The sequence below is a fragment of the Buteo buteo genome, chromosome 18 (genome assembly GCF_964188355.1).
Source record: "Buteo buteo chromosome 18, bButBut1.hap1.1, whole genome shotgun sequence".
NCBI classification, from domain to species: domain Eukaryota; kingdom Metazoa; phylum Chordata; class Aves; order Accipitriformes; family Accipitridae; genus Buteo; species Buteo buteo.
In genome coordinates this window covers 26,840,703-26,912,123 of record NC_134188.1, presented here as the reverse complement: position 1 = coordinate 26,912,123, position 71,421 = coordinate 26,840,703, and the positions used below count along the sequence as shown (strand labels likewise).

The window sequence follows — 71,421 nt, the reverse complement described above, 5'->3', positions numbered from 1 at the left end:
CTTTGCATGAGGAACGAACTGCAGTGAAGACCAGTGCTCCACAAGCATATTAAACCAGCAGGAGCAGCTCTGCTTTTCTCTTCCCCGACTGCTCATTTCCACCTCATCCTTTGTGCCAACATCTGTGAGTCTGTGTGGTGCCCTGGATCGTGACAATGATCTCAATTAAGACCAAGAGATTAATTTTCCCAGGGACCAGTTACCCAGGCAATCAAAAGATTAAAATGCAGCATTTCGATGAAAAATGTTACTCACATTTTGCAAGATGCAGTAAACAAATGCTTGGTTTTACTTACACTTCTACATATCATAGAAGTCTCAAAATGTTTAGCGCACAATCTGTAATGCTTGTTGAGTTGATCTGGAGTTTTATCTTCTAAATCTGCCCTTCGACAGTTCTCTACCCATCTTTGACATCTGCATGTAAGCAAAAGAATTAGCTAGTTTTAAGATGAAACAGAATCCCCTACAATTTCAAACAGTACTCAAAATTGGAGTGCAGTGAGCCCTGCACTTTATGCAAGGCTAAGGAAAGTTCTGTACAGCTTCCGTTGTAACATACCACCAAATCTTTTTAAAAATTTGTTTTTTTCCTTTTGTTTACCACTTACCACTGCCCCAGGAAATTCAGGAATCTTTTCCCTTAATTTATATATTCTTGCCTTTGTCTCACACACACAACAGATTGTAACGCAGGTGCTCATGAAACCTGACCATTTAATTCTCAAGAATTTAATCTTAAAAGTTAAAAAAGAAACAGATGTGCTTGTAGACTAAAGTCATAAAGTTTTTGAAGGCAGCTATTAAAACAGTTGTCTTCTCCACCTCCCTCCAAAACACAGCATTTTTCGTATTTATTGTGGTCACTGGGGAGTTTAAAGTAGATTTCTGAAAAGTAAAATAAAAAAAATAATGCAATCATTCTACAGACACTGCTCACATGCCTGAAGTAAGTTTTTGTTAGATGTGTATTTTTACATTTACTTCTGCTTTGGATTAGTTCTCTGAGATATAACACAAAGCTAAAGAAGCATTTCCCCTACTAATACACCTCCTTTCAGATCTGCAAGATACCGTTTCCTCTGGTGAGTAAACCACTTGCAGTAATTGATGCAAATGCATTAGTCAGCTGCTATTTCCCCCAATGGGGTCTATGCAATCACTTCCTTGCTATGGATTTTTGAGTAACAGCACGCATAGACCAATTCTGCACAGCTACTCCAGTAAAACTCATCTGCTATTTTATTTGTGCAGTAAAAATATAAATATAAATTAACAAGACTCCAGCAGCTATTGATATCTCTGTATTTGAAAGTTTAAACAAAAAAGCCATTTCCTTCCTGCAAAAATAATCCTTGGCAGCAGCGTCATTTTAATGCACTTGCTTACAACTTATGGGATCACAAAGCCACCAGTTTACAATGGCACATAAGTAAACAGAAAGTTGAAAACATACAATACAAATGACTACAAAACCTTCACATGAACACGACTGATGATTTCTCCATTATTCTAACTGTACAGAGTGGTTACACTCTGTTATTAACCACACAGTATTCCTCTCCCATTCCTCCTAGGGTAAATCCTTCCCCAGACAAACTCAAGAACGCCAGAGACAACTACATTATAAAGAATTACAGTAATATCACAGTAATTCTACAGCAAAAAGGAGAAGGAACTTTCACTAGTCTCAGTGACTTATTTTACCTTACAATCCATTACTTTGCTACATCCTTTTCAACATGCTACATACTTTTCAACATGGACTCATATTTTAGTAAGTGTTGTGTCGTTTTTTTAACTGGTACGTGCTGGCAATGTCCACACGCTGAGAAGTTACACGAAGAGTCTACTATTTCAGTAGGGCAAAGTGGGGGAGATCTCCCCACAACCCAATCATTGCTGAAATTCATGAAAGCGAAAAAAATTACTTGGTCCACTGAAAACCAAAAGGCTTGAAATAGTCTTTTTCATTCCTAAAATAAAAAGAAGATGGGTTCCGACTCAAGAAACAGCTAGAAGTTACGGAAAAGCAGTTTTGCTATGATTTTTGACTGCAAACGTGGAATTATTGCTCACAGTAGCAAGGAGGGAGAAAAATAATTGGTGATTATTCAACAATTTAAGAATGAAGGCTGTCTCGACAGATGTTTTGGTGGGCAGCCCAAATGAGGAAATCCACAGCTCTGAGTGGATTCACCATCACCTCTACTTTAACTGAGTGCAATAAAGGACAACTGTGAAGATGAAAGGGGAGAATCTTGGATTCTGATCTCTGCTGGCTGAACTGTTTGTGCATCTCAAGCTTTCATTCATGCAAAGTATCAAAATAACAGTGGCTGCAAGTGCCATAAAACCGGAATAATTTCTAACATTGCTCTCATAGATGTACACGTAGTATTCTTAATAACGACTTAAAATAAGAACAACAAAAATAAAATACCATTTCTTTGCTCAGTCTTTTGGCACCACAGATCTTGCACTCTTGCCTGGACAGTGCAACCACCCAACAACGGAGCGTTCTCCATTTAACCGAACAGTATAAACACAGTCTTTTTCCATGGGAGGCCTTTAGCATGCAGATTATATTGAATCTGGCTCTCATACTTTCTGTGTGGGTGCCAATTACTAGGTAACTCAATAAAGGGGATCACATCGGGCTGTCACAAAGGCTGATGAGCCTCCCTACAGTTAGTGGGGAGGGTTTCAGTCCAGAGGGGTATCCAGAGGAAGAGCCTGACCCTAGTGGTCTTACCTGCCTCTCAGTGACTCAGGGAACCTGAGGAAGACTGCCAGGAAGCAAAGTCAGAGCTCCTCACATAAGTCCTCTGAATCACCTCCTGGCAACCACACAGGGAATAATCGGTGGCAGCGATGGTGCATCTAGAACTGGCACACAGTTGTCAAGGACAGAGAAAAATGAGCCTGAATCCCTTTACCTCCAATGTTGCTGCCAACCAGAGAACAAGTTATGTAGGTATTAGTAATAGCTAGGGACCAGATCAGACTAATGAGTAATGGCAAAAGATAACATGAGCTCTTCAGAGGGGTCTTACTCAGGAAATGAGTCTCACAAATATTAAATTAACCACCCAATATTCCTCTCCCTTCCCACCTTCTCCTACAGTTACATAAAAGCAGCAGCCTTTTGTGCTGAAGTCAACGCTGTCTGAGCACGCGATCCAAAAGCCGCCCTTGGCACACAGACACCCGGTTTGTGGATCCTGATGAGGCACAGGCACCAAGCTCCTCACCCCATCGGAGCAGCGGATCGGTAACTGGAGCTCTGGACATCTAGGAAACTCTACTGACAAAGGCTGGAGTGATGACGTTCTCTCAGGCAGCTACAGGACTAGAGGGAGATAGTGGAGGTTATGCGACTGGAGTCAAACACGCAAACTCCATCTGAGTCTGAATTCGGCCCTTCAGTCTGGCTACAAGTTTGGTTTCAAATCGAATGCTCTCTGAGGAATGAGGAGTGGAAGAACAAAGAAAAAGGAGGTCAGACGCCTGAAGTCACCCAGCACAGCTCTGCATGGTATTATCCAAGCAGCAATTAAAAAGATTTTAGGATAAAATTATATATAAAATTTTCACCAGTTTTTTTAGTATTCAACAAAGGCACACTGTATACTGTTGTACAAGTGCTTTAGTTGCAAAACATTTGGCACAAATTAAAAGCCATTTCAATGCAATGTGTTACACCACTGCTTAGGTATCACCCATTAGCTTTTAAGGTTTTCTTCAGTCACAAAGTTTACATTTTCAGAGATTTGCTGACATCTCATGGAAGCTCAAGTGGCGTTTTATTGAGGTGTGGATAGAGTGTAAACCATTTACATTATCTCAGTATTGGTCAACTGCAGCAGAACAGCATCTCTTTGCTTAAGAGGTATTTTGTTCTAAATACTCACACCTCACCTTAACTCAAACCACCATGACGAACAGTAAGAAACACAAATGAGGGTTAAACAGACAGATCTTACTATGAGGATCACTACCTAGACTGTATAAAACTATAAAATATGCATCCTTACTGGGGTAACAGAGACTATTTACATTAATGTTTGATATGAAAATACTACGTACCATCCCTTAAATGCAGCTGGTTCTTTTTCAAAGCCTAATCTGTACACCCCTTCTTGTTTTCTCAGGTAGCAACGGTAAATGAAGACAGTCTTAAATAACTGGTTAGCTCTCACAGAGTTGCTAACACTCAAAAGATCAGATTTGGGATATCTAACTGGAAATGCTTAGTACTCAACTGGGAAAACATGAAGGCAATTATTCAGTTGTGGAAAAACTGAAAGCAGTAAGGTAGTAGAGACAATTTACCAGGGACTATGTATTTCTTATCAATGATTTTTTTTTTTTTTTAGATCAAAATTTTTAAAGATGTATTCTAAAGTCTTTATACTCAACTTTCTCACTGTAAGCTACCAAGCGCAACCACCACATTTTTGGCATAAAGTACTTTGCTTGCCAGACCAGTCTGACCTATAACAGTAAGAGGTTTCTATGACAGCAAGCAGTACAAGCAACACATTGTCATTTACAACTGCAGATGACTTCTGTAGTTCAAACAGGAGAATAAACCACTAACAACCTCCAGTGTACAAAGCCAGAAGGTTGCACAGATTATCAGTCATTAAATGCTGTTGCTAAAATAGAATATATGATCAACTTTGGACATTTTAATATAGGTTTAAATGAGAAAGGTGTAAGACATTAGTGGAGAACAAGACTTGTAGAGAACTTAGAGTGAAGGGAGCGTCACCTTTGTCACAGCATGTTTTTAAGAGTATGACAGATGCTACAAACGGTTTAGGTATAGCTTATCCTTCCTTTGGACAGTGGAAAGGTCTGGATGATCCTTCAGGGTCAATTTTAACTCTATTTTGTAATATTTTGTTACAGGAACATTAATCATATTAGCTTGAACTACTTCAAGGGGATTATGAAGTAGTCATGCACTCAGAAAGCATGCTTTCTCACATGCTGTAGAACCATAAGCCAGTACATGCTTCTGAAAACCATGTCTGCGATCCACTTCAATATTTGCAAAAGAAACATCCATAAATCTATACTGTTCCAACTCATCGTAGCTGACACGCATTGTTTTTTCAAAAGGGTTTTCATTTCTAAACTTTCACAAATGGTAGTTAAAAGTAGTAGTATTCTAATTCTGAAATACAGTTTTAAAAAAATATCTTTAAAATTAGTGCATCATTTAATTAACTGCACACTTTTTAACATATCTTTGAATTGCTACCATGGAAAACATTCATTCAAAATGTATTTCAGTAGGAAAATTATAAACTGAAGGGGGGATTTTCATCATACAATAAACTGTCACATATTGACGAATTTTGCACAACTTGACATGACTCAGATTTTACAGCACGGACTCCTTAAAAATTAAGACTGAAGTTCAGACCACACCAAATCTCTTCAATTCCGCACAAATGCAGTCATTCCTTTGACTATGTAAGAACCTCTGGCTGTCACAGGATGGAGGGTGGAAAGAGACAACACTAGGAACGAATCATACAAATGAAAGGTTAAGAGTAGGAAATCCACTATCTTGATTTTAGTTTTCATTAAAAGCATAAACATATGTAATACAGATTGTACTACAAAACCTGGCATGTATGGGCATCAGAAAGAGGCCTGGTTATCCTGGCTTTAACACAAGGTATTGCATTTGCCCAGGAGACCTTGACGACATATCTGAAGACACAGCTTTAAGCAGCAGCTACTACCTATGTGAGATTTTTCTATCTTCATTTGAAATCACTTACAGGGGATTGTTTTCTTAGAAAAAACTATGTACCCACAATTCCCATGGGTTTTGCAATTTTCCAAAAATCAGGTCAAGCAGCTTCAAGGAAGGAAGCAAGCCACTATCATGTATAAATCGTCAAGAATTTCAGCCTTAATTACCTACTGTTAGAAAAGAGATAACCGGTATTGCTCCAGTGCCCATGCACCTTCCAAAACTGTGAGGAGCAAGTAAAACAATTTTAAGAGCATTGTCTAGATTTAAAGGTGAGCTTCTTTCCACATGGGGGTTTCTACGTCTAAGTGCATGATTTATTTTTCATGGTATTGCTCTACCAGTGCACCACCCCTCCTTTTCGCCTGTTGGGAACTTGAATATCCCATCACGTTTGCTGTTGCTCATGATGCTTCGCCAGAAACCATCATCCTTGCAACCCTGTGACAGCTGCCTGTCACGCCAGTGTCCTATTTGTCACGCACACACTTTTGTCATCCAGCACCACATCACCTCAGTACACGCAGGAGGACTGACAGACTTCCACCGCCTGAGCCAGTGCTGGCCCTGCGCGGGCTCCCCACAACATGTGGGCTCCCTTGCCTCATCCCATTGCTCCTGCACCCTTCCAGCTGCCCCACACCTCTAACAGCCATCCATCCCACCGCTCCCCAAACCCCTAACAGACGTGCACCCCCTCACGCCCTCCCACTCCCCTCACAGCCAGCCATCCCCTCAGACACCCTCACTCCCCTCACAGCCAGCCATTCCCTCAGACACCCCCACTCCCCTCACAGCCAGGCAGCCCCTCACTCCATCAGCCCCCCATTCCCCTCACAGCCAGCCATTCCCTCAGACACCCCCACTCCCCTCACAGCCCCTCACTCCCTCAGCCCCCCATTCCCCTCACAGTCAGGCAGCCCATCACACTCCCACTCCCCTCGCAGCCAGCCATTCCCTCAGCCCCCCCACTCCCCTCCCAGCCAGCCATTCCCTCAGCACCCCCCACTCCCCTCACAGCCAGCCATTCCCTCAGCACCCCCCACTCCCCTCACAGCCAGCCATTCCCTCAGCACTCCCCACTCCCCTCCCAGCCAGGCAGCCCCTCAGCCCCCCACTCCCCTCACAGCCAGGCAGCCCCTCAGCCCCCCACTTCCCTCACAGCCAGGCAGCCCCTCAGCCCCCCACTCCCCTCACAGCCAGCCATTCCCTCAGCCCCCCACTCCCCTCACAAACAGGCATTCAGTCCCTCAGACACCCCCACTCCCCTCACAGCGAGGCAGCCCCTCACACCCCCATTCCCCTCACAGCCAGCCATTCCCTCAGCCCCCCCACTCCCCTCACAGCCAGCCATTCCCTCAGCCCCCCCACTCCCCTCACAGCCAGCCATTCCCTCAGCACCCCCCACTCCCCTCCCAGCCAGGCAGCCCCTCAGCCCCCCACTCCCCTCACAGCCAGGCATTCTCTCAGCACCCCCCACTCCCCTCACAGCCAGCCATTCCCTCAGCCCCCCACTCCCCTCACAAACAGGCATTCAGTCCCTCAGACACCCCCACTCCCCTCACAGCGAGGCAGCCCCTCACACCCCCACTCCCCTCACAGCCAGGCAGCCCCTCAGCCCCCCACTTCCCTCACAGCCAGGCATTCTCTCAGCACCCCCCACTCCCCTCACAGCCAGGCAGCCCCTCAGACACCCCCACTCCCCTCACAACCAGCCATTCCCTCAGCCCCCCACTCCCCTCACAACCAGCCATTCAGTCCCTCAGCCCCTCACAACCAGCCATCCCCTCACACCCTCAGACACCCTCACTCCCCCCCCCGGGAGGAAGAGGCGTCCTCCCCGACGCATGCGCAGCCGCCCGCCCTCCTCCCCGCCGCAGGCCGGAGGGTCCCGCGGAGCCCCGCCCCCCCCCCGGCGCCACAGCGCGCGCGCGCGCGGCCTCCGCCAGGAGAGCCGGCAGCTCCGGGCGGCCGCCGGTCCCTCACAGCCCCCCCCCCGCCGCCTCCTCCTCCTCTTCTTCCTCCTCCTCCTCCTCTTTCTCCTTCCGACCCGGCCTGCCGCCGACCCGCCCCGTCCCGTAACGGCGGCGGGTCCCCGCCTAGGTGAGGAGGCGCGGAGAGGGAAGAAGGGGGAAGGGGAGGGAGGCGCCTCCCCGCCGCGCTGGTGTCTCCTCAGGCGGAGGGCTGCGGGGCCTGAGGGGAGGGGAGAGGCGAGCGCGGTCCCGTCCCCCCCGCCATCCCCGTCCCACACCACCCCCCCCCCCAACCCGCCGCTCATGCCTTCCTGAGGCGGTTCCCGGTTGGGGGTCTCACCTGACCGGGTCCCGGGGGAAGCGGAAGAAAGCCAGGTCGGACTGTGTGCTCTTGCGGGTGCAGTTGGGAGCCGCACAGAAGTTCGGCATGGTCTCCCCCCCCCCCGGATTGGCGCCGCTGCCCCTTTAAATCCGCGGGCCGGAGGGAGGGAGGAGGGGGGGGGGCGGGTGTGTGTGTGTATGTGGGGTGGAGGAGGAGGAGGACGGGGGGGAGGAAGGGAGGGGGGTAAGGGGGAGGGGGGGGGGAAGCGGCTCTACACTGCTGTGAGCGGCCGGGAGGATTCACCGCCACCCTCCGCCGGGACAAGAGCCGCCTCCGTCCCACAATGCACCGCGCCCGGCCACTCGGCGGCAGAGTGCCCATGCGCCGCGGCGGCGGGGCCCGGATGAGCGGCCCCGCCCAGCCCAGGGCGCGCCTGCGCAGAGGGGATTGGCCGACGGCGGCGCCGCGCATGCGTAGTGGCGCCGGGGCTGCGCGGGGCCGGCCTGTCTTCCGGCGGGTCGCGGCGGGGTGGAGGAGGACTTGTATGTGGGGGGTACATGGAGTATGTTGAGCTTAAAAATGGAACTGAGGGTGTAGGATGAGGTCATCGTCTTTCTTTTCCTCTTGTCTATTCTCTTCTGTTTTGTTTTTTTTTAGGAAGATGTCGTCGCTCCACAGCCCGGATGGGTAATGAGAGAAACCAGGAGCTTTTTCAGCAATAATCAAACAGGCAGCACGCCTAGTCAGGGCTGTCACAGGTAAAAACGAAGCAAGGCTTAGAAAAAAGAAACAAAACTGGATAGTGGGAAGAAGGAGACTTATTCACCAGATGTGGCCTGCTGGCAGTTTGGGGAAGTGGATACTGTAGCTGTGAAATGTATAAACGCTGATGGCAAAAGTTAATTGTCTCAGGTGTAATAGTGCTATGGTGTAAGAATTCAGCTGTGGTACGTGTTTTATATACCTTTAAAATCATATTAAAGGCATCCCGACATAGAGGTTGGTTGGGCTTTAGGAAGCATAATCCAAATATATGAAATAGCCAATGTATGTCTCTTTTCAAAAAAGGGCATAAAGAAAAAATGAAATTTCTGTTGGCTGACTTCAAAACTTGTAAGCTTTTTTTGTTTGAGTGGGACAAAAGCCATCTTTTCCCTGAGGAAGCCTCGTCATCAAGTGCCCTTCAAGCTAGGAGTCTCAAAGCATATTTCAGTGGACTAATTTTAGTAACATCAATTTATTTGGTGTTAATTCTTTGCCAGAATTCTAACTCGGGCATGTAGCTGAGTTCATTCCTTTTAAGTAGTTTAGAATAGTCACTTAAGCCAATGCTAAAGATAACTTTATCTGCACCTGACTGCTTTCACTTTACTGGGCAATCGCCAGCGTTCTTGTACAGTGAACTGTATAAGGGAGTTAATCAGTTAAGTAACCTTTTTTTAAATACACTCATTCACCTTGAGGTTAGATTTCAGGTGACTGCCATCTGATTTGCTGTGCAGATTGCGTAAGTGTTCATGCTGACACAAGGGAACGCAAGAAGAGCAGGGTCATTTTCAGTTGCAGTAATAGTTTAGGAGCATGACTGCATAATGTTAGTGTGAATTTTAAAACACTCAAAACCTGTTTCCTTAGGAAAAATATACTTAGTCACCCCAAAATAATAAGAAAATTTTGAGCATCTTCTGCCCAAGGTTGAAGGGCCTTTTCTCCTCCAAATGGATTCACCAAACAAAAGCGCATGCTTGCTGAAACTCCTTCTTAGGGTTCTGAACAAGCAAAACCAGAACGTTATAATGGCAGTATTAAAAAGAAATTAACCATGGCACATATTTCTGAACCGTTGCTTCTGACCAAAGCTGCTGTTGATAATGCATCATTTGAATCACTATACAAGCACGTTACGGCTGTTATCTTCTAAATGTGTATATATTTCCATATGAGCTTTCCTAATAAAATGAATGCAATGACTTGTACATGAAGTTAACTTACTGAAGTCTGCTGGTTGATGTTTTTTATGGGCAGACTAGTTAATGATTCCTATATAATGGAAAGAAAACTTAATTATTTTCAAAAACCAACAATATTACTCAAAAGCCATTATTTTTACAGGAAATTAGTATACATTACTACTTAGTTGGAAATGCTAAAAATTGGCTTCTGTTGTAGAATACAGAAATCACCAAAACCCTTTTTTTTCCTGCAGAGTAGCCTTTGAAGTGTGCATATGTAATATGTACACTGGTGATTTTGTCTTAAGTAATCCTCCAGGTTATGCAAGTATTGTTCACAGTATATTTCCAAGTGTGTCTGTCGATTGACATTGAACGGGGATTATATACTGTTAGTAGTAGTGTTGTACATACAATCTGTATTCTCTGGATAAATTAGTAAAGGAATTTTGTGTGTTCGTGTGGATTTTTTAATTGCTTTTTTCCTCCACTGTGTCTTTTAAGGTCAGATGTATCTTAAATCCAGGATTCTCTATCACTTAATTGTGGTTGTAAAATAACCTCTTTAACATACTTCTGGAAAAGAACTGCATGTCTCTTTCCCAGGGTGAAAGTCAGTATGCCTTTATTTTCTGATTGTACTGTTTGGGCATGACTGTGTACTCCTGCAGGTTTCCTGCCATTAAAAGTTTGTTTGCAAGAGAAGATTTGAAGTCTGAAATGCTTTCATGACTTTTACTACTGTTACATTCTCTTGCAAGTCTTACAGCTGCATTGTTGTTGGGATAATCTGTCTGTAAGAACTAAAAGGACATTGCGTTAATTCCATAGAGGTATTTTTGTGTATCTGTATCCACACTCCCTTTGAGATGTGCTGAAATTCACAATGACAGGATGAAAAACAAGTTGCTTATGTGCAGGGTTTGCCTACAGTTCTGGGGAATGGGAAGGCAAAGGTGGGGAATAACTTAAGTCTTGCACACTGTATGAGAGAGGACCTCTGAGACTGTGCGAGTGCACGCCGAGTATGCAATACTAGTGACCAATGTGCAACTTAACTCCAACCCTAAATTGGAGTAATGCAGCATCCTGGCTCCTGCCTCATGGTTAGTTTTTTGCAAATGAAAGTTAGGAATGTCTGTGGTGATAGTCAAGGGTTATCAGAACCAATTCCCATTGCATTTTCCCTATTTTACTGGGATCTTTTTTGCTTTTTTTTTTTGTGATTCTGATTGAAAGGATGCTGATTTTCACAAGTTTTGTATCAGGTCTTCAGTAGGAGGAAATCCAGAGGGCTGTTGGCTTTGCAGCACTGTACTTCTACATGAGGGTGGTGTTTGTGTCAGGCTCTGCCCAAATGACGTGGTTTTGTGGACAGGCATAGCTTTCCAAATGACCTGTACTAAGCGATTTACTCACAGCTGTCTGTATTCTGGCCTGCAGCTACTTCCCTCCCTGCCTAGGAAAGCAGCCTTCTAAATTACAAGCAACTGCTCTGAGTCTGGTCCTGGCTTCCACCAGAGCTGCTGCAGTTTCTGAAGCATTCAGCCAGCCCAAGCAGATGATTACAGCCTACCGTGCTGCTCTGCGGGCAGCACATGTTAACGGAAAGACAGACATACATATCACCATGAAGGAGTTAAAAGCGAGGGAAATCTGAGTCATCTTTTATTTTCTGTTTGCTTGCCCCAACCCAGGAGTGACAGGTTGTCTTTATTTCTCTGTGCAGGCCTTGCTAACTGCCAGTGTTAAGACCAACCTCTTAAAAAGCACATGAACTTTTCCCAAAGTTTCAGTGAAGGCTGCGAAGTGACAAAAATGTTACTACTTTTGGTTTGCAAACTCAGTGCCGGCTTGCTTTCCTTTTCCATTGCTGTTTTCACGCTGCAACAATACTGTATGTTTGAGTAAACTTTCATTTGCTAGGTGTTCCGGGATCGATACCATTTCTTGAATTCAGAGCACAGCAAATGAATGGGATCCTTCAAAAACAGTTGGGGATAAAGAGTTTATAAATTACCATATTGCTAGGGAAAAAAAAAGGTTGTTGATTGTCTAGATAAGCAAATGCCTAGTTTCATTGGCCATTAGGTAATTACGATTGTTAACTGTTTATCCTGTTGTCTGTGGAGCTGCCTTTGTTGTCCGGACTCTGTAGAATGATCGAACACATCCTTCACAGTTCATAAGTTCACTTGCTTCCCCAGCATTTATATAGCCTATCTAGCCTTGTAAAAATATTTAGTCAAAATCAGGAGCAAGTAATTCACTGATGAGTTTGTCTTGAACTCCGAAGCAATACGTGGTCTGTTCATGGGCTAAAAGTGTTAACTCGAGGGAGAGCATGCAATCTCCCCTAAAAATGCAACACAAATCAAGTCCTAGTGTGGCTGAATTCTGCGAAATGCTAATCTGGGTGGGATGTGTTCCCTGAATTGCAGTAGTATGCTAGAGTTACCGATGGTTTGTAATACACGTATGTGACCACAGATAAGGACCCAAGTTGCACCATGGAGTGATAACTTTAATACTTTGCCTTATTCCCACGCTTTCTATTCTGAGATGCGCCTTTGCTTTCTTCCCAGCAAGTTTATATGTTCTTCACCCATACAGCACACTACAAAGAGGCTGGAGGTTTGCATCTGCCTCCCTAGATTGCAGAGGGTACCGACTTTAATTCGCCTTTTAATATGCTGCAAAATGACATAATGAAGTGTTGGGGTTTTTTTTCATTATCTGAGGTTATATAATCAGTTTTTGCCTCAGTGTAGCAAAGTGTTTAAATAGGTGCTCAACTCGATGCACGGTGGTGTTTTGATGGATTTAAGCCTTGCTCAATTTCAGTACTTTCAGCACTGAAGCTCTTACTATTTGTAAAATAAATACATATGTTGAATATAATATGTATTACTTATAATAAGGGAAAAAAAATCTCTATTAACTGGCAACACAAAGCTGTCTTCAGTGAAAGTAGTTGAAATATCTTTGTGGATTTAAATACAAATAGTCCTGGGTGACAATCCCTGCATCTGACAAGGCTGTATATAAAAGGCTCCTCTGGCAAGCTGCCAGCAACTAAATGTTGCTGAGGCTTCTGCTCTTATCTCAGCCAGGAGAAAAAATGTGATGGGAAAGTGTTTGAGAAGGAAGAGAGAGAGTTTAGGAGTGGTCTGAGGGTGATAGAATAAAATTTAAATAGTGATGCTTCTGTCAGGAAAGCATATCAAGCCACTGAATAATCTTTTAAGAGAAGTGGGAACTCCATTGGTTAGGCCATTTGACTCAAAAAAAAATCAAGAAATAATTTAACTTTTGTTAGAATCTAGGCTATTTCTCTCTTATGCAAGACACAGAGTATACTTCAAATGGTTTTTAAATTCCCTAAAAAGTTAAATTACCTACAACATTGCGTTCATCTTAGTATAAAAGCGTAGTGAGTTTCTTACTTCTTTTCTCAATTGCTGGCAGGCTGATACAGATAATATTTTTTTTCCTTGATTTTCCAATTTTACTTTTGAAATTACCAACCTAAGACTCTTGGAAGCTGAAAATTTACTGTTGGCAGCAGACAAGAAGCAGCCACAGTAGCTGTGTTTCTCACATAGTACCAAGCTGATGCGCCTCTCTTCTACCCGGGAAAGGCTGCTCTGAAGAAAAAGGATATTTTGGAGTCTCTATCAATCAGGTTGTAGCGATGCAAGTGGAGATGCAGTTAATAATCCAGCGAGAACCGCCGCTTGTTTCCTACGAGCCCCCAAAGAGCTGGGAAGCGCAGCTTTGTCCTGGTGACCTGGGCTGCATACAAATCACCTTCTCCACGTGAAAATCACTGCTTGTCCCTTGGGCCATCTCACCGCTGATGCTTCCAAGCTCCAGCTCATTGTCTTCTCCCTTCTGTTGTCTTAGGGGATAGAAGGAAGTGTGGTGAGACATAGATTATTCAAGTGCCCAGAAAGTTTAATTAATCAGTCCAGTGCCTGTAATTGATGAGAATCGTATTATTTAAGCGGATGGGGATCGGAGGATGTCAGGTTGTAGAGAACTTAATACAAAGTAGGAGTGCTTGATGGTCACTATATTTCTTTCCCTTGCTGGAAGGAGGAAGAAATTTTGCTCAAATGCATGTAATTGAGCAAATTCTTAAAAAGAATATGCGGCAGTATGCTGTTATAAGTAATAATGTGTAGCTTTTGTATATCACCGTCTGTCATTAATTTTTAAATTGCTTTATAAAAGTGGGAAACGGAGGCACAAGAGAGGTGATACAACTTGTGCAGGGTTGCTCACTAGGTCACCATCAGATGAAGAATAGTGCAGGTCTTGTTTCATCTCCACTGGCTGTAACAGGAAAGCTAATGGTGAGCTGCTGTTAACACATGTAGAGCTAAGGTATCAGCCTAATGTGACCAAGCTACAAAAATTCAGTGATTTACTGCTTGAAGCTGTTACAATTAGGTGAGTTCTTAGCTTGCCCCAACTGCAAAATAAAATGGATTATTACAGACTACTTCTACCTTGTGGTTTTTTACACTGTTGAGCCTTGCCTCCTTAGGAAACAATGAAACGTTGGTGCTGTCAACAAGTTTCTCTGTTGTTTTGCTTTCTGAACAGTCAAAAAGTGCTCTGTAATTTTGGGCCTCCTTAGCTGATGACTCAGTCAGAGACCAAGGATGTAGGTAATGAGAACTAAGAAAGTGGTTAACATCTGGCAGGCAACTAAGGCTAGAAAAAACGCTGGCATTTTCACAACGAATCCATTTATTTTAAATGAATTTACCGAGAAAAGCTCACCTGCAGGACATTTAGCCACATTTCTGTATTAATGAAGTAAGCCTAAACGATGTTGTCTTTATCTTCATTTTTTTAGTATATAACTGGAACACTCTTGACATTTTGTTCATCAGACATAAAAAAATGCTGTCAAGTCTCAACCTCCTTTGGGTGACCTCTCTGGCTTAGGCTAGAAGGCTGCGTGCAGTCATTCTGAGTCCAGATAACCTTAATTTAGTCTTACGGAAAGATCCATTCTGCTCCTGGGACTGCTTAGGGCTCTACAGCAGGTGAGTGATTTTTGTGTGATGGGGGACTTGACTCAAGAAGACCCCGCCGACCAGAGCCTGCTGGGCTCCGGGATAGCTCTGGTGCATCTGACCTTGTTTCAGGTTGCTTATGCTTTTCATGACCCATTATTTATGTGTTTGGGTTTGTTTGGGGTTTTTTTCTTTGTCCGTGGTATCTCAGCCCTCCCATTTTTATGGGTAATGGAGAATTGATCGTAGGTTAGTCTGAAGTAAACGGCAATGTTGCTGCTGTAACTACAAGCAGAATGTGGCCTTTGGACTTTCTGGACCTCTTTTGCATATTTCCAAGTCTGGGTCTTTGTCCTTAATAAAAATAAGTATTCTTGGAAATCATCTTACGACATCTGTGGAGACGCAGTAATCACAGCTTCAGACACTTCATACATAACTGGCTCATTTTTTACATCTCTCTTCTGTTCTGTGTGCCGAAGGAAGTGAAGCGTGTACCGTTTCCTTGAGTACATACATATGTACATACGTGAGTGTCAGTGTGTGTCTGTCCCCCTTGCCCGTAATAAGTTTCGGTCCTCTTGGCTAGTTTCATCTACCTTTGAAAAAAAATTAAAGATCTAAAAAAAATACCAAATTGATCTAATTAAGTTTAATGAATATAGCTGCTGAGCAGGGCTGAGAAAATGTATTTGTGCTCTCTCTGAGCTGCATTGTTAGCAGAGATTTCACTGGAGAGCGTGTATGAGAACAGAGTGCATTAATAAACACACAAACTCGAAGCAAATATTCAGCTAAAATTTACATCTTAGTAGATAAATTTTGTGTAAAAAAAAAAGATTTTGGTAGTTTCTTCCTCATAGAATGATTTATTCTGTTAAACACCTTGGATGCAATAAAAACGATACTCTGCTAGAGCATCACAGTTACAACCGATGAATAAACCTCAAAAAAAGTTATTTTATTCTGGTAAGAGGCAAGGCTGTCCTGCCTGTTCCTATTGACCAGAGTAATCCAACTAAAAGACACGTTTCCAGATCAGTTTGCAGTGGAGTGTCTGACCTGCAAAGGAAAACTTCAATTCCTGGCACTACCGTGGTCTGCATTTTCCTCGGTTTTGTGCAAAGCTTAGGACATTTATTCTTATTAGGTAATAGTACGCAGAGATGATGCTACTTGCCTTCAGCTGGTTCTTGTTTCGGAAGGCATGAAAAAAAAGGAGGAAAATTGTTCTAGCTCTCATGTGCTGTTCAGCATAATTGTTTTCAAGTACTTGAGATTTATGCCGCTGTGAAGAACAATAGGAAATCGCAAGTGAGAAAATGTTCATCAATGATCACAGGGAAGAAAAATTTTTATCTCTACTTGGGTGGAAATAACAGCACTTGCAGATCTGGAAATAGGTGTTGCGGTTCAACGCACACCATCCATCCGCCTTGTCTTCACCTCGGCAAACTTCCAGCTGTTTCTGAAAAGCAAACTATAAAAATACGATTTTCTGGGAGAGAGCGGAATAAGGAGGAGCCCTTCCCTCCTCTTCATCAAACTGTCTGTCCCCAGGGTGCCAGTTTGCTTTGCAAAATCAGAAAGCGTGCAAGATGAAGCGTGGAAAACAAGTGCCTGCGGCAAAAACGAAGCCCTGCGAGATGGAGAGCTGGGAGCAAAGCTCATCCTGAAGGGGCTTTGGTGCGATTCGCCAGCGGTCGCCTTGCAGACAGTTTTACGGATCGGATTTTTTTTTTTTTTTTCCCCTATTTTCTCGCTGCAACACGCAGCCACAATCGTATGCATCGCTTTTAAGCTCCAGCTGCGCCCCGGGGATGCTTTCTTTTCTACTTCTAATCCAACCTAAGGAGTTTTAAAGAGATAGAATTTACCGCTTTTCTTGGAAATCTGCGGGGGGGGGGGGGGGGGGGGAAGTTATAATCGCCGTTACATGCGAAATAGCTGCCCAGGCCCAGGCTGCCGAAATCGGCGCTGGCGGCTTGCGGGAGGAGGTGGTTGCTCTGCTTGGCGGTGAATTAACGGCGGGGAGCCAAAACCACCCCGAAGTGGGTTCGCGACGGTGTTTTTAGGGCGTGGATTTTATGATCTTATTGTTCGCACAGAAGCGTGGTTGACTCCGGCCTTACGCCGCCCTGCGCGTAACCGGCGCCGCTTTTTAAGTCAGAAAGCTGGAAACGGCCAAATGACGTCAAGGCCTGATGTCAACCCTGCCAGATTTCTTCCCAGAAGCCGCGGCCGGCCGTTAATGCCTAAAGTTGAGGAGAACGTGGGATGCGCCCCAGCCCAGGCGGAGAGAACGCGCGGGGGGGGGTTTTGTCCCTTCTCGCCGCCCGTACCCGGGCCCGCCGGGCCATGGCGGGACGGCCGGCGCCGCTTCCCACCGCGTCGACGAAAGCCGAGAGGACTACAACTCCCAGGTGCGCCCTGCGCCGCCGCGCATGCGCGGAGCCACATCTCCCCCTCCCGCCCCTTCCCGCGCCATCTTGGCAGCCGCTTCTTCCATCTCCTCACTCGCAGAGGGTGGTGGGCGGGGGACTACAGCTCCCGGCGTGCTCCGCGGCGCCCGCGCATGGGCAGTGTGTCCCGCCGCCATCTTGGCCCGGGGAAACGCTGCTGCCGCCGCCGCCGCCGCCGCCGCCGCCACTAAACAAACCCGAGAGCGGCGGCACCGGGGGGGGTGGAGGCGGGTGTGTGGGGAAAGGAGGGGCTCTGCCGCCGAGGAGCCTTTCGATGTGCCAGGCACGGCCGGGCAGGTGGGTCCCGTTCAGCCGGCAGCGTTCCCCCCCGCGTCTCCCCGCTTTAAGCCCGGGGCGCTCGCCCCTCAGGGAGAGGGGCAGTTCCCCTTTCCCCGGACGGCGGGGACCCGCCGCCCGCCTCACGGGCCTGGGCCGTCGGGCAACGCTCCGGTCACCGCCTAGCAGGCCGCCGAGCGCTGCTCCTCCGCCCGGCGTGAGGAAACAGCGGCGGCCGCCCGCTCCTTCCTTCCCTCCCCGCCGACGGGGACCCCGGGGGCGGCCGCCCCCGAGCCCGGCGGGGAACCAAACGCCGCCAGAAGCTGCCGCCGCTTCCCACCCCCCCCCCCCCCCCGCGGCGAGGACCCCGGGAAGGTCGGACGGAGAGTCCCCGGGTGGCGGCTGCCTCCGGGCGCCCTTGTAGGAGATCCTCCCTCCCTTCCCTTCCCTTTCCTTTCCTTCCCTCCAGCCCCGCGCTGGAAGGTGAGACGGCGCCGGGGCTTTTGTTCCCGGTGCCCCCCCCCCCCCCCCAACCGTTCCCTGCCCGGGCAACGCGGCGGGGCCGCGGGCTGGCCCAAGCCGGCTCGCCCCGGTCACCTCCGACTCCTCTTCTCCCCCCCCATTTTTTCCCTTCCCCCCCCCCTTCCTTTATTATCCTCGTTGCAACGGGGAGATGAGCCCTCCTTCTCCGCCCGCCACCCCCGGCATCTCGCCGCGATGCGATCGGGCGAGGGGGTGTTCCCGTGTTTGGGTGGTTTTTTTGGTTTTTTTTTTGGGGGGGGGTGTTGGTGTTGGTACGTGGAAAGCAAATTTTCAGGGTGTTTGTGCCGTTCTGTCATATAATAGGCTAGTGCTAAATGCATTCCCCGGGGGGAAGGGGGAGCGTGCGGTTAGCTGGGAGAGTTCTTATAATAGGTGCCCTGTGCATAAAGAGAGGGAGGAGACTTGAACATCAATTCGGAGAGCGTTTCAGCATGAAAAAAGGCTTGAGAAGGAGACGGGAAACTCGGTAAAAAGGCTTGGGTGATGGATCTGAGCAAGAGAGTATAGGAAGTCCGTGCCCTTGTGAAACTGCTGAATTCCTGCATGGCAAAGCGTGCCATTACAAAGGTTGGAGCAGGGATGGGAGCCACTGTGTCGGTGGAGTTGTGAGCAGACTGAGGAGAGTTTACATTAATCGGTTTGGGAAATCAATAAATGATGGACTTGCACTTACTGCATTTATATTCCTTTTTCAGCGAGGCTGAGCTCTGTGGGAGCGCAGACACAAGGGAAAGATGCCTGTGGTGTGGCCAACTCTTCTGGACCTCAGCAGAGATGAATGCAAGAGGATCCTTCGCAAACTGGGTACAGTAAGATACAATTTGTGGGTCTGTATGTTTGCCCTTTTAAGATTTGCCTGCCTGCTGCTTCCATGAAATACTTTAATATGTCTACAGGCAACTTACAAGTCATTTCCTGCATTTTGCATGTGTCATTGGTTTGACAGCCCTGGCTTAAAATGATGTTTGGCAGATGCTCTCTGCCTGAGCAAAATGAATAGAGCAGAATTGTTTTGGTTTGGTCGAATCTCTCATGGATGTCCTAGACCATCTCTGCCTCGATGTTGCAGTGTTGCATTGCTGTTCTTTTTACGACTATTAACATGCAATGGGATGCTCTGTGAGAGAAGGGTCGTCGTTTGTTTTCCAGTTCTGTATTAGACAGCTTTTTGTACCAAAAAAAAAATCATGGAACCCTGATTTAACTGGCACTCTGGGACTGGGTTCAAGTAGTAAAGGTACTATCATAAAGACCTGAAACAGGAGAAAAAAATAATTGTGATGGTTTGTGGTTTGCAGTTACACAGATTATCAGGGAAGTGTGAAAACAGTGTTCTCGCTTAACTGTCATAACAACAGCAGCATTGTTTCAAATGTAGTTCAATATCTGAGACCCCTGTCCAGTAGTTATATATTGGGAGATTTTTTTGTGCTCTGTCCTTGTAAATGGATGTGTACAAGGAGACATGCATTTGTATTTTGGAAGGTAATAAAAATATTTGCTCTTTCCTCAGGCATCCGCTTTTGGCTACCACAGGAGAGAGAATCCTTTGTTAGACCATTGATCTGATCTTGCACAGTAATTTTGAGTTCTTAGAGCTGAATTTCTTTTTATTTAGTTAAGAGTTTTTTTGCCAGTTAAATGATGCTTAATAGTGGAAGGGAAGAAGAAAACCTTAGCTTTCTTTTCAGACTGTCTTCCGAGGAGCATAATCCAGGAGGTGATGTCAGGAAGAGAGTTCCTCGAACTTCCTGTGACCATCAAGTCACAGCTTTTCTTGTTCTCGTTTTACTTGAATGTTAAAAGATGATGTGCTGTACTTAACCGTGTCAAGTTTCTCATACATTATGCAGCCATCCACTTTATTTTCTGACAGTTTATTTTCCCTCACTTTGTCCTTTTCATTTGTTGGGAATCTGGGATTTGCATTCTGTTGAAGCAGACAGTGACACAGATGTTGCACACAACATTGCAACTAAGCTGTACGTCCATTAAGGTGGCAGCCCTAGGTCTTAAGCAAGGCTCAAGAAGTATGAAAACTAGGAGAAAGTGCAGGATGCCAGAAGATTTGGACCGGATCTGTGCTGCTAAATTTTGTTAACGTAGCTCTGCTGGCTAGGAGTGTGGAAAAAAACTTCCACTCCAGCTGGTGGCGATGTGCTGGCAGAACCTTGCTGGTGCAGCTGAGCCAAACAGAACTGCAGCTACACCTCCTTCAATGACATAACCTAGGCTGACAGGAAAAAAAAAAAAATTAAAAAAAATAAATCTTTTTTTGCTGGCATGAGCTGTGTCCCCACAAGGGGGCCCTGCCAGCGTAACAGAGGATCAGAGCCTGTAGCAGCCTTCTTTCTTCTAGGGTAGAGAAGCTCTCAGTTTAAATAGATACACCACAAGACTGGAGTCTGAAGGAGCACTGGCAGTGGGAGCGAGTAACTACAATATTCATCTGCTTTATAGAGTCCCACTTTTCCAGCTCTCAGCCCAACATCTTTCTTGGTTGACCGTTCAGGAATAGCGGGGTACTCTGTCATGAGTGAAATGCAGTGGTGTAGGTGAGGCTGAAATGCATCCTGAGGTGTGCAATACCTAGCGTTGTTCTGCAGTGTTTGTGGTTTATAACTGCATAAGGGGATGGTGGTAGCACCTTGCACTTGAAGTAATGATATTTATTTATGAAACCTGTTTTGGCTGTTTGATGTGTTTTGTGTTGGAAAGAGCATGCACCAGTTAGTGATTGCTACATAGATAGACATAAGGGTGAAGAAGCTAGTTACAGCTGTTCTGTAATCTTTACTAGCTTCCAAAAGGCCAGAATGTGCATTTTTAAAGCCCTAGTGTAGAGGATCTCTATTAAAAATGCGGAAAAAAAAAAAAAATCTGTCCTTGCTAAATAATTATATGGTTGTATCTGAAGAATTACTTTATGTTGTTAACAGAGGAAAATAATTAGTATCTTAAATATTGTAACATGGTTGTCTAAATAAATGTTGATATTAGTAATAACCATTGCATTAATTAGCTAATGTTTTATAACTGAAGCTGTAAATGCTTCTGTAGGTCACTCAGCATCCCTGTGCAGGCAGCATAGTTAACCAAAGCGACTCTGCTTTGGGTTTTGTCTGCTTAATCAGGACAGGAGAGCAAGACTTCTTTTCAGCACAATTCCTTGATTTGATTTGTAAATTAGCTCTTTGGAATCCTAAACTGAAAGCTTTTCAGAATAGCATCAGTCTTTCTTTTGCAGCAAACTTCAGAGGTGTTAGGTTTTGGCCTGCCCCTTTTATTCTTGCTTTTAGTTAACTGGGATCTGTTGTGGGCTTAGTTTGGGTTGGCTGCTGACATGGGGGTGCTGAATGAAAGGCACCTATGTAAGTATCGAAAGAATTTGTATTTCTGGTTTAAAGCAGGAGTTTCAGTAACATTTCCTTAAATTGTGCTAAGCTTAGAATAGCAAGTCATTCTTTGGCAAATTAGCAGACTCCATTATTTGCATTAGGTGTATTTTCACCCTGCTTAGTAGGGCAAAATTCAGAAGTTTCAGTAGCCTTTAACTATTTGGGTTTTTTTTTTTGTTTGTTGTTTTTTTTAATAAAACACCGATGGCATGACATTTACATAGGTCACCTGGAATTATAAATCTACGTTAAATCAGAGTTGTATTTTTGTGAGTTAATTTTTGTGAGATGTCTACATTTAAGAATAGCTGGATTGTTTCTTTTGTGTTGAGCAGGTTTAACTCAGTGTGTTGCATTCTTTTCAGATTCAAGCAGTTGTACTGATCAAGTAAATGGGCATAAAAGATTATGATGATCGTATTTAACAAACTAGAGCTGATGTTCTCCGTGCTAATTAAGGAAAGGAATTACGGAAAAATCAGTTGCACTTTTGATAGTGTGTTTCTTTTTCAAGCCAAGCTTTTCCATGGAACTTTCAATAATGATATGTGTTAAAGATTTTCTCCTGCTTCTAGAGAGTTCTGAGCTACTCTCCAAATTTGGGGACTGTTTCTTCAAGCTTTCTGGCTGAACTGTCAGTTCAGAGAGAGCTTGAAATATTTGGTTGGGTTTATAAACTAGATAATCCTCTGTGATGATACAATTGTTTCTTAGAAAAGCTGTACGCTGCAGAGTAATTGACTGAGAGAGTTCTAAATCATCAATCTCTTTTGAAAAGCACTAAATAATTGAAAGACATGTTCCTCTTAATGATTTTGAAAATTAATAGAATACTGTCAGTAATACTGAAAATAATTTTTTTTTCTTTTCCTTCGCTGTGAGCATTAAATAGAAATACTATTTGCTCTAATTCTTCAGAACTGGAAGCATATGCAGGTGTCATCAGTGCCTTACGTGCACAGGGAGACCTTACGAAAGAGAAGAAGGATCTTCTTGGAGAACTCTCTAAAGTGCTTAGGTAACTCTGACCTTTTTAAAATAAGAACCGATGACCTTTTTTCTTTTAAGGTACTGTGTGCTTTTTCTATCACTAGTATCACAAAGCAAATCTTAATTTAGAGAAGTAATTCTCCGTCTTGTGGAGGTTTAATTCCTGTTCTGCTTTGAGTTTTTAATAAGGAAAACAACTGTGCTTCTGTGGCTGAAGCCTTACTGTTTTGGTGGTGTTTTGTGGGATACTGAATGTTAAAAGGATTACAGCTAGCTCATGAGTGTGCGCTAGCTTGGAGTTCCGTCAAGGTAGGACTTCAAGATCTTTGGGCCCAAGTTACATCAAGAAAGAGCGCTGCATGTTCTGTGCAAATTTTTCTACCATATGCTTTAAATTTATTGCTCTCACTGGGAGGTTGCATTCTAGCTGTTTTGCAGGGGTATCCTATGAACAGTAATGTTCTTTTTATTCTTCAGTAATATTTTTGAACAATAATACATTCATTCTTTCTCGCTGTGATAGCAAAAGTTAAGTGACAATCTCTTAAATGTAAATGCCTGTTCCCTTTCATCTCTTGAGTAGATTATTCATAAGTTTAATTTTAGCTGGAAGTTTTAGATAAATGTTCATGTCTCCCTCTGACTAAAATGTATTGCTGGTTTTTTTAATAGTATTTCAACGGAGCGACATCGTGCTGAAGTTCGGAGAGCAGTAAATGATGAACGACTAACGACTATTGCACACAAGTAAGTTACAGGTCGTTTTCTACGTGATTTCCAAAGGTACCCTTTGGAAAATCCATTATGCCTTAACTGAATGATAGAACTTTGAAGATTGATGGTGGTTTAAAGAACAGTAGTTAAAACAGTGTATGGATGAAGGAATTACTGTGTCAGATTTACATCAGGGAGCTAGAAATGGTTATTTAGTCCTGTTGCATTTTGTATCTGAAGGCATCCCATTCGCTGTACAAGTACAATATATAATAAACAGTCTTTCATCATGAAAAGCTGTCTGTAAGACAGACCAGAAGAAACAGAAAGTGGAGAAAACAGAGAAATCCATAAGTGGGATGAACATGTTTGCTTTATTATTTTTTATTTTACTTTAATTTTATTTAAATCTATTTGGAAAGGTTGTATTAAATGGGACTTAACTACATAGAAAGACAAAGGGCGGGAAAGAGAGGTGGCAGACATTAGTGGAAAACAGTGCATCAGCACAGAGGGGGGAAAAAATGGTCAGGGTAAAAAAAAAAACTGCAGCAAGCTAACTGATGACATCAGTGTCCACTGTTCTCTGCTTGATGCAGCTGCTGTGCTGGCATCAACTGGGCTGGTTCCTCCTTGCATTTGCTTTCTCAAGCGCCACATGATTTTGAGAGGTGGAGGAGAGGAGCAAGAGGGCAAGTGCTTACGTATCTTTGATAGTTACTTAACAGTCTTACGATTAAGAACTGTCTTTAAACAGAGCTGGATTGTAAGTGGCTGTATTTTTTTTCTGTGTTACAACTACTGATTTTTAAGTTTGACTATTGTAGCTGAGGTGTTATGGGGAGGAAAAAAAGGAAATCGTACAAATAGCAGGCCACTCGGAGCTAGTAATTGTCTGATCCAAGACTCGCCAAAATCAGCATACTGTTTTAGTGCTGCAGAAGGGCATTTAACATTTTAGTGTTTTAATGTTCAAGTTTAAAGAGTTAGAAATACGCTGTTTACCAAAGAAAAAGCACCAACTTCCTTACACGCCTTTAAAGAAAGGGGGGGGGAGGGGGGAATAATGAAAAATAATTTAACATTTAATTGCCAAATCAGGATTCTTTTCTTGAATCAAGTTTCCTTTTTAAGTAGTAGTTCTGGTTTTAGCATTTTACAGAACAAGCATAACGTTTGTCCTGAAGCGTTGAACTTCAGCTGGATGAGATATTATAATCCAGACAAGGTGCAATTGTGAAGTGCTGCATCTCTTTATTTTTTCTGTGGTAATTCTTTGTAAGTGATGGTTGGTAATACAGTATTTGACTTAAATAATTCTCTTAACTCTTTAGGAAAGCCAACTTTGCTAGCTTTGCTATATGCAACATTTGTAGTCTTGTTTTTTATTTTAAAAATGTTTTTACCTCAGCTGATGTAGCTCTGCTTATACTATATGAATATGTATGAAGAATGCTGAAGCGTATCAGGATTTAACAACAGAGCAGATCCTCTGTATTTTACAAACTAATTTGTGGTAGCTTTTACTGCAACTTGCTTGCAATAGTTCATGTGAGAAGTTGTTTTTCAGAATATATTAATACATTAAATAGGTTGATTTGCTTAAGAACATAACAGGTTTGAAAAATAATTTGCCATTTTGTTTTTGCTGATTTGACAAATGACTCATGTAAAACAGTCAAACAGAAACACTTCTCCATCTAGATAAGCACAGCATTTTTTGGAAGCGTTCCAGTTTGTGTGTAAGTACTAAAGTTAAGAGAAAATTAGAGCAGCAGGCTGTTTTCTGTTGAGGAAGATGCTCAGGGTCTATTTAAATCATTTCAAGTTCTGTTACCTTGTTTGGGACTACTTTAAGTCTGAGAAGCACTTCTGTTCAGGTAAAACAAGATTTGTGTTGGTAGCTGAGGGTTTTTCCCTGTAACGTAATCAATTTCAGTAGTCTTGGGTAGGTACTTCTGTCATCCAGAAGTAGGGTGTGTACCAATTCTACCTGAATAGTAGCTAATCTAATATGGGTGTTTTGAGTATGATATCCACACACCTCTGGCCCTTTAAGGGCTCTGTAAAACAAAACAGTAAAAGAAGCAGCAGCTCTTAAATTTTCTATGGGAGGATTTCTACATCAGGTGGGAAAAATGGAAGGGCTTTCATGAAATGAAGAAAGTTGAACATTATTGCTCTAGTATGACTTTAGAAACTGCCTCTTAGACTTTCACTGTTGAAAAAAGACACTTAATGAGTACTGAGTATTTTGGAAACTCAGTAGAATACTTACAGAATGTGCATTTCTGTTTAGTATGTCTGGACCAAATAGCTCTTCCGAATGGTCTATAGAAGGTCGTCGACTGGTGCCACTGATGCCACGGCTTGTTCCACAAACAGCTTTTACTGTTACCGCTAATGCTGTTGCCAATGCAGCTGTTCAGCACAACGCATCTCTTCCAGTTCCTGCAGAAACTGGAAACAAAGAAGGTGAGAGAAAGCCAGGATTCTTCTGCAATCTGTGGGAATGTAAAAATAATGTCATAGTATAAATTATTATCTTAGATGTCAAGTGTTAGATATTTTAAAAAAAAAACAAACTGAATCTTTCTTACTGAACAGTATTCATAGAAATATTTTTTAAATTTTTTTTTAAAGATACCTTTGCAGTATCCACAGCATAAATCTGATAGCTTTGTGTTAGTGAGCACACTAGCAACTGAAATTAAAAAAAAAAAAAAAAACCACAAAAAACCAAGCTGCCAGGAAATGAGAGGGAAATTCACTGGTTAACTTGTTAAGCTCTGTAAACTATAAAAACTTGGACTGAAGGCTTAAGATTGTGTAAAGTTCTGTAAGTGATGAAAGATGTTTCAGAACACTTTATTTTAAGAATGTAAATAGGTTTTGGTGAAAGTTAAGAAAATTCTGTTGGTTTTCTTTTTTTTTTTTTTAACTTCAGATTAAACATACCAAGTTAACAAGTTAAACAATTGCTTTCTGCTTTCCCTATGCCTTTTAAATAATACTAGTACACATTCCATCTAGCTTGGCCGAATAGGCTCAAATTATGCTTCATGCAGGTGGAGAATGTGTAACACTTCTTGAAACAGGCTGTTTTATTCTGGTTTTGTGAGAAATACTGGATCATTGTACTATTATTTATAAACAACAGTTTAAAAAAGCTGATGAGCAAAACCAGTTGTTCATTACTGTAGGAATAGTTTGGTTTCTTCAACCAATGTACTGTTGAGGAGAGGCATTAACTATTTTCTCTTGGTTACCGGTCTAGATATGGTCATTTACAGAAAAGCAAAAAGATTCAAATACTGAATTAATGCTAAAATGGAAAACAACAAGTTGTAACGTAAAACATCAGATTAGTACGAATAAAAAATCTAGAATTGGCAGCACAGATTTCTGGGGACGGGAGGAGGGGAGGTTAGATTTCTATGTTGTCTTTGAAGGCCATTAATTCCATGGCCATGCTTAGGTCAAACCTGGGGAGTATTCAACAGTAATAGGATTGCAGAGGCAAAGATGTGGATAATGACCCAATAAGTCTTTGGCTTCCATTTCAATTGTTAAAATAGTGATAGAATAATGGGATTCTGCACTTCAGTTATATGGAAGGTGTCTTTTCTCCTCTTCAGTGGTGGTTTGCTATTCCTACACAAGTACCACTTCAACCCCAACATCTACCCCTGTTCCAAGTGGCAGTGTAGCAACAGTGAAGTCCCCCAGACCCGCCAGTCCAGCCTCCAATGTAGTCGTCTTGCCAAGTGGAAGTACTGTTTACGTCAAAAGTAAGTGATACTAGCAACTGATTAACAAAAGGGAAAGAAAGGGACAGTCTTGTGGCTGAAGCATGGGCTGAGTTAAACACTCTGACCTTGGGCAAGTCATTTAATGCCTTTATGCCTTTGTTTAGTCTAAAGAATGAATTTATTGCTTCCCTTTTTCAGAGAAATTGTGTTCAGGATAAATCCACTCACTGTAAAATGCTGCAGGGAGCAGTGATGGCAAGGACAACAAGAATGAAAAGTATTTTGAAAATAAAATATAGGAATTGCTGTCTATCAGTGGATTTCTAATCCCACTTGTTCAGAATTTGTCTTCAGGGTGGCTCTGCTGGTTGCTTCTGCAGAGGACTTCCCTCTTCCTTCTGCTTAAATAATGCAAAGTGCTCACTTATTTGAGTTAGAAAAGGTCCCTCCTTTCCACTTTCACAGTTGACCTAGACTTTTTTAGAATGCAGTACTTTGGCAAGCATTTATATGCTTACATTAACTATGTCTGGCCATTTTGTGATTTATTTGGAAGCAAATCTTAGTGAGGCTTGCATTCCAGGGCAACTGTGAAAACTCCATACGAACTCCCACCAGATACCCATCTTCATGTATTTAAGTTTGGAAATCCAGGGCATAATGTCTAGAAACAGTCTTTTTTCTTGTCCCCCGCACCCACCTTCTTTCTTTGGCTAATAAATCAGCTAGTTCTAAAAGCAGGATATGTCCTCATACATATGCCCAGCTCATCAAAGGTAGTTTTATTTAACAAATAATTAAAAATGGTTCCTTCTGTACTGATTTGGTGTCTATCAAAATGCAGGTGACAAATAAAGATTAATAGTGAGCTGATAAGTGCTATTTTGATGCTTGCTGTGGATACCTTTAATATTTAAAAAATATTTTAAACTTGGTGCTATATATGCATGTTTGTATAAACTTCTAGCTAGTCAGAAAAGTCACATTGTACATAAATATAATGTTACTTGCAAACCACCATCTTCAATGGCTATATCAACCCACAGAACCCATTACATTAAGATTTTTTCATTTTTCTGATTTAATGCACTGATCACTCAGCTTTAGTTTAAAGATTCAGGGGAAAATGTTCTTAACCTCTTAAAAATTTAATTTAGACCTCTATTGAATTATTACATGGTAATGAGTATAAAAGCAGTCTAGACACATGATAGAGGAATGAAAGGTCCTCATTTTTATTCCGTCCATCCCTAGATTTCATTTTTTTCCCCACTTCACATGCTTCATTTGGGGTTTTAGGGTTGTTTTGGTTTTTGGTTTTTGTTGTTTTTTTTTTTTAAGGAATCGTGTGTTTTTCAGAATGTGTTAATGAGTCACATTAGTTTTAACAAACTCGTTTAAGAGCAAACTCAGGAGGCCTGAGATACAGTCATGACTTCGCCACTGATTTGTTGTGTGACCTCATCCAAGTCACAGTCTGATTGAGCCATTAACCTCTCTGTGCCTCTGCTTCCTTGCTTGTCAAGTGTGAGTTATAGTCGAGCTGTATTACCTTTTAGCTTAATGCTTGTGGAAAACTTTGTGCAAATGCAGTTTCTAACATGAAATTGTAGGAATAATGTTCTTAAAGAACCCCAGCAGTGAAAACAGGAGATGGAATGAGCAGTACTTGACATAAAATAATGTTCTGCTAGTTCAATTTTACTTTCTTTCTTCTGTGTTGTGGTTGGGGTTTTTTTGCGTGGATGAGGACCGTGAACAAATAGCTTTACCTTCAGTATTTCTTGGTGACCCACCAAAATAACAGCTGTATTCTAACATCCTAGCTGCATGTGGATTTTTGTTTCAGATGGATTCTGAGATTCTGAAATTCCTGCACGTTTTCAGTGTGATTAGTGACCTCACAGTTGTAAGTTTATGTAGTGCACTCACAGTAATACTTAAAAGCCTGTTCATAAGAGACTTTAAAATCATGTAACCAAATCTCTTCTTTATAGATGGAAATCACTGCTGGGCTTGCTCAGGACTGTAAAGTAAATAGTTGATTAGAGCTTTGAAATCTGGACTCATAGATCCATGCTTCATCTGTACTGCTACAGCCAGCTAAAACTATTTTTTGGAGTTCAAAGCAAACTTAAAATAGAACCTTTGCTTCTCTTCTCTAGTTCAGTTTCCTATCATTGTGTGGATACAACTGTCAGCCTTCTGAAGCGTACCTGCAAATGAGCTGGTACTCATACTAAGAGAGAATCCCATTTTTCAGAAATCATTTGCTGTGCTACTGGGCACTTTCTTGTCCATGTTAATTCCTGTGTCTTCACTTTTCAAATGCCAGAATATTTAGTTATTTTAATTAGAGATTGACCATAATTAGATCTTGACCCTAATTAGAGATTGACTGCCAACCAAGTTTGCTTGGGTTACCAGCAAGACCGCTTTTTACCGTGACAGCATTTTTTGTCTATAAGCCCCAGGCATACAGAACAACATCTTCAGTCTTGTTCTGTGTAGGGCGATTGTGTATTTTCTGCATATCTCTGTTTTTCAGTTGTTTAACACTGGTTAATTTGATAAACATAAATGCTAGCCAGTAGCTGTAAGAGATTTTCAAGGTAATCAAACTATGTCTTTCTGTAGCGGATACCAATTTATGAACCTTTTGCCTACTTAGGAAAGTTTCATGTGGATTTAAGATCTGTTGATCACACCGCGGAAAGGGTTATCCATTGCTCAGCTGAATATTGCAGCAGACTTTTTTCCTCATGTGCAGTAGGTGATTGTGAGGAAAATTAACACGTTTGAGGCCAGATTTCTGTTGTTTTTCATGATTGAGTGTTAGATGCCATTTTATACCTGTTGCACAAAATGCACCAAACAAGGCAGAAGCTCATAAAGTGAGGTATGACCTTCATAAACTATGTAATTAAAAAAAAAAAGGGGGGGGGGGAGGATCTCAAGATGCTGTTTTGAGGTGAAAGGGAGAAGGGTACTGTAATGATAAGCCTGGGATGAAAGTAGGTACGAAGGTTGAAATCGGAGAAGACTGCAGGAAGGTAAACTTCAGTAGTCCAGTTGCTGTAAACAAAACCAGCAACAACAACAGTAGTGTAGTGTAAAGTTTTAAACCGAAATGTGCATGATGCTATCCCAAACCCTTTGTGTGCATAGTCTCATTAGTCAAACTTCTGGAGACCAAATGAAATCCCCATGCTGGCTCTTATGTTCTTTTAACCTCTTAAACTGAATGAAGTAACGGAGTAACTGAGTAGCATGGGTTTTGGGGGGTTTCTTTGCTTTATGGCACTTTAAGTGTGGTCTATATCAAGGACTAAGACCATCTGTGGTGTGATACAGGTTATTTGTGACCATAAGGTGTAATTTATCCTCTATTTTCTTTCTGTCTTCTTTGAAAGTGGGTATAAGACTCAGCAAGTTTGTAGTGTTTTAGAAAGCACCGAGAGCTGCAGATGGCGAAAATACAATTAAGAAAAAGTACTTCTTTTCCAGGTGTCAGCTGCTCAGATGATGATGAAAAGCCCCGCAAAAGAAGGCGAACGAATTCTTCTAGTTCTTCCCCTGTTCTCCTGAAAGAAGTCCCGAAGGCAGTGACTCCTGTCACTAAAACTATCACAGTGCCTGTAAGTGGCAGCCCCAAGATGAGTAATATAATGCAGAGCATTGCCAACTCCTTACCACCACACATGTCGCCTGTGAAAATAACCTTCACTAAGCCCTCAACACAGACAACAAACACGACAACACAGAAGGTATGTGGGGGAAGCTGCCAAATGTTACTTTATTCTGGTTTTATCAATGAATAAGATGTGATGTTTGACTCTTCCTTTCTATGAACTGTCTAGCTGTTTTTTAAGGATTGCATTGGGATAAGGTAATCCCTCTTTAAAACGAACAAAGAGAAAACCAAACTCTTGTATGAATTTAGTTCACCTGTGTGTGAAAGGACCTGGATTGACAGCCGTGGAGACTGAAGCCCTCTTTTTATCCACAGAACAGGTACAGCACAGGCAGCGGGAGTGCAAGCTTCCCCCAGACTGCCCCACCAATGTGCCTCAACCCTGACCTGAAGGGACCACTTCTAGGGATGAGAGGGGATTCAGTCTCCATGCTCATTCAATTCTTGGCCTCTCTGGTGAGACTGCCAACAAGGTTGCCAGTTAGTACCATTTGTGGTGTTGGGTTTTGTGATATGGACACTAGTCCACTGAGAACTGGATCACATAGGCCACTGAACAGCCTTCAGATGGTAACAACTATTGGTCAAAGGTAATCTTTCTTATTTCTATTTTCCTTATTTATAATTATTCTTTGCAGTAGTCGAATTCCAGGAGAGGTGGCATGGGCTTTCCCTTGCCAAGCCTTTTGTCTAGAGACTAGTTTTTTGGGGTCTATAAAGCTTATTCTTGGAGCTGATCAAAGACTTGGGGGGCTTTATTTTCCTTTCAGTACTAGTGTACCATTTCTCATTCCACATTAACAGTGTTATAGTGGTCAAAATCAGTTGTGTTATTTCAGCTGAGTGTGCCCACCAGAATGCAGTGTGTGGGAAGAGGTTTTCCGTGTTGAAATTTTGTATTGGACTCAGGATTTTTACATGCCTAATCTGTGGCATGACTATTTTCCCATGCTTTAGGAAGCATTTCAGATGTGTCCACTTTTAAGATTTAAAAAAAGATTAATGACTCAGACCAAGTTTGTTCTTGGTACGGTTATTAATTGAGGCAGACTTGGGGGGGGTGGTCTGTGGAATCAATTTGGCCTTGATACCAACAAACTGATGGTAGGCTGGCCACTAACAAGCATTTTTTTTCCAACTGTGAGAGCTTGACTATTGAGCTCAAACCTTCACACGATATTTGTTCTATTAGTCTTCTTAATTGTTTTATGACTCTATTTGGATTAGCAGAATTCCCATGTCCTGATTTTTGGAAACTTTAAAACCAAGGAAGATTAACTGAAGTAATGTGCAATAAAGATCTTGCTTTCTGGCCTTTTCCCACTTCAGAGCTCTTTGATGCTTTTATTTGATTCACTGTTCTTTAACAGTGTCCTTAATCAAATTTCATATCTGAATATATGTGTAGAAGTTCGTGAGTGAGCATAAACTGTCAAATGAAATGTCCTGCTTTCTATGCTGCAAATCCACAGCTAGTATAGGGCTTAACCTACCCATTCTGTTGCTCTTGTTAGGCTCATCTTTTGTGCAGGAAGAATTTTTTGCCTTAAATGTCTGTAGTGTTGTATTGAGTGTTATGTGTCATGGTAGTTAAATCTCCAAAAGGAAGAGAATGGACTGTTGATAGGGTCTTTTCTGCAGTTGTGCCTCTGCTTGTTCTGACATGGGGAATTTTAGGGTTTGCTTTGCATAGTGTTATTTGACACTCTCACTAATCTGCAATGATAGGAAAATCACCACTTGTGTCATTTAGGGAGCCATTGTAGGGTTTGCGTCTGAGCTTGTCACACTGCCCTCTTCTGTTGGATTTAGATATGCCAAAATACGTAACTGGATCATTTTGGTGGGAGAAACCCTTTATAATAGTTTTAATTTAAATGTCAGATTTGTTACACTCAGATTGGAAATGTACTATTTTAAACAAGTGCTGTTGGATAGGAGTGAAGTTGTTGGATATGAACAAAATTCTTCGTTTCTGCATGCCAGCTTTCTGAATTGTTTTGACATTTTAGTAGGTTGGAGGAAGATTTGTTCTAACAACTAATAATGTCACAGCTCCAATTTCTGGATTCTCTTATAATAAAGTCCTCTGTCTAGGACACAGAAGGAATCTAGCTAGTGAAGCTTCTGGCAGTTAATGCCTTTATTTCTTCAGGGACTAGGTTTTGATGTCTCTCAAAATAGAGCTGACAGGACTAATTTCAGTGTATGTTAGGAATTAGTTTTTACCATAACAATTAAAATCAACAACAACAACAAAAAGCAACTTGCCTTTTTTTTTTTTTTAAATCACGCAGTCTTTCTGCTGTAACTGATGTGATGCAGTTTTGGTACCCATGATGAGGTTACTTTGATCATTTTGACATGTGAGAAAATAGTATCTCAAAAATATAATTGTTGTGATTTGAGCTTTATACTTTTAAATTTTTACCTGAAAAATCTGTTTTTTGGATATACTACTTATATGAAGATCACTAAACTTTGTTCTGCTGTGTTAATTTTGAAAGAAGAATTAGAGACCCAAACCTGCTTAGTCACAGGACAGCCATCATTGTTGAACTATAATGCTTTACAAGCTTTTTATCCTTGCATGATTAAATAAAGTGTTCTTAAGTGATAATCTTGGACTGATGGTTTTAACTCTGTCTTTGAATGAAGAACAACGGTCTTCAGGAGTTGTGATTACGCCCAGATTCATCCTACATACTTAGTTGAGATGCTGAACTTGCACTGTTGCACTACAGATTATACAGGAAGTTTAATGTGATAATCTGCCTTTTTTGACTGCAAGTTGTTTTTGACTGTATTCCTAAATTAGTTATCTTAGGTGGAATGGAGCTGGCCCTAAAATTCAGACACTTGGGAAGTATTTCTAGTGTTAACTGACTATTTAAGAAACGGGTTAAAACTCCAGAGGCATATTGTAGGATCTTTTCACCTGCAAGCCTCGTACCAGAATCAAGCTGTGTCGTGTTCAACTTGTCTGCATGGTTGTAGCCTAAGAGCAATTTCAGGAGGGTTTTTTTGATTAAATCAAGTTTAGGCAGAAGGCAAAAATAAGAGTGATGCAGAGAAAACATTCTCCCTGGAGAATGCATTAAAGTGGTAGAGCAGCAGATGTGGACACCTTGTTCTTCAGGCATTAGTCAGTTATGGTCAACCTGCTGTAGCTCGTGGAGGTAGTGAAGTTTTGGTTTTCCTCAGATCAAGATATTAAAGGCTTAGCTAAGTAGCAGGGACCATAAAACTGGGGCACAAGGAGAGGCAGAGGCAGCCATGGTGGTGAAATTTGCTGCTTTTATTCCATCCATATAGGCATCTCCTTTATTATTTTTTTCCTAAAAAAACCAAACAAATTATAAACTCTTAATCTCCTACTGCTTGATCTGTCACTTAAGTCTATTTCTGGTGCCATTATCATACTATTTCTTTTCTCTATCAGGCAAGGTTTCAGTATTCCTTGGGTAGTAGCTTAAGACTTTTAGTTTGAGCTGACCCAGGTTTTCTTTGCTCCTTCTGTACCTTTTTTTTTCTATTTGCTTTTGTTACATCAAATCATTAATAAGTTTTACTTTTAAAGGTTTCAGTAAATTAAATTTTTATTGGGACAGTTGCATTATTAAACCCAATATTCTTGCATGGTAAACTGAAAATATGTTGTATTTTGGTGCTGTGTGTTTCTATTTTAACTGTGTGTAAGTACAAGGAGATACATATAAGCAGAATAAAAGGAATCTCTTTACGTAAACAGTCCCATACTTGATACTGAAGAAATGCTTAGTTTTCTAGGTCAGTTGCATAAGAACAGACCTCTTCCAATGTTCTAATGAAGTCTATGTTTTTCTATGTCAGATCAGATTCATGGCGTTGTAATTGTAACTCGCACTAGGGGTAATGTTTATTGTCTTTAGACAAATGGTTTTCAGACAGATAAGAGAGAATTTCTTGTTATTGAGAGCACTAATTAAAGCAGAAATTGTTTCAAAGCTAAACCAGTTTTTTTCACTGATGAAATATTGATTGTTTACAGCCTTGTGGATCAAAAATACTTCCTATTACTGACTCAGCAACTGCTTGTTAATTGTTAAAGAGAAAAAAAAAATCATCTGTTCTCTCATTGCCCTTTCTTGATGTACGTGCAAAGTTTGGGAGAATAGTGTTTAAAACCTGCTGGAAATCCCTTCAGTTCCGTTTCAAATGGGCTTCAGACTTCCTGGCCCAGTTTAATGAAGCCAAACAGCTCATTCCTGTCTTTTTGCCTTCAGACATGAGATAATTCTACTTTAATTAGAGAGTAATTGTTTTCCTCAGAAAAAAACCCTTCTAATTTTAAGGAAATGTTTATCACCACTTCTTCAAACTAATAGAATTTTTTTGTTGCCAGCAAATGTAATTATGACACTCTTAAATGGTCTTACTAAACATGTATCCCTAAAACTAAATACACATAGGCAGATATATTACTGAAATATTATGCTTTTAAATAAATGCAAAGAACAAATGAATTTCTTGTTGTTCTTTTTCTTCTTTCAGGTGATAATAGTAACCACCTCTCCAAGCTCAACTTTTGTACCCAACATCCTTTCAAAGTCCCACAACTATGCAGCAGTTACGAAACTTGTCCCAACATCAGTCATTGCCTCAACTACTCAAAAGCAACCAGTGGTTATAACTGCTTCTCAGTCCTCTTTGGTCAGTAGCAGCAGCAGCAGCAGTAGCTGTTCTACTCCCTCCTGTACTGCAAATACTATTGCTGTGACTGCTGTAGTATCATCAACACCGTCAGTGGTTATGTCAACAGTAGCACAAGGTATGGCAATAACATATTTATAAAAGCTCTTTCACTGATGAATTGGACTTTGTTTTGAGAACAACATAGGGGAGATGCACTTTGTGTTTGCATATGATGAATGAAGCACAGGAGGCGTGGAAGAAATCTACTGATGAAACTAATCCAAGATATTCCACAAAAGTTCTTGTTGAACTCTTTCCCTCTTTACTTCAACAATTAATGTGCAGATCCTCTTTTTAAAGAGAATGTGGTGAGATGGTGTGGCATAGCTTTTTTTATTTTGAAAAGATTCTACTTGCAGCATTAAACCACTGTAGCTTTAAGAACTCTTATCTGATGCATGGAAAATGAATGTTTCCAATATTTGAAGGTGATTGCTTCTCTTAAAGCCTGATTTACAGAAACATGCAAAGTTAACATCAAGTAGATACAATCTATACTTGACATGCCCAGTCTTTAGAATATTTCTTGTGGTAACTAATCTTACTGACAATTCTGAAAGGTAGAGAAGTGTTTATACCTTTTTATCTGTGTATTTTATCAGCATGTCAGCTTTCAAGTCCATAAAAATTAAGACCTGAGTGGGCCTGGATTAAAATTCCTAGGTTTCTGATTTCTAATTCCAACTATGTGTGCTAGCTTGACTGTTTCAGCTCCACGGCTACTAGCTAACATTTGGAAGGGAAGCTGTGGATGAGTGAAAGGGCCTCAGTGACCAGCACTTGAAAAATACTCTGCCTGACAATGACAAATGTCACATTGCAATTTTTCCTGGTCCATATTTTCCATTCTTGTTCCATTCCACAAAAAGTTGAGCAACCAAATCAAGACTGAGGAGGTATTTTGCCTTCCATATTGCTTCTGTTAATCAGGTCCTGAAGATAGTAATACACAGAGCACAAGGGCTTACAGCAGAATTTCATATTGTTTGAACTGTGGACTTCTGGTTGGGTTTGATCATGGAAGAGGCTATAATTCTAAAATATGTTAGGTGGAATATCTCTAATAGTTTTTTTTCAAGGCTGTAACTGTCATTGCAGAAGATGCTGGTGAAATGTTTTGTGACATAAACTGATAATCACTCCAAATGTGAAGAAAGTTAAATTCATGAATGCAAACAGCTGACCAAGAAAACAGAGAAACCATCTTAGATGATGCAGTGAGAAAAGCGTTGCTTATTTAGTTTGCCAGCCTTGTAGTTTATTATGATTTCTATCATTATCACTGCCATCTGTAAATGTAGAGAAATAAGAGAGGAGATTATCTTTCTATTTTCCACTACAACTGGGACTTGGTTAAAAACTGCCTTCATAAGACATGGACTTTCTGTTTGGGTTTTTGGTGCTTATGGATATGCAGTTTAGAATTACAGATGAAGCCAAATTTCACTGGAAATGCTGTGACAACTATGTAAGGGAATGACAGAAATAAGTACTTAAGATTTGTTTGGGAACTTTCCATCTTACTGCAAACTTAATTTAATCACTTTTACTTGTAAGATCACCTAACCTATCAGCACACAAAAAAAAAAGCGTGCTCCACAGTTTTCTAAATTACATACCATTACTTGATTCATTCTTTTAAAATAATGTTGCACTCACTGATACTCTGTCCTAATGTTGATGGGTTTGATATTTGTTGTTCTCATACCCCTAACTTTTTTTGTAGTCATGATTTTCACTATAAATATTTTGCTTTCTTGCAGCTTAAAGATCAGACTTTGAAAATATTTGTAAATTATTTGTACTACAAGAGGTACAGAAAGTAGACTGGGGTTGTGGTCTTCTTTCCATTAGCTGTTGTTCTTCTGCCACATAGAAATTCTGTTATAAGGTCCTTCACCTCTGAACAGAGCACTTCTGCTCTGTGGGAGCTTTTTTTCCTCATGTATATCTATGCATTTTTCAGTAGTAAAAATAGTTTAAATATGAAATTATTTTAGAAATTGTAATATTTTTCTTTTCTGTTGTACTGTTCAACTTTAAACCATTTACTCTTTCACAGGTGTGTCTACATCGGCAATTAAAGTTGCCTCTACCAGACTACCTTCCCCAAAAGGTTTGGTTGGGAACCCAACTCAGATCTTAGCACAGTTTCCCAAACAGCATCAGCAGTCCCCTAAACAGCAGCTGCACCAAATACAACAGGCCCAGCCACAGCAACCGCAACAGCAGCAGCAGCAGCAACAACAACAGCAGCAGCAGCTGGTGCAGTCTTCTGTAGCTCAACAGCAGCCACAGCAATCTCAGTTGCCACCTGGCATCAAGCCCACCATTCAGATCAAACAGGAATCAGGTAGTTGGAGTTAATCTTGGGTCATATTGGTGAGGTCTAACCACAACTCAAGAAAGTAGGGCAGAATGCTGTCCCAAAATGTGCATGGGGAGCTATCATTAAGGCGTAATTACTTGAGTACAGGATTTGGCATTAAACCTGGCTATAAGTAGATAGTGAAGGATGTCTTAATGTTTTCAGCTAAAATTAATTGAAGAATTTGGTTCTGTCACTCTTCTTGTTTGGTTCAGGTATTGCAGACCATGCTTTAGGAGTAAATGTTTTATCTTTAGAGATTGAAAGGTATGTAAATATCTTCAAATGTCACATGATTGGCAACCTGGAAGACACCAGTTTTCTGAAGATCAGAGAGCTGTTCAACTGTATCAACTGCAAAAAGAAGTTAATCCATGTTTTAATTCTTTTCTTGGGTCCAGAAATCAAAACCTACTTTTGAGGTACTTGTCAAAACAAATACAATTAGATCTGAGACTGGAAGTTGGACTCGATTCTTTTTGGAACACTGACTCATTCAGTTGACTTTGGGCAAGTCATGTAATCTTTCTGTCTTGGCTTTACTCTGCAGTAGAATATAGTCCTTATCTCCATAAGATGCAGTAAGAAGTACTGCTTGCAAAGTTATCTAATTCTAAACGAAGAAGTGCTATAAAAGTGCAAAGTATTTTTATGTCCCTATTTCATATTAATCATGTCAGTAAAATTATTATTTTAAATTCATACTATTTAGATCAAAGAATTAAAATAGTCCATAGAATTAAAAAATAAACAGCTCTACTCCTGTCCGTTGATAAACTTCCTTTTGGATTATAGGACCATTGCCTAAGAAAAAATTACTAATGAAGACAGATAAGAGGCCTCCATCCTCCGGTCATTGAACAATATTTGATCAATAAGAGCTTCACTCCTTGCCTTCTACTATGGGTTTAGGTTCAGCGTGCTTTTTAGTTGAAATTTCTTTGGAAATACCATCTGATACCTATTCTTTCTGGAAGATGTGAATCAATTTTCAAAGAGACTTTGCTTTTTATCTGGTTTTGTGTCTGGATGATGCAAAGGCTTCAATTTCTCTTTCCTAACTTCGTTATTTAAGTTTGGAGCTTACTTGCTCTGTATGGCTTTTATAGTCAAAGTAGAAAGAAGAAAACATCTCCAGAGGATGTTTCACATCCCGAGTGGACAAAATTGTTCACCTAGAAATATTTCTGTACAAATGTAAGTGCCTACATTCAGGCTGGGTGTTTCATGGCATTTGACCTACACAATGCAATACACTTACCTCGTCATGGAACAGAACATAAGATGCAAGTGTCCTGGATATACTTTTGAACAGATGACATGAATCTCCTGGTTTGCAACTGAGAAGTGAAGCTTGCAGAAGTCCCATTCCACTACACAATTGAGGGAGAGGGAGCAGAATCCTTGCTATACTAAGGTGTCCTCATCCTTTGTTCTTGCTGATTCAGCTCAGAGCTTGTTTCAGCCCAATTTATTTGTGGCTTCAAGATAACCAATAAATCAAGAGGAGAGTGAGCAGTTTACTTAAAGCAGCCTTCCCTAGCCAGCGTTACAGTTGCTTCCCTATGGCCACTAACGCTTTTTGTGCAGAAAGCTTTTTTTAATTTATCCAGAGGGATGAAATTCAACCAGGCTAATTAAGACACATTAGAATTTACAGACTAAATTGATAAAGAGCTATTTCACTTTTAGATGGTTCATTGTATATGAACCAATTCAGTATTGGTTGTAACCTGTTGGTTCCTGGGAAATGTTCTACTTTTTGAATCATGGACCAGAAAAGGTTAAAAATCACTACAGCAAATCAATGATGGAATGGAATCCCATGCCTCAGTGGGAGTAGCTAGGAACTGAAACAGGCACATGAAAGGCAAAGATGATGACTGTCTTGTTATTTGCAAAACAAAAAAAAAACCCAAGCAAAAAAAACAAACCAAAGAAAAAACCAAATATTTTTCAGGATCAAGAATACATGGGCTCAGAATAGAAGCCTTGTGAGGCTACTTGCCCACTAGGGCTTGGTCTGAGAAAGCATTTCAGAAAGTAATTTTTCGTGCCTGTATTTTAACAGTGACCTTTCTCCTTTCCTAGGTGTTAAAATAATCACTCAACAGGTGCAGCCCAGTAAAATCCTTCCCAAACCAGTTACAGCGACCTTGCCCAGCAGTAGCAATTCACCTATTATGGTGGTTAGCAGTAATGGGACTATCATGACAACTAAACTGGTCACTACTCCCACTGGTAAGTTATGGCTCTGAGAAGGGAAGGGAGGGTAAACCCAGACATACAGGTGATCAAATGTGGTTTATTAGAATTAAAAAAAAAAAAAAAAGCACTTCTCCCTTGTGAACAGTGAGCACAACAGCACACTCACAGTCCTGTTGATACTTATTCTAGATTAGGATTTTTGCACTGAGTGCTCTTTTACTCCTGTTATGGTCTTTTTGAATTGGTACACAAAAATATGATCGTTCCTTCCCCACTGGGTATATTTTAAAGGAAATTTTCTTGCAACTTACACTGATACTTTGCACTTTTGTAGCACCTTACATTAGACAATTTACATTAATTAACTTTTTAGGTACCTCAAGCAGATAGGTCAGCATCATCCCTATTTTACATATATGGACTTTAAAAGACAGGTGACTTGCTCATAGTCCTGCAGTGAATTTATAAAAAAGCCAGTAAATTGAATTTTAAACTCCCAGTGTTTTTCTGGGGCTCTAGTTGTATTTGTTTTTTCTTACTGGTTAAAGATCAGAAATAATGCAGACTGCTCAGATTGTAAACTTGCACGAGGAAAACTTGAAAGGCGACTTTATTCTAGTTTTCAGAAAACTCTATAATTAACTAACTTCCTGAATTTTTAGCGTGGGTTAGGAGTACTTCATAAAAACATTCTTAAGAACATTTAAAAAAAACCACCAAACTAGCAGTTTTGCAGTTCATTTAATTGGTAAAACCTGTATTGTGCTTTCTTGGATTTGAACACATGGCTTTCTTGTTGTAACAAACTGTTTTGCTCTGTGATCTTTACCAATTAAGGTCTGTAGTGCACTAGTGCAGCAGTACAAGCAGAATGGAATTACAATGTTCGTGTAGCTGTTGACTCATTATTTTGAGCAACCTTCTTTTGTGGACTCAGTTCTGTTTCCATTCTGAGAAGGAATAGGTCTGAAAAAACAGCATTTATACCTTGTTGGGAGGTTTCTTTTATACTGCTAAATGCTAAATCTGTAAAATCGCATTTTCATTATAAATTATATTTTTCCTCTTAGAGTGATAATTAGACCAGTCATTTGTGGTGTTCTTTATAAACAATTTGTCATATAGGAGAAGTGAGAGTATAGGCGTCTTTCAGGAGAGGAAGGGATCAGTTCTGGTAGTGTCATCAGATGCCTAACTCTTGGGCATCTGAGGGAGCAAGTGGCAAACATACAGGCAGAATCTAAACACGTATTGAAAATTACAATCTTAGATACAAGGACATGAGTTAAAATATGGCAGTTGTGGAATATTTGGTAAAATACTTCAGAAGACTCTTACATCAATTTAAAGTTGATATATACTTGAATATTGCTGTCTGGGTTTAACAAGTACTAGGAGCATTGTAAAGGGTGGTAAAAATTGCGGTGTCGGGTCTCTTTGAATAAAATCTAATGCTTTTTTTCTAAACTAACTTATTTTTCCACAAATACTAGTAGAGGATCATGTTCTAACAGTGAACTTTCTTGTTCTTTCTTTAAAACAGGAACTCAAGCAACATACACACGGCCAACGGTTAGCCCCTCTATAGGGGCTCGGATGACTGGAACTCCAGGGGCTGCTACTTATGTGAAAACTACAAGTGGTAGCATCATTACCGTAGTACCAAAATCACTGGCTACGCTGGGAGGGAAGATTATCAGCAGTAATATTGTTTCTGGTAGGCATATGAGTACTTTGGTATTAAGACTTATTTCAAAAGTAGCTTTAGACTTGCTGTAATTGTTCAGGGCTTTTCTGTAGGTTACATGCTCAAATAATTATGAGGACCTTTATTGGAGAAGTTGTTAATTCAGCAGAAAAATAGCTGAGGATGAAGTAATGGGTAGAAGTTAAGGAGGTGGTGTTCTTAAGGATTGCAGTAGTTCTTGTGTTTAAGAAGGAAACATCTAATGTGAGGGATGCCTGGGAGGAAAAGAGAAATGTGGGGGAGGAGAACTACTATATTGGCCTCTGTTAGAGGGCAGAAAGATCAGAAAACTGTATTGGCTCCAATTTAAAGCATTTTATAATCTGGATGCTGCCCTTTTCTATTCCACTGCACATCCAAAGAACCAGAATGAAAATGAACTGTGTATGTTAAATTCAGCTGTGCAGTCTCCACCTTATCCTGTTCTTTTATCAGTGTCAGCCTGTCTTTCCCTTACTGCATGTTCTTACTTAAGTTTTTCCTCTTAGCCTCATGCAGACCCTGCTGCTTATCTTTGTTAGCCTGCTGACCAGCCTTGGTGCTCTCTGCCTGGATAAGCTCTAAACATAGGGTCTCTTTAGGACCAGGACCAAGCACACTCACACCAGTGACAATTTCTTAGTATCTGTTTTGGACTTAAACAGTGCTAATGCAGAGAAGGTCTGCTGCATTTCCTAGCTAGGTGCACATGTACAGCAAGATCTGCTGGGTCTGTTTATCCTGTCTAGTAATATCTTTAAATTGTCTAGTAATATCTTTAAATTACTCAGAGGTCCCATTGCTGGTGCTTAGCAAAGAAGTGAGATGGCACCAGCCAGCTCCTGTCACTGGAAGGTGCTGCACAATCTATCCTGTAAACCCGCTCTGGGGTATAGTCTGGTAAGAGGTACCTCAGTTTTTCAGATCATGATTTCTACAAAATGGTATTTAGGGCTGATTACAGTAGCTTTTTTGGGAACAAGTAACTTTTTTAGCCTGTTATGGGTATGATGAGTTGTTAAGAAGATTTCTAGATCTACTAGTGAGTTTATACACAAACGCAAGTAGTATTCTCCTGAGCACTAGCTAATGCAGGGAGACCCTTGGCTGGTCCTGATAAGGATAATAATGATTGTACTGAAACAGCACAAGTTTGGAAAGGATGCCTGCTTTTTGTTGATGTTGGTGGTTTGTGGTGGGTTTTTTTGGGGGGGTGGGGGTGGTTTAGGGGATTGGCTTGGGCTTTTTTTTATTTGTTTGTTTTTGATAAGGGAGCTGTTGTTAGATGCCTCTGAAGTCACCAGAGTTAAGTAATTCATGATCTTGTCTCAGCATGTCTTCCCTTTCCCAGAATTAGTAGAATTATTAATCAAATACATAGTGAAGTATCTGCAGGCATGCCTAATAGGTAGAAGTTAGTGAGGGGAATCCTTGGGTTTGTAGCTCTGCTGTGACTGAGGGGTCTTTCTTCAAGGAGAAAGTGGAAGGTGTTGATAAAAAGCTGTCTGAGTAGATATTGAAATGGCAGTCTGATAACACTGATGACTTACATATCAGTATATGTACTCTTGTAGACTGCGGAGGGCTGACCAGAATTACCTGTCACTGCAGGTGAATAAAAACCTGATACAGGGAATGGAACTAATTAAATACTGGGAGAGGAACAGAAATAGCCAACACAGCTCTTCAGAAAAAAACCAAACAACCCACACTTCTCAACTTTTAAGAACTGATTGTAAAACAATAGCATATTTTTCTTTTTTCCTTCCTTCTTTCAATACTCTACTCGTCACTTGTATTACAACAGTTCAATGCCAGAAAGAGCTGGTATTTCTCTTGACTGGAGATACGTTCGTGGTACGTAGATTCTTCTACAGAAGTTATCTGTAGAAGAATAATTGTCTGTGCAAATAGGACCTTGAGTTGAGTATTAGTGGTGTCTTTATCCCCCCCTAATTTTAGCCTTTGAAAAGTTAGACATGTTAGCCTGAGAAAGCTGTATTAGTCTGCTCTGTAATTTGTGAGAAGGGGCTGACTGTCCTAATATAGAATAAATTACTCTGTCCTGGGCATGCCTATTTTTACCGTAGGTGAAAGGTTTGTAGAGTGGGTGTCTAATCTTTGTATGTTGAGTTGGGTGATGTAAATTGCCATTCCAGATGCTGCCCTTTTTTTTTTTTTTTTTTGTTGTGCTGTCAGATTTAAATATAATGATTGCTATATAGGTCACCAACTTTTACAGTGGAAGGAAATGTGCATGTGATAAATTGCACCTTATTTCTTTTCCCACAAAAATTTAGGAACTACAACCAAAATCACTACAATTCCAATGACATCCAAACCCAATGTGATTGTTGTGCAAAAGACTACTGGAAAAGGAACTACAATTCAAGGGCTTCCAGGCAAAAATGTTGTCACAACGCTGTTGAATGCTGGGGTAAGTAAGAGTCTCAAATCAATAACCAAGTGACAGACTCTGTGGTGGCTGCTGCATTCATTCTACTAAAGTCCCTATTAAAAGGAAACTGTGCATGAGCTCCTTAACAGATACAGCATGCCTTCATGTCAGGGATGTTTGAAAAGCAAGTATGTTTTGCAGAGTATGAAAGATGCTTAAAACAAGCTGGAAATGTTATCAAAGTTAAAGGAAAATAAAAACTTTTGAGCTTGCCTTTTTTCTGTGGGTAATGATTTTGTAATCCTGAAGGGATTAAGTGGAAGAAAATTACTATAATCTTACCTTATTTGTGCTCTAGTGAGAACCACGGTCCTGTGTTATAAACTTGCATGTCCAACTGTTTTATCTTTTGGGATGTAAAGGGCAGAAATAAACTGTCCTTTCACAGTAAGGGTACCACCTTTCAATTTATGTGACGTGTAACACTAACATCCTGTACGTGAGTTTTGTATAGTGTTGAATTATGTTTTGGATAACCTGATGTGTTAAGAACAAAATCAAGATTTCAGCTTCAACTGGGTTTATCTGTAAGTGCTAGTAAATAAAAATTATGGACGTGCTTTATGTTCCTAGATAGAACTGTGAGATTTAATGCATGAATCATGTAATCTTTAAAAGTCTACCTGAGTAGCAGAGCTGAGTAGGGAGGGGTTTTTTAAAACGTTTTAGGAATTTATTTTTTTTAAGATTTTGAACTTTCCTAGTTTCCAAAACTTACAGCTGTATTTTCGCAGAAGTGGAAATCTCGTGATGTTACACAGTAGAAACCACCAGAATGTGATGATATTTCTGAAACAAGTATGGTTCTTGGGATTTCCAGCTACTTGATGGGAATTGGTAGGAATACTGGGAAAACTGGCAACTAACATTTGCCATCTGGATCATCTGGTTTGTTACTGTGCAGAGCTAAAAAAAAAAGCATGCTCAATGTCTTTGCCCTTCTTAAGCTATCAGGAGTCTAGTCATATGTCAGCACTATTCCAAAGTCAAATGTTTCCTGTGAAACAGCTGTGAATCTGCAATTTTTTAAGCAAACTTTTAGTTTAAAAAAGAGAAAAAAAAGTCCATACATAGTTAATGTCTTGGTCATGAGGATAATACAAAGGTCTATATTTAAATAATTTCTTTTTAGAATCTCAATTCAAGTTTTGTAGATGTCTTGTGAAAGTTAGTGTTAATAGAAATAAGAGGTTTTAAAAAATATTTGCGAAGGATTTGGGGAAAGTTCCAACTTCCGTGACTTCTTTGAAGCAACTTTAAAAAACTTGTCAGTGTCTTTTAGTTACTCCTTTTTATTCACCCCTTTAGAGTTGCTCAAAAGGTAAAGTAGTGGAAAAGGGGATTTTGGTAGCTTTTCCATTTGAAGTCATAGGGTTTTTTGTTCTTGGTCTTTGAATGTTTTTTGTATCATATAAGTCTAGTTGCAGCAGCAGCAGGTTGATTTCATGGTATACACACTCATCTATAACTGTGTATTTATTTTTTTTTTTTAGAGAAGTGGGTGTCTCTGAAGAATTTCACTAAGCTAACCTGTAAACTTTGACCTCTCTACAGGGGGAGAAAACGATTCAGGCAGTGCCAGCAGGAGCAAAACCTGCTATCATCACTGCCACAAGACCCATCACAAAAATGATTGTTACGCAGCCAAAAGGAATAGGATCCACGGTCCAGCCAGCCACCAAAATCATCCCAACTAAAATTGTTTATGGTCAGCAAGGGAAAACGCAGGTACAGTGAGGACCCATTTCTGTCTTGAAATGTACCCCTAAATTTTAATGGGAAGTAAATAATTTTTCACTGTGTTGCCTCATTTGTTGCAGGATTAATGTATGTCTATGGGGAAGGAGACTTAGGGGTGTAATGAGGTGGTCTTGGTTCTGATTTCTTGAGCGCAGCGTTTGCATTTGTTAGGTGTTTCTGGAGGCCTAGAGCAAGCCAAAAGGATTTACTAAGTCTTTTACATAGCTGAAACTGTCTGGTCATGGCTCTAGACACCTATTTAAGTCTTACAGCTCATGGCTAGATCATGAGAAATAAAGATGCAGAGTCTGGACATAGGCCATCCTTCAAATCAGGTTTTATTGAAGTTATTTTCTGGTTATTGTGTGTTCAGGTTGTCCTTGCAACCTTGTGTAGTTGGTGGGGTTGTATGCAGAGAATCTGGCTTATTTCTGGATACTTTCAGTTTCACCTTTTTTTTTGTTGCACTTATTATTTAAAAGAACTAAACTTTTACCAGATGTAATATTTTGCGTGTCTTGATTGTTCAAGACTGTATTTATTGTGGGCTGTGGAAGAGAGGTGCTTGTCCTTATCGGTGCAGTGCACATTGCAGCTCACTTGTGTAGCTTTCTCTCGTCACACCATAGTTGTATCCAGTCCTGAAAAATGACTGTTTAGTGGTTTATTGTGTTAAGTACTCCAAATTACTGAGTGAGAAGTACATTCTTGTGTATTGCCATTTAATTGGGCTTTGTGGTTTAATAATCAGAGCTGCTGAATTTACAGATAAACTTTTTCAGTAAATTATTAGTATTATGTGGGTCTTGTACATGGATCTATTTGAGTGGCACCCTGTACTCTGCTCAAATATGTTTTCTTGAGTGCTCTTACCATACACAAAATTTGTCTTTCTAATTAGGTTCTCATAAAACCAAAGCCAGTGACATTTCAAGCAACAGTTGTGAGTGAACAAACTAGGCAGTTGGTGACTGAAACGTTACAGCAGGCATCAAGGGTAGCAGAGACAGGAAACTCATCTCTCCCAGAAGTGAAAGAAGAACCACAAACCTACACCGATAGCAGCTCTTCTTCTACAGAGTCCTCCCAGAGCTCCCAAGGTGTGTATTAGTGTCGCATAAAGTACAAAGGGACTGTCTCCCAAGCGTGCTAGCTAGTTTCATATAACTCACTGTGTCTCCTTTTAGCACAGGAGGTCACCCATTCTGCTAGCAGTGAGTGTCGTTGTTCACTTCCCTTTTGGCTTTATTTCTCTTTTATGAGCTATTTACTATATGCCTCCGTTTCCTGTGCAAAAAGTGGAGATAATGGTTTCTTGCTGGGCTCTGACTTACTGTTACAATGCTTGTGGCCTGGAACCTTGTTCCCTCTTTCTGGGGAATCTGCCAGAGCTAGGCAGTGTAGCAGGTTGGGGTTTTGTTTTGGTTTTGGTTTGGTTTGGTTTTTGGCAGCCCATGCTCTGTCACCCTCTTTCCTGAGTGTATTGAAGCATCTCTCCACTGCATGACTGAAAACTGTCATGTGACCAACATAAATTTTGGTCCTTTTAAAGGCACGTATATGTGCATCAGGACATATAGCAGACATGCAGTACTGATGGGGATGCTTTGAGCCGTGATACAGATGCAGCTCTCTGTGTGGTAGAGGGAGATAAATAATAGGGCATAAATAACCCCCAGCCTTTTGGTCAGGAGTGACCATAGGGTGTATCACTGCATCAAATAAAAACAAATGTCTCTCAGTGAAACATATGTACTTACATGCCTTTCAATCACCTTTTCTATATAATTCTGTAACCGTTGGTCTATACTGCCACTTTAAGTAAATTAAAAAAAAGTTTTGGAGATTCAACAAACTTATCAAAATTCAGGAGCTGTTAATTCAGAATGCTGAGTACGTGTTGATCACATGAACTGCTAAAACCTCCTGAAAAAGAGTTCAATCCAAGGCAAATTCAACGTACAAAGAAACCTTCTGGACTTTGTTCAAACCAAAGCTTTTACAAACAACTAAGACACAGGATCTTTTTTTTGGTGGAGGCTGTTCGTAACATCAGCAGTGTTTTACTTCAAGAGTCAATTGTAATAAAAACTAAAGTGCTGTAGAATGAGAGTATGCATCCTTGGCAGCATTCAAAATGCTAATGGATAATGAATAACCTGCTCTAATTTTGACCTGTAGCCGTGCTTTAAAGCAAGAAGTTGGATGAGAGACCTCCAACCCAAAATGGTTCTATGATGACTTGATGTGCTTTTGTTCTTTTGCAGATTCTCAGCCTGTAGTCCATGTGATTGCTTCAAGAAGTCAAGATTGGTCAGAACATGAAATTGCTGTGGACACAAGCCCTACAATAATTTACCAGGATGTATCCAGTGAATCTCAGTCAGCTACTTCCACGATAAAAGCTTTGCTGGAACTTCAGCAGACAACAGGTGTGAAAATACATGTGGTTGTTTAGGATAACTTCAAAGCTTATTACCTGCTTAAGCAGCAGGTTGTAATACGTTTTATAATTGAAAAGCACCTATCTTGAATCAGCTTGATTCCTTTCTTGTTATCCTGTAACAGTTTGAATCTATTATATAAAGTTCACTATCTACTTAATTAAACTGGCATTTATATTGGAGGTTTAGTTTATTATGGGGGTTTATATATTAGAGGTTTATTTTATGTTTTGCTTTTCTTCTAAAGCAGTGAAGGAAAAGTTAGAATCGAAGCCAAGGCAGCCTACCATTGACTTGAGCCAAATGGCTGTCCCAATCCAGATGACCCAAGAAAAGAGGCATTCTCCAGAAAGTCCTTCAATCGCTGTAGTAGAGTCGGAATTAGTTGCTGAATATATCACAACTGGTAAGTGACTAAGGTAGTGTGATGGTGGGTTTGCAGTTGAAGTCTGGGGACTTAATTTCGGAGTTTTCTTACAATGGGTTTCATTTTTGTGTTTTCACTATAATTTGCTATAGAGGAGTCTTTTCTTCTGTTCTTGAGACCCTGTGCAGGGGACAAAGATTGCATCTGCTTTTCTGGGGCATAGTGGATAATGTTTCTAACTGAAGCAAAGGGTTGTTGCTTCAAGACATCCTAGTTGAACAGATTTTCTGTTCCCTGATCTGATGGAGAGGACAGGCTGTCCCACCTGTCTTCAAGGAAAATGTCTAGTAAGGAAAAAGTAGAAAATTAAGTTACAGGAACTGTATACTATTTTTTGTACCTATCAAGAGGAGTCAGACTTTGAGTTAGGTTAACCCGTATTTGCAAAATGTTACTTGCTTACCAGGACTAAGTGGGTTTTTAAGCCAGGTGTGCATTTAGCATACTAATGTAGTCCCCAGTTTCTTCATTTGCTAGAAAGCTTTGAACTGATAAACTTGCACTTTTTAAACAAATAAACTATTCAACTTGAAAGTATGGTTGGGATTTGACTCTTAACTTTTTAAACTCTTGACTTCTCTTATCTGGTTGTCCATTTTGCATAAGTCTTTGAGTCCCTTGTCTCTCTGATGCTTCCTACCACCCCAGAACACTAGTTGTGAGCCACTTCCCATACATACGTGAGAGGATCAAATTACCTGTTTTCCATTTTAATTTCTAAGTCCACATTATTGGTCTCCCTACTTTATTTGGAAAATGAAAGCAGAAGTGTGTTGAAAATCTGCTTTGGAAAAGAGGAATAAAACTTGATTATATTAAATTGTATAAGAACATGTCTGTAACTCCAGTGTTTTCAGTATTAAGTGTCCAACCTGATATTCTCATTTTTTGTTTGCCTGCTCTGTACCTCCTCCCCTCACTTCCATCCCTTCTATGGTCTAAATTTAAGTTGTGTGAAATTGGAACTGGGGGGGGATGTTATTGTTACTCTTTTAAATAACACTTACTGTATCTGGCTTCAGTTTTGAATGTTTGAGTCATGTTCCCTTGGATCTCTTCTAAAACAAACTCAAAAGTACAATAAATAGTGTTCAAGTGATCTCCAATTAGCACATCAGTTATTTTCACTGACACAGATACTGTGCATTGAGCTTGTGTTCAGGGTTCCAGTTTTTGATGGGTCTCGACGTAAAAGTTGATGTAAAATAGGGCTCTTTGCAGGAAGGATGGGAAATTACAGTCTACAGTATCTTTGCGCAGCTTAGAAGCCCTACAAAGTACAAAAGTTGAAAATTTCCCTGAGCTGTGATTACTATTTGAAATACTGGGATTTTTGCAAACTGTGAGTTGATATACAGGAATCTACCAGAGAAATGCAGGCTGCTGTGGGTTGACTGGCAGCACTTTCTGCTATAGCACAAAACTGGTCATTTAGCTCTTATATTTTTGTGCCTTCCCCCAGTTTCTGTGAACACTGCCAGGGAATGCAGGTAATGGAGTGTTTCTTTTTGGTTTAATTTGTGCTTCTCAGGATTAATCAGTAATCCACGTAGCTATATTTTCTGCTAAAAATTCAGTAGTAAGATAGTAAACAGTCTGTAAACTGTTGTGAAATTTCCTGCATGCGCCTAGACCAAAGGATTAGGCACACTTTAATCTATATGGGAGCTGGGATTCAGCATGTGCTTCCTCGTGAGATGAAGGGAGCGGTTCACACATCTTAGTGTCACCATTTTTTGTCTGTCTGCAGACTCAGGAAGACAACACTGTATTGGTTCACATTCGGAAGAATATCTACACAACCATATAGGTTAGAAACTTTATTTTTAAATGAAGTTTTCAATTGTGCAGGAACTGTTGGGGGATATCCACGATGGATCTGGCACGGCATGCAGGCCGGTATTGATATAATCTAACTCCTTTCGTGGAGTGGAAAAATAAAATTATCATATTAATTCAAAATATGACCTTTCTTTTAACTTTCAGGAAGGTCACTAGAAACTTTTTAACTTTTTAAGTTATGTTACAACTGAATTTAAACTTTGCTTGTTCTCCTTCAGTTATTATTTTGTAACTAAAAAGTTAATGAAAGCAAATATTTACATATTAGTGTGGACAGGCATAAAGTAATTTGGATTCATGTCTTACCAGTGACTGCAATATAGAATGGTTTGTGGTTTTTTTTTTTCTCAGCAGAAGATCATTTCTCTGTCAGTCCACTGTTTAATTAGGGAGCCATCACCATAGCTCCATAACTCATGCTGGATCTGTCCTAAAAAGGAGCATAGACCCATGACAAGGTCTTCATTTTTTGGTCTGTGATTTCTGATCCAACCTCACTTGCTTTCATAATACCCAAACATTTTCTAATTGCTAGTCTTTCCAATTTAGCCTATGCTCTGGAGAGTATTTCTTGCAGTTTATCAGTGGTAGAAATTCAGTGAGCAAGGCTTGCTGTTCTTAATTGCAGTCAATTGTGCAAGTGCTTTTAACAGTGTAAAAACCACAGAATAACTTATGCTCTACAGTGTTGTGCTGGTGCTGTATAAAGAACCCAGCTGAAAATCGAGTATAAATTCTGCTTGCAAAGTTGGTGTGTTGGGAGAGGGAGGCCAGAGAAGGTTTGGACCAAGCATGATTACTTAGGAAACAGACGAAAGCAAAACCCCTGAGTTGCTACTTGAAGAGGCTTCTCAGAATAGATCTACCCTTTAAGGTTGAAGCTAGCATACAGTAGAAGATGTTTTTCATACTCAGATCTTTATTTCACTCATAGATGCTTTCAGTTGAAGCTTAAGTGGAAAGCAAATAGTTGAAGTTACTGCAGTTAGTTCTGGAGAAGTGCCACTGACCTCTTTACTTTCAGTCAGTCATCGGTCCCAGCCCCACCAGCAGTCATCTCAGCCCCAGAGGACTCTGCTGCAGCATGTGGCTCAGTCGCAGACAGCAACGCAGACTTCTGTTGTGGTGAAATCTATCCCCGCATCCTCTACAGGAGCAATTACCCATATCATGCAGCAGGTTGTACCCTTTCTTTTCCCAACAGTCTATAAACAGCAGTAGGCTATATGAATTGTATAGGACCAGGGCTTGTTCTGAATGAATGTGTCGTGTTGCTGCCACTGAAAATGCTAAGTGTAAGGGCAAAGGAGTAACTTTATTTTGATAATGAGGGTGGTGGGATAAAAGGGAAGCAGTTAATGAGATTACTTGAGATTGTTAAGTAAGAGCTATTAACAGCCACTGTGGAAAAGATAGTGCTTCCTAGATGAGTTCTTGCTGTCTGTATGTCATCTCTTCAGCAGCAACAAGCTGCTTTTTTCTGTATGTTGTATTGCAAGGGCTTAGGCTCTTTAGATTATGTTGGCGTTAGCGTAAGGGGGAAGAGGGATGAAGCAGAATTTGGTCAGTACACAGAGCACACAGTGTCTTTTTCATTTGAGGGCTTTAGTTCGTGAATACGCAAACTTCTCTGAATCAAGAAGTAAGATCATATTTAGACCAGTACCATGAGGATCCCAAACACTTCCGACAGTGTAGATTGTGGTGAAATCTTACTGAAGCCACTCCGATGCATTTGTTCAAGACCTGCTCAACTCTGCAGTGCTGTAACTTCTGGGAACTTCAGCTGTGGACCAGGACAGTACTATGTTAGGGTTATAAACCTACTTCAGAGAGTATATTTGCACAGGGTTTGAGTAGGCTGCTTCATCTTGCTAAGGCCATTTATTAATACGTTAATACTATGGTATACAAAGCTTAGTAACGTAGATTTCTTCCTTCTTCAAATCCCTCAAAAAAATCAAGCACTGTTTGTGCAATGCCCAAGAAAAATTGCAATACAATTTTGAGGAAGGAAGGAGAAGAGAGGATCTCTGCTGAAATAGGGTAGACTGTAGGTCTATGGGGAGCTGCAGAAGAAATCATGGAGAAGATGACTAGGCACTCAAGAGGCAGAATAAGAATTTGTTGTGCAGAGAAACTCTGGCTTTAATGAGGAGCTACTGGATCAATCACCTGCTAATCCCTGCTACTTCAAATCCAGCTGCCATGCAGCCTTAGGGGCTTTGAACCTTAGTATTACACATGCGAGGGCTACGTAATCTCCAATGAGGATTAGTGATGCAGTTAATGTTGTCACATAGAGACATACCACATTTTAACATGATAAAAATAGCTATTGATTACTTACATATTGTGGAATGTCCATGTAAGGGTACCTTTTTATACATTAATTGAGAGTCTGTAATGGTGAAATAAAGTAGTGCAGTTGAAACATTAAAAATTATTTTTAGATTTTGTATTCTTATAATTCATGTTTCTCTTGACTAACTTGCTCTAACTTCTTCTTATTAAGGCCTTAAGCAGTCACACTGCGTTTACCAAACACAGTGAACAACTTGGAACCGAGGAAGGAGAAGTGGAAGAGATGGACACCTTAGATCCTCAGACTGGCCTGTTTTACAGATCTGCCCTGACACAATCGCAGGCACAAAAACAGCAAAAACTGAGTCAGCCACAGCTGGAACAGACTCAACTGCAAGTGAAAACTCTGCAGTGTTTCCAGACTAAGCAGAAGCAGACAATCCACCTGCAGGCCGATCAAATCCAGCACAAACTCCCACAAATGCCCCAACTTTCTATAAGGCATCAAAAGCTAACCCCCCTGCAGCAAGAGCAAGCACAGACCAAACCAGATGCACAGCACCCCCCACACCACATGATGGCCAAAGAAAGGCAACTCCCTACCTTAGTGGCACAGCCACAGCAAACTGTAGTACAGGTGCTTGCAGTAAAAACCACGCAGCAGCTGCCCAAACTGCAACAGGCACCAACGGCACAAAAAATCTACGTGCAACCCCAACCCCCCCAGAGTCAAATGCAGCTACCTGCCTCTTCAGAGAAACAGCCAGCAAGCCAGGTAACGGAATATTGATAGCATGCAAAATACACGTCGCTGTTCAAGGAAAAAAAAAAAAATAATCAAAACACCAACCCTGTCGCTGTAGCAGTGTTTTGTCCTGGCAAGAGAGAACTCCTCATTCCGCTGGTATTAATTACCCCATCAGAAGGTTGACACTAGGAAAGAGAAGCACATGTTTTAGGGGAAAATCCATAGAGCTCACAAACGTGTTTTGTTGGACAGTTTTTATGAATTTCTGCCACCACTGGTGCATGGAATTTGTCCCTAATTATTTTCTTTTAATTTTTAGATATGACACGTTACTAATTTCCGTTCCCGTAGCACTTTTTATTTCTGTGGAAATAAAGATGAATACACTGCAGTCTCCTAAGGCTCTCCATTGTACGTCTTCCTTTGTAGTTTACATCTTCCTGAAGTTATATGGCTTTCATGTACAGGAGTAATTTGATTTTCTTTGGGAGGGGAAAATGTAAAGACTGAGGAATGCGGGGGGAAAAAAAAATGTATTTAACTCCAGAAAAGTACAATTTTTTTTTCTTTTTTTTTTTTTTTTGGACCTTTCAGGAATACATGTGAAAACAAGAGGGTTAACAAACATCACATGGGGATGTAAATCCCAAAGGAAAACGAGGCTGCTGTGGTATTATACTGCTACAATCCTTATCTAGCAGCCTAAAAAGCTGCTTTTCCCCAGGCTTCAATTAACTGTTACCATATCATTGCTAATTCCTTTGTTAAAACACTGAGTTTCAACTGTCTTCCTAATAGCAAGTATGTTGTTTGTGCCATACTGTCCTTGGAAATATTGATTAGATTTTCAATTTAAAAAAGAAAAAAAATTAGCTGTAACATGCACAACAAAAATTTGATTTTCAGGTGCAGCATCCAATTATAACGCAAGGATCCACTGTTACAAAGATAACTTTTGAGGGGCGTCAGCCTCCTTCTGTTTCAAAGGTAGCAGGTGGCAGTTCTGTGCCCAAACTGGCATTGCCGGTTACCAGCCTATTTCCCATGCAGGCATCCGCGAAGACAGCAGTAGCAGATATTTTGAGAGTGTCTATGGTGGAAGCTCAGATTGATACAAACCTAGAACATACGATAGCGGATCCCCCAAACAAGGCCATGTCCACTAGTAAACTCGCTAGCGAAGCCGCGTCGTCACCTTGTACCCAGGTGCCGAGGGTGACTGCAGTAGGGATGACGGCAACTTCCATCCCCCAGCAACAGACATGTACAGAATCCAGTTCAAGTCCTCCTGCTGTTGGTCCTACTTTAACAGAGAGGAAACTCGATGCACAAGGAATACCTACAACAAACCAGTTTATACACATTCAGAATATATCACAAAAGAAAGCTGAAGAGAGTTCATCAGAAATTGTTATCCAGGTAAGAGAAGACCAGAGCAAATAAGGCAAAGGTTGAGCAGAGCAAACTTGTGTCTAATGTGATGATAGCAACTGAACGGTGTTCGAGTATTTTTGTTTTCCTTCCCCGGTTTGGGGGTTTTTTTTATTCTTACCCTTGTAATGGATTACTACTTCAAAGTGTGTAATTATTCTTAAATTGAGCTCAAGTTTCTCTAGCACTGTATAATTCACTGTGTCCTCGGTGTGTTCCTTTCTCTTCTGTTAAGAAAACAAACCAAACTCATTTAATTTTAGAGTACTTTTATTTAAAATGCTTAAAAATGTGTCCTTTAACACTTACTATGGAACTATGATCTAGAATTCTTTATAGTTCTATGTTATTTCCAAGTATAAAATCAGCACAAGAAATGAAGTAGTGGGGTTCTACTTATTGGGAAAGTTCAGTAAATAAGGTTTGGATTCAGAAGAAAACTTGTTAACTTCACTTATAATCAGTCTTACCACTTTTGAGATTAAATGACTGTTGATCTTTAGCCTAAATGCTTTTGAGTCATTGCCTAACTGATGATTGGTATTTTCATTGATTCTGCTGTCTTTAATATGATGGTTTATGATGTAATACGTGGTCAGAACGTCAACTGAGGAAGGATTTAAGTCATCTGAGGACTCATAGGGGTATAGTACGAATCTTTGTAGATGAGTTGGCATGGTATATGTTCACACGAACGACAGCGTGGATTGAAATGGTTTTATTGTGTATCGTATTTGTCTTATAGTGAAAATGCTTCTGATGTGGGAAATAACTTGTGTACAGAGCTTTCAAATTTTTCATGATACTTTGTAAAATCTTCATTGCAGCTAACTTCGCTTTTGTAGAAACCATGATTTTTGTACTCATTTTTAGTCCTTATTTCCCTAAATAGACAAAGGTAGACTTCTATTTAACTTCAAATATGTGTATTTTGAGAATCTGTATTGTTTATCGTTGTGGTGTGCTACGAGCTGTTTCAAAAGTAAAATACTGCCCAGAATTTCAGTTGTATAAAGTTATAGATTTAGTTTCTAGAACCTATGAAAGTATAAGCAGAAATAAATTGCTTAAATCTGTTGTATTTCCTCAGCCTCTATGCTGCTGCAGCTCTGAGCAGGACCAGAGCTTGTATTGTATTGTATACAAAAAATATAGCTAGCCCTTACATCTGAATGTCTTGTCTGAAAAAGATAAGAAAAAGATATGGCTGAAGAAAGTATTATCTCTGCTTTGCGTTTGAGAAATGATGGATGGTGGGCATTGGCATTGGTGGTTTAGCTGTTGGTTATGCTGTCACAGACCTGTAGTGAAGATCCAAGGCCAAGATCAGTGCCTTAAGAGCAAGACTATTCAAATTTTATCTTTTGCAACCTCATCTGGTGAAAGTGTGCTTTGAAGCTTTACTGATGTAACATGTGGTGGGCCTTAGCTAGGGAAAGTTGCACTTGGAAACCAAATATCCCTTTTCCATGAGTACCTGTGCTTGCGCAGATGCCTTTAGCTGTGAAAACTCTGTGTGTTAAAACTTAAATCTTTTTTTCTTTCTTTCAGACTATCCCTCACTATTCCATCCCTTGTCACTCCAGCTCCAATGTGGTAGTGGAACCCAGCGGGCTCCTGGAGCTCAACAACTTCACCAGTCAGCGCCTCGATGATGAGGAGACGGCAGTGGAGCAAGATGTGGACAGTAGCACTGAGGACGGCACGGAGCCCAGCCCCTCTCGAAGTTCTGCTGAACAATCCTAAGAAATTGGGACACTGGAGTGCACTTTAAAATATCTTGGGATTTTGAGTATCCAAGATGCCCTTGTATTGTGATGTCTTAGAGCACTTTGCCTATTAGAGTTGTTCATTGGACCCTTGAAGCATCAGTGTGTTTTAACAAGACGGTATTGCAAAAGCTGCATCTTAAAAATTGTTTCAAAAAAAAAAAAAAAACCAAACCAAGATTTAGTAAACCTGTGACAGTGGAATGTACTCCTGTTAAAAAGCAAATCTGCAGCGAATTCTACAGCTCATGCTATTGAAGCCCTTGCCCAGATACTGAAACAGCTTTCAGTGAAAAGGGATCGTTATTTTGCTGTGTCTTTTTGTTAGCTGTTGAGCAAAACACCATCAAAAAAAGAGAATGTTTAATAAATATTTGTATTTTTAAATAGCATGTGAGAGAAAAAGTGTCTCTGACAGTGCTGGAAAAGCCCCAGGAATTTTGGAATTGGTTAGCTTTCTTGCACTTGTGCTCACTTAGAGTTAAGATTTTTTCATAAGCCTAAAAATATAGTTTATTTTTTTTAAATTCTTGTTGGTGAATCTTTGGAAATAAGCAAAATCACTAACTGGTAGCAAAGTGGATTTGCTAGTGGATTTTTGTTTTCATGCTTTACAAGAAGTAGGGTAATGGTGTAAGAGGCATTTCTTTGTGCCATAAGCACATGAAATGCTCATCTACTCTAGTTAATATTTGATTATTTATTTAAATATAAAATTTAAAGTGAGGCCAAGTTGTTTAAAAAGTTCCTGTGAAACAGGCAGGTGTGTTAATTCTAATACAAACGGGTTGGGGCATGTATTTTGCTATAAATCAGTTTTTCAAAATTGGGGATAAGTGGTTCAGCATCTTTCAAAGTTGAACCTTCGAATTTAGAAGTGAGCTAAGGCTTTTAAAAATCTGTATTTTACTCTTACATGCTGTTTTTAAAGTGACCATTTTGAGAGTTTAAAAGCTTAAATCGATATACAGTGGTAGGTTTCAGAAATTAGCCTTATGACTCGGCTTGTTGAAGCAATACATTGGGTTTTTGTGATAGTTACAAGCCACAGAGAGAGGTTTGGGTTCAGATGGGATAAGAGAACCAGTTTTAATACATTCTGCTAATGAAGACAATACTTTTTTTTTTCCAAATGTATATAAAAACACGTTTTTAACTGTTTTGTATAGATTTCATTATAAATAACTAAGCATTTTAAGACTTTGACATATCATTTAATTGTATATACATCTATCAGCCTAACTGCCCACTTTTTGGTGCTGAAGTACTACTGTAAGTAGATTTCATCCAAAGTCTAATACAGCTTTTTGCGTCAGTCTTTTTTTTAAGCTGTGATTTTACTGTTGATATTGTAGTTAAGATTAAATTCCAACTAGAGTAACTCGAACTAAAAATACAAAACCTAAAAAAACATTTATCTTACTTGTCCTGACTATCCACCTATGTAAGAACAGGCAGTAACCCCTAGATGGTGCTGTTGTTTTTTCAGCTAACCTCAGTTACTTTAAAAATGAAGTCCCTATGACTTTCATACACTTTTTTTTTTTCCTTTGGTTTTCTTTTCCATCAGCATTAGTTCCAAAATAATGTAGTTAATTATGGTGGAGAAGTCTCCTGATAGACTCAACGTGCAGTTGCCGGAATAGTGGGTTAGGACACTAATTATTTTTGTGTTACCTTTATGTTGGAATAGGTATTGGTTTGGTTTCTGCTGTACTTAGTGCTCAGGATGGAAGAGAATAATATATATGAAATGAAACATACCATATTTCTTTCTCTAGTAAAAAAAAACCCCAACAATAATAACCCTACCAGTATGCTATTCTACATGGTTCAGGTTTTGATAGTTTTGGAGCTTTTACTCTTAGTGAAATAACGGTGACCAGCAAGAGGGACCAAGCTATGATTTAAGTCCTGCAAGTTCCACGTTACTACAGAATGACAAAAAGCAATTTAATACAGATTTCACTGCCAGCAGGATTGGACAGTCTGTTGTGTTTTGCAGATGCCAGCGCATCGATGGTCTGTAGTTTTCCATACACGGTTACGAAAAGCCCAAAGCAGATGACACACAGTTCTTCTGGCTTATATCAAATTTTCGTTGTCACCTGGGGTCTTGCAGTATTTTGAGTGTCCCTGGCGTATCTAGGACTGAAAAACTGTGAGAATATAAACTAGAGCAAGATTTTTCTTAAGCGCTTTTGCCCAAGAACTTTGCCTTAATTTATGGTTTCAGGTTTAGGTGAATGTATGTGCTCTCTCCAGTCAAAAAGGGATCCTAAGCAACGGCAGAAGGTGAATTCGACACTCCTGATGCACTAAGTATATTGTTGAGTTGTGGTCCAATTTATTCCGGTCTTTTATGTAAGACTTTTGTTTGCATCTTTAGTGATGACTTTACAGCAAAGGTATGAACAACTACAGTGAACTATTTGACAGTTCCTTGAAGACAGCAAATCTCTTAAAAACATGAAAGCTTTTGGTGTTGCTATGAGAGGTAATTGTTTTCAGATTGGCAAATTGAAGCAGATGGTGGGGGTATCTAGGGGTCATGTAAGAAATTTAGAAAAAGGACTTTTTTAATCGATGCATTCATTCTTGAAACTGCTCTCTTGGTGCTTTCCCAAATTAAGCTGAAATTTCTGAGATTCTCTTATTTGATTTGTCTGTTCCAGCACTTCACCATATAAATACCTTTAATAATAAGGAATACACAAGATGAGCTAAAATTTAGGGTCAGGATGTTAATTTGTTTCCTAGTTACTTGATTTTTGAGAACAACTGTAAGAAGACACGCTCAGAGCATTTGGCCTTCTCCCCCTTTTTATGAACTCCAGGCAGCACTGCCTGTTCCTTTTTCCTGCCCTGCAGATATGCACATTTTTCATACCTGCCCCTGGGATACTTACTTCATCCTACCACAGCATGTATCCACTCCTCACAGCCTTATAAATATCACTGAGCCGCTAAAAATAAAACATCAGTGTGTAAGATAATATTTGCATATCCCTTCTCCCTCATAAGCTGCCTCTTTCCTTCTGGAATGAATTTGATGTCCCTCCTTGGAATAGAAGAAAGGCGAGCTATGGTGGTGATGATAACCTTTGGTACGAGGAATTGGCAGGTAATAGGCTTGTAGCTTAGGAGGAAGCTGTGGAAGAATTGGAGAGCAAGTAAAACAACATCAAAGGGTCGCTTTGAATTCAGCATTTTAACAAATGTGCTCTGGCACTGCAATAGTACGTACATGAATTTTCAGAAAAGGATGCTAAGAAAGTGGAACAAAGTTAGAGAAAGTACTGAAACAAGGGAGAACTTACGTGCACTTTAAAGATGTGTGCAATCACAGAGGACTACATGTTTGGAAGGATTTAGCCATCAGGGTAAAAATCTTTTCAGTCTGTCTTTCTCCCACAGACAAAATGAACTTTTGGAATTTAGGGGCAAAATCAAAACCAAGAAGCTATTTGCAGTTGTGTCATCTTACATGTGGAGGACCCTTTGAACAGAATGCGTGACTAAATAGATGGGATTTAAAAAAAACCAACCCACCTAAGACCTATAAAAAAGTCAAAAGTCAGGGAAACTTAAGACTATATGCGTTTGTCTCTAGTGCATAAATAGTTGCTGAAGTCTAAGGGTTTCACTACAGAAAGTTGTTATGCATCCCCGTAGGTACCCTGCAAGGGTGAATGGTTTCAGCTTAGCAGAAAGAGAGCCAGAGAAGACTCTGATCATAATTTAAGGAACTAGAAAAATCAGACAATTTATAGAGGTTTGCCTGTATTGGAAAAATAGTAGGTTTGGCACCTGCGTGTCTGTGCTGGGCTGAGGGCTTGGTCCTTTCCCTAGGTTTGATGTAAACCATGAGGAATGATTACTAACAGCCTGTGCAAAGTTTCCTTGCATGCTATGGGGCTCTGTCCTGAAAATCTGTGAATCTGGTTTCTTCAGTAGAAATGCAACACATGGCTTATGATAAATTTAGCGCTTAACATCGTTTATCAGAGAGAAAGTTAGGGAAGAAGTGCCTTAAGATGTATTTGTGGGTTCCTGTGCAAGAAGAAGTTGTCATTAGGGGCATTTTAGTCTGGTATAGAGGCACAGAAATGGAAACTTGAAAAAATCAGTACCAAGACTGAGGATAATTAATTAGGGTTACCAGGGAGCTCATGTTTTCTGTCATTTGGAGTCTTTTTCTCTCCAGCAAGCACAGGGGCTGCAGGTTGAAATCCGGTAACCTCGTCTCTTGTACGATGCTAATGAACTAGACAGTTGCATTGGTGTCTTAAGGCTTTAAACTATTAATAAAACAGCATTTGGTGATACCTTGAGGCAGCTAGAGCTGTGGCTGGCAAGTGGAGGTAACTGGTCATCTTGGGTTGGGGTGGTGGTGGGTTATTTTCTCTTTCACTGTACTTGGGTGAAAAGTTACTGAAGTGTTGTAAACAGGGTACTGAGTATCTGGGGACTTGTTCATCATTTCTAGAGAAAAGGGTCTTTGAATTATTTGGGGCAGGAAGGATATTAAGAGGTTTTTAAGCATTGGGAACTGAAAAGTGACAGCATGGCCTTGAATCATTTTTGGAGTCCAGGACTGTTAGAATTGTCCAATAAATACTACTCCAAATCAGGTCCTGCTCAAAACATCGTGTAATTTTGGTTTGGCCCAGTACTTGGCTGCTTTTGAAAAACAGATTTTTTTGTGATGCTATCTTGATGTTTTTCTCAGCTTTCCATCTCTCAGTAAGTTCTTAGCAGTTTTGAAATTTTCTTGGATCCCATTTTCTGTAGCTGCCTTTACTAAATGAATTTTGTCATAAAGAAAAGATACTCATATCACCTAATTGAAGGTGGGTAATTAGGACCTTGGGCTATTTGGCTTATCACTGATCCCTTCAGAGGGTGGTAGGCATGTCAGCCAGTCTCTCGTGGACTACGTGTGGGATTTAGACTCTGTAGAATGGTTTGGATTGGAAGGGACCTTTAAAGATCATCTAATCACGTCACTTGAACACCCAAACTACTTAACACGAATCCTCTGTGATGGAGCTTTTGCTAAAACTTTGAAAATTCTTAGTGTGAAAGCCTGTCTAATTTATTACTCGTTGGAGCAAACGCTGTTCAGGAATTGCTGTCTTTTATGGTGAGAAATCCAGCTTTTCGCAGCTGTCAGCCAGGACTGTCCCAGAGGCTGGAGGACTCCAGTACTTTGGGACGTCCTTCACATCAGTCTCTACCAGAGGCCAACTAAAGACTCTGGAAGTCTCTTTGCGCAGGCTTTTATTGCTGATAAGGATGCTGGGGTTTTTATATAGATGTACTTACGGAGTGCGTAACAGGCTGGTTGTCTCTAGAGATGACAGTGAGTCTGTCGCTGCTGCCCTGTAGCTGCCACCGTGGCCACTGACTGTCTCCAAACCCTTTGAGCTGGATGTTTGCTCAGGCCAGACTTTCCTGCAGATTAGTTAGGGATTAACTGCCAATTTGCTTTTTGATATTGCAGCCTTTTTTAAAGGCAAACCAAGCTGATGCGCAGGGTATCTTTGGCTTGGTATCTGTTTCAGGTCTCTGTTTTCCTAATTCTCTTTGTTCTTAGGAAGCTGCTTTCCCCATAAGTTTAGTCCAGACCTGTAATCTGCTCTGCTATCTCCCATTCTTGCAAGAAGATAAAGCTGTGGATAACTTCCATAATTTCCACGGAGAGAATGGGAATGCTTGACATCCCTTCCTTGCAAGAAACTTCTCGGTGCCTGAGACCTGAATACAGCAAAGGGCTGGGAATGGTTCGTCGTGCACTCACGTGGTCGGTGAAGTTGGCAGGAACCTCTGGAGATCGTCTCGTCCGCCCCCGCTGCTCAGAGCAGGGTCAGCTGGGGAAGGCTGCTCAGGACCACGTCCCGTTGGGTTTTTGGAAATCTCCTGTGATGGAAACTCAACAACCTGTTCCAGTGTTTGACCACCCACACATTAATTATGGGGTTTTTTTTCCTAGTATTTAAGTGGAATTTCATGGGTTTGAGTTTATACTCATTATCTCTTGTCCTTTCCTTGGTTACCACTGAGAAAAGTCTAGCTCCATCTCCCTCACACCCCCATCAGGTATTTATACAGATGGAGGGCATCCCCTTTCAGCCTTACGCCCAGAAACCTGAACGGTTGCAAAACCAGGGCTATAAAATACTTTGAGAAATCGCTTCTGGTTTAAGTTTCAATAACCTGGCCCAAGGCGTGACGCTTGTCTTGGGATGTTTGGGTTCTGTCTGGAGTCTCTGCTGGTGGGAGGATTTCAACTGCAAGCAATGCAAAATCTGCTGCTTTCAGGGCTTTGGGAAATAAATGCAGTTACAGCTATTGTCAGGGCAGCTTGGAGGGATGATAGCCATGGGCTTTTGGGACCATGAAAATAATACCAGGAAATAGTTTGAAATTATACCCAGAGAGGCTGGAATAAGATTTTCCTGTTGTGTATCACATGGAGAAGATGCTGCCTCCTCCAGAGTCAGGATCAGACACTTTGTGTGGAAAGACTGGAAAACAGGACTTTGTTCAAGGTTATGAATTTATCCAGAAATTAGTTTCTCACAGAGATACAAGAACTTATTATTCTGTGGGTTGTTTTTTTTTTAATTTTATTTTATTCTTTGTATCTTTTTTTGTTTGTTTGTTTCCTGTCAAGATTTTTTTCTCTGTTTGAACTAAATGTCACAGTGAGATGTCATAGCAAGCCTGGGCTATTTATAGTGGAAAGCAGCAGTATCTTGACTTTCAAAGTCTCTAGCGCAGAATTAAAAGTGCAACTTTTCTGGTCAGGAAATGGCAAAGGTTTGTTTTGAAATAAGCAGTAAAAGCAGAGCCTGTAGTATAAACAGCTACTCTGGGGTCCTGTGAAGGAGGGGGAGTGCCTTTTTGGACACCGGGACTACGTAAAACGTTACTGATCCTGAGCCAAAAGTGAGATTTTTCTGTTGTGATTGCCTTTCTCCTTGTCCTGACAGGTTATTGAAGAAGATGCTGTTCCCTCTGTAGTTACACCTTTGGGACCTTATCTCCTTTCATCAATTTTCAGCCCTTCTCCTGTTAGCATCTGCTGAGAAGGGTGGTCACGGGAAGCAAAAAATGGAAGTTACTGCCCCGTATCATCACGGTGAAGACTGGCGGTGTCGTACTGCTGCAGCTGGGAACGTGGCCGGTTCACGTTCGCTTGATCGTGTCGCTTTTAGATCAAAATGTAGAAGCTATTCAGGGGCTATGTGAATAATTAGAAGTTATTTCAATAGCCCACGATGGTAGGAAGTACTGTCCTACATTGCCATCTCTCTTCTGATGCTTAGAAAATTCTGCGGTCTCCTGCAAACGGTCCGCACTCGGGAATTAAAGGGAATCCTTCAGGGGCATCCCAGCCTCGCAAGGACTGAGCGTGAAGGGTCTCTGGAGTGTGCGTGGCACAGGATCCCACTGTGGTTGAAGTGAAAATCCAACGTAAAGGATCAGGAAAAAGAAACGCCGCTTCAATAGCTCTTGAAAAATATTTCTACCTTGGTTTCGCATGTTCTCAAAGCGTGTGGGGGACATCCCCTTCTCATCCCATCTGGCCATTTTACCTAATATAAGGATGTAGTAATGCGATAAGAAAAATCACCTTTAAAGCAGGCTGTCTAGCTAGAAATTTATCTGTTGGGTTTGTTTTGTTTTGGTTTTTTTCCAAACCCAAATTTTGTTATTTAATTGGAAAATAGAGCGTACTCTTTATTTAGAGGCACTGCGGTGCTGCTTTTTGTAATAAGTTAAAATAGGAACATGTGAACTCATTAGGAAAAAAAAGAAGAAAATAATTGACCTAAATTGTGGGTAAAATCCTTTTGGGAATGAAAAGGTTTCTGTTCAATTGTTTTTCGTATGTGCTGTGTTTTCTGTTTTTTCCTTGGTTTGTTTTGGACATGAAGTAGAAATACTATATTGGTTTGAGAAGAGGTTAAAAACAGCATGAGAACAAACCACAAGAAGTAGGAAGTAGCACAAGTTTAGTGAGAACAAAGTTTTGTAGCTGCAGTGTTCCCAGAAATAGGAATATTTGTTTTCCTCTCCGGACTTTTACTCGTACATTCTCCCTGCAGCCACATTTGGACTGCGGTGATGCAAGGCACGAACAAAGCACTGTAGTGAGCTCCCACTTTCTAGTATTTCTTAATATTGAAAAAGTGTCCAGAGAAGGATTTTGGTCCTCAGAAATGATTTTTTTCAACTGCATCAATCTATGGTTGGATGCAATGGCTGCTAGTGAGCACTGTGCAGCCTCCTCTTTTTGCATGAAAATATATAATATAGATCCATGGGTGACTGCGGCACAGTTTTAGCTCTGATTTATGGCTTTTGCTCAAACCTACCACGTAAATGTGCAACCTGCAAGCCCAGAAGGACTAATTTGAGAACTGAAGGGCTGCCTTCCTTGTAAAGCAGTGATTTTGGTCAGGATGGACCCTGGCTAGCTTTGCCTTGAGGACACACAAACTCATTTCATTGCTGATACTGCTTCAGTGCCTCCCTCTGAATTTCTCCTGAGGGATGGATGAGTTCTCCTGCGATAGACAGGATTGAGGAGACTAAAATAATAAAAAAGATCTGCCAAAGCAGCTTAAGACAAAGAACCCAGGAAGATGCTGCAAAGCAGAGCTGGCTGAGTACAGAGGGCACAGGACAGGGCTTTATTACAAATAATTGTTATCAAGTGGCTTTATTACAAATAATTGTTATGAAGTTAGACTGATATTAGTGCATGGAGTCAGCGAGCAATTGCCTGGTCTGATAAGCCACTGTGAATGTACCATGGGGCTCAGAGTTACCATTAGGTTCAGGTTAGCACAGGTGCTTTATGGAAGATTATTCTGGCCATGGCTGGAAATAAAATAGGAACCGCAAGCTGAAATAAACTGGGGTTGGGGAATGGGGGTTGCAGACTTTGAACTTGAGGGTAAATGTAACCTGGACCATTTCGATTCTCTCGGTCAAGGTGCAGGAAGACACAAGGACAACTCTGGCCCTGGAGCTTTAGTCCCCTTGCAAGAGTTGATCAGAAGTGATCTCGGAAAATTGCTTGCCTTGGGTGTATGTGGTATCTACAGATGGTGAGTGGAACGTGGGAAACGATGGCATGTAGAGGAGAGGAGCTACCAAAATCCCCTACCGAGAGCTGCAGCTCCTGTACGGTGAGACACGATTAGCCCTGGTTTGTACCCAGATGGTTGATTTGGCGGTTTGTTTGCAAAGCTTACAAAGGCTGTCGAAGTAAAACGAAGTTATCAGGGTCCTGACTAAGGTGGACTAAGCACGTCATTACCTCATTCCTCCTCACCTTCCACCCCTAGAAAATAAATTTTAAATTCCCCAACTTTGTTCTTAAAGCTACTGAAAATCACTTTTCCTGTCAAACAACTTTCTTATGAGAGTGAGGTTTGTTTTCATCACAAATCACACCCTTGTTCTTGGTTCTGGCAGAAGGGATGTCCTTTGTGTGGTTGCCAAAGGACTTCATGGTTTTCCTTTCCCTTCTCCTCTGTTCTTTTCTTCCCAGACTTTGTGGTCGTGCTACAGTCATCTCTACAGCAAAGAGATGAGCAGGATGGCTGTGATGTAATGAATGGAGGTTTTCAGGTCAACTCTAAGTGAAATTTCCCTCGGAAATCACCAAGAAATGCCTTAGTTGGTTAGGATGACTGTGGAAAAACATGAGGCTGCTTTCTCACCATAGGTCTAGAAGATCTGGATTCCCATTCCTTGGAGACCGCCACGCAGAAGAGAAGCCTGCCATGGGACGGACATTTGGGAGGAGCGTGCGTGGCACGCTGCCTGCGTGGCACAAAGCAAGGTGATGATGGTGTGTCGCACGTGTGCGTTGTCTTCGGAGAGATGCGTGAGTTACCCCACAGGCAGATGAAGCCCGTGGAGCCATTGAGAAGCAGGGAGGGGGAAAGCGGACCTCTTCTGTAGCCTGGGACTGGTGAGCTCAGCAGGTGAATTGACACATAGGCTTGCAAACTTTGGGTTGTCAATCACGCCATCGAGTGGTGTCATCAACCGCGCAATCACTACCGCTGTCCCTTGGGATGTGCGAAGAGCCTTGGATGTGGTGAAGTTTTACAGTACAATAGGAAGGGTAGAAATGATACTAACCCCCAGGGACCTGTGGACAGTCCTGTGAGGTATCTAACATGCCTCCATCCTTTGCCTTTTTTTTTTTGTCTGTGGGCTCTTTGGTGATATTGTACTGTTCTCAACAAATAAGCGAGTCTGCACTGCAAAGACTTTCACCCTTCCTGCACACCCTTCTGCTACAACATCCTGTGGCAGTGTTCCTTAAAGTAATGACAGCTCCTTCATTGGTTTTTGAGATCATTCATGAACGCTGGAAGATAACAGGCAGTGGGAACGCCAGGATGCACCTGGATTTTGTTCCTGTGGAAAACGGTGATTGTTTCTCCTACAGACTTAAGATTCCTTTGTTCTGTTTCTAACTTTTTGTTTTGTTGATTTATCAATATTCAAATGCTTGTGATTTGAGCCCTCCATTTACTATATTCCACCCATCCTGGTCATCATACTCTTCGTTGCAGAGCCTGCGTCCCTTGTTGCCACCAAACCTCTGCGAGAAGCCCAATGAAACGAAGCAGTCGTGCTCCTGCAGTTCACGCTGTCTGGTGTGACCGGTCCAGCAGACTTGTCTTCTGCTTCCCTTGCCCAGACGTGTTGTATATTGCAGCGTAGTAAATAGTAACTTATGTTAACATAACACTCACTGTTGCTGCTGTTGGAGTCTTGCCAAAAATATTGTTAAGTTTATTTGTCAGATTTTAATACCAAAAAATAAATAATCCAACCCAAGAGAGCTTAGCGTAGATACCTTCTGGTTGGCTTGGCAGGGACCCAGCCTAGCTGTGTGTTGACACAACACGCTCCATGCTGAGCAGAGTGTCTTGGCTACGGTCTCCTTCTTCCGACTTTGTGGCAGTGACGTTCCCACTTTGCTGCCCTGGTGTGTTCAAATTCGCCCTGTTCTTCCACAAACCATCCGTTTTTGAAAAGTTTCCTCCTAATGCTAGTGCCTTGTGCTGATCCATCTTCTCCTGACGGGAGAGGAATCACCGCAGAGGCTGCTTGTGAAAGAAACTCCGGGACTCGCTCCTGCTTCCTCTCCCCTACAGTCTTAGGTTAGCAGACAATTTTAGTTTTCCATCACTATTTAGGTGGCACCACTCTCTTCTGAACTACGTAGGATGCTGCTGGTTCGTCGTAATAAAAAAGCAAGGAGTCCCTGAGGTTTCTAATGCACTAAGGACAAGGAGGACATCAGGGCCATGTGTAGCACGAATGGGTTAAACCAAGAAAATAAAGGCCACCATTACTTTGGATTTCCATGGGTTTCTGTGCCACAGCTTCAACTTCTGTTTGCTTCTAGGTTCAGCTACTGAGAATTTATTGTTTCATAAAAAAAAAAAATAAAATGTTTTGTCAAAATAATAGAGCTTGATTATAATGGAAGCGGAAAAAGACGGCTGTTTGGGAAAGACTGACTCGTTTAATTGGATGCTTCATTTCTGAAACATGAGCCCGTAATGTCGTATGTTTGTGTTCTTCTTTTATGGATGCTGAAGGACTGAGCTGGCAGAAAACGTACGTGAGTTTTGAATTAAACATATGATTTCCGCCCCCACCCCCTGGAAAACATATACTTATTGACGTAAAAGACAAATCAAAGGGTCAGGTGTCTTTATCGGATGCCACCTGCGTGAAGCTCTCTAGGAATGAAGCCAGGCTTCTGCAGGCATGCTGCAAGCTTGCTCTTGTTTTTGCGGGAGCATAAACAATCCTCTGCAGATGTTTCACAGCGAACCCAAGCCGGAACAACCCAAACTGCATCCCGCTGTAAGCACAGCTTCCTGCGAAGAACAATAGTACTTAATCACTTTTTTATGTTGCAGTTTGAGCTTGGTGGCAGGCTGGTCTCCTTCGTGATCGTTTGACAAAGTCCAGTGCACTTTCCGAGATGTTCTAATGGTCTCGGAGGGCAGGTGGTGGAAACTGTAATAAAAACTTCTGGGTTGAGCAAAACCATGGGGCATCCTGCAAGGAACCAAACACAAACTTGCTGTGTGAGTCACGGACGTGCCATGGTTAGTGCCCTGGTGTTTATTAAATTTCCAGGGTTGTGATCTAGCTTACATTTCAGAGGGTAAGGTAAAACGCTGGTGGAAGAGGAAAATTAAAAGCTCCTGTTTCTGCAGAAGCGGGGATGAGCACCCATAGCGGAGGAGGACGAATCCTGACTCTTGCATAGGTGATGCATCTCCGTACTCTGCTTTTTCAGGTGGACTTTCATCATAGAGCTTCTGAGCACAAAAACCTTTCGCTGAAGCAAGGAAGACCTCACCGGATCCAAGTGACTAGGAGATCATCCAGCAATGCTTCATTTTGTATCAGTACGAAGCAGCCAGTCTAAAAACCCCAAGGGAGCGCTTCTGCGTTGGGGAAAACGCATTACCCTCACCAAACTGTTCAGACGGTGCGAAGCACAGCTGGGGAATCGTAGAATCATTTATGCTGGAAAAGACCTTCAAGATCTGTGACTTCCAGGTCAGGAAGGATGCAGAAGTCATTTTCATGCAGCCTATGGAAAAAACCCCCATGGATGGCCGTAGTGGCCCAATGTCTCCCCTATCCCCAGGTCCCATCCCACTACCCTCTCTCATGAGCTGACCCAACAGAGCTATGCACTGTGAGCTTTGCCCCAGCGTGTGGACATAGGTAATAATGTATGGTTTTTTTCCAGTGGAAAACTTTTCTAATAACAAGGTGATTTTTGTGTGCATGTGTGTGAAATTTCTCCTCTAATAGTGGTTTTCTTATCCTCAGGCCTTTCTTCTTAAATAAATACCAGCAGGTTCCTGACCAGCTTCCCTCCTTGGGGGAAAGCATGCCTTTGTGGTGAAGACGCTAAACTAGGGCTCACATCATCTGGGTTAGACAGTCTCTATGACCCCAGGCAAATAAATCACTTGCTCTGCTCTTCGCCTTGGCTTCCCGAGCATTTGGCCATCTCCCTACTCCGCAGGGTAGCGTAAGGATAAAATCCATTTGTGAGTCTGAGTTGCTTGGATACTGTGCGGACTTAGGGCTAAATGAAAAATAAGTAAATAGAAAAATGCATCTTCTAGAGTCTTCCCTCTGGTCTCCAGCCCTCCTCATGTAATTAACCGACCGCTGTGTCTTTCCTCAGGCCACTTTCCCATCCCGAGCTGTTGCTTATCTGGTGTCCGCGCTCAGCAGCTCCCCACAGGGCCCTGCAACTTCTCTCCCTAATTGGCAGCCTTTAATTGGCAAATCATTGCCCTCTTCCAGCATGATTCCTCCCTTCCCTGCAATATGCCTGAACAATAAAACACGACTGATGTCCTCTTCCAGGGCTTTCCCTGCACTGCCTGCTCCTCGGTGCCTATGCTGTTGATGAGCAGTGCTCATTTTTAGCCTTATATTGCTATTAGATTATAGGTTTTTTAGAGATAGATAGATATGTATATCTAAATAAACTTTATTACCTAATTCCAGGCCAAGATTATGAGTTAGACTGAAGAATCCTTAAAAGTCATAGCTGCAACTATACAAATATTACCACGCAGTGATGTCTGAGGGCTGGTCAGGGTCTTTGTCGTCCTGATATCAAGTGTTTTGCAGGGCTTGATTAAGAACTTTTGGCTGGTTCAAAGAGGGTGTATATCAATCAGCCCATGCTGATTGCCGCAGAGCTACATTAGTTCAAACCTGCTCATGAGCCTCAATGCCAATTAATTATATGCTGAGATTTGTTTTTCAAATTAGAAGAAAATTACTTGTTTCACCTTAAATTGTATTGTGTGCATGTGTACGCTATAGAAAAATATGGACTTTTCAATGCTGTTAGCGAGAAGCCAGGTTTGCAGAACTTCTGGCAACTTTTATATATATAAAAATGCATATATATATACCTTGAATGGTGTACATCAGATTGGTTAAGTGTACTGCTTTTTGAAAGCACATGACAGCAATTCCTTGCTTCTCCCCTGGAACCACCACAGATTGCGTGGTTCACAACCGATGATGCTGAGATGCTCTGAGGAGCATTTCCAGCAATTGAGCTTTATTAGCTTCTGCTAACATTCATTTTCCTTCCTCCTGGCCCCAGCATCAAGGCTACGCTTGCAAAGGCAGCAGGTCAGCCAGAATCATTCTTCCCTTTGGTGGAATATAGGGATGTTGGGAACAGATGCACGTTGTAACTTGAATTTACAGGGAAAAGCAATCTAGGTGCTG

At 41.1% G+C, this 71,421-nt stretch overlaps 2 protein-coding genes across 16 annotated transcripts in view; one reads left to right on the top strand and one right to left on the bottom strand.

Annotated features, from left to right (window-relative positions):
• The window catches only part of THAP12 (THAP domain containing 12), a 14,405-nt gene extending 6,140 nt beyond the window's left edge, over positions 1–8,265 (bottom strand). The window contains exons 1-3 of one of the 2 annotated variants that reach the window (XM_075050244.1): positions 5,944–6,431; positions 3,116–5,534; positions 297–417 (exon numbers count right to left, since the gene is read on the bottom strand). In XM_075050244.1, the coding sequence (XP_074906345.1) occupies positions 297–311 (15 nt within the window). In that variant the 5' untranslated portion in view covers positions 312–417; positions 3,116–5,534; positions 5,944–6,431. Of the gene's footprint in view, positions 1–296; positions 418–3,115; positions 5,535–5,943; positions 6,432–8,089 lie in introns of those variants that run through there. The other variant, XM_075050243.1, reaches the window with a different exon arrangement.
• Positions 8,266–17,648: 9,383 nt separating this feature from the next.
• On the top strand, positions 17,649–57,470 carry EMSY (EMSY transcriptional repressor, BRCA2 interacting). Of its 14 annotated transcripts, none has more exons than XM_075050230.1 (21): positions 17,649–17,812; positions 19,030–19,138; positions 22,651–22,750; positions 23,395–23,469; positions 25,736–25,911; positions 27,075–27,227; positions 30,696–30,955; positions 35,416–35,692; positions 37,679–37,969; positions 40,076–40,225; positions 41,736–41,909; positions 44,219–44,355; positions 45,931–46,104; positions 47,018–47,216; positions 48,384–48,548; positions 48,811–48,966; positions 50,738–50,797; positions 51,854–52,008; positions 53,345–53,908; positions 54,788–55,300; positions 56,864–57,470. In XM_075050230.1, the coding sequence occupies exons 2-21, from the start codon at positions 19,069–19,071 to the stop codon at positions 57,056–57,058; spliced, it is 4,044 nt and encodes a 1,347-aa protein (XP_074906331.1). In that variant the 5' UTR covers positions 17,649–17,812; positions 19,030–19,068; the 3' UTR covers positions 57,059–57,470. The 14 variants fall into 14 exon arrangements, with proteins under 14 accessions (XP_074906331.1, XP_074906335.1, XP_074906329.1 ...); XM_075050234.1 differs by having other exon boundaries at positions 48,808–48,966; positions 54,932–55,300; XM_075050228.1 differs by having other exon boundaries at positions 48,808–48,966.
• The last annotated feature ends 13,951 nt before the right edge of the window (positions 57,471–71,421 follow it).

What these genes read in the sequence shown, in the direction of transcription:
- EMSY (XM_075050228.1), top strand. Translation starts at nt 19,069, where the DNA reads ATGCCTGTGGTGTGGCCAACTCTTCTGGACCTCAGCAGAGATGAATGC. An exon ending in GAACTCTCTAAAGTGCTTAG is followed by an intron (nt 22,751 to 23,394) that starts GTAACTCTGACC and finishes TTTTTTTAATAG; the next exon opens with TATTTCAACGGAGCGACATC. An exon ending in GGAACTTCAGCAGACAACAG is followed by an intron (nt 48,549 to 48,807) that starts GTGTGAAAATAC and finishes TTTCTTCTAAAG; the next exon opens with CAGTGAAGGAAAAGTTAGAA.